Genomic DNA, 72,089 nt, shown 5'->3' with positions numbered 1-72,089 from the left:
AGAAGCTAATTTTAAGGAAAGTAAATTATTATTTTACAGCTTATTTCTGATCAGTATAATGTTTAAAGATTTGTATCAAAATATGTATTTTTACCCGAGAAAATAAAATGACCAAAATGCCCTTACTTATCATAAGAGACAAAATCCACCTCCTAAGTTCATCCCTTTTTCACCACTAAGAAAAGAATTGACAATTTCATTTTTCATTGTTTCCTTTACCATTGGTTGCCTAATTCCTGTGATAATCTTGTCACTTAATAAACTTTTATAATCTTTTCTTGTAAGCTATTGATCCTTCACCGTTAAGAAACAAAAGAGCAAAGGATAAACTTTGCTTCATTCAACTAGAAAACAAAACCCACCTCTTGCTTCTCTATTCCCCTCACGGTTAAGAGCTTTATAATACAAAGTCTAATTTTGCCTTTCCATATAATTGGTCACTCAAAATCCCATGATTATCAATTTAGCAAATCTTGATCTTATCTTCTTCTTTCTTTCAAGTTCATTCTAGCAACCATATTACTCTATATATATATATAAAATGTCACCACCGTTCACTAGTGTCATTAACTCATTATATACTTTCTTTTCTCCTTTCGTAAACTTTCTTGTCAAACTAATGAAAATGGCCTTCTAAGACCCATTACCTTATTGCTTCGTATACTACTAATTAGCCCAAGGTATAACTAGTATTGTTTCAATGTTCATATTTATTCTTTAAAGAGAAATCTTGTTATCTAGTATTGTTTTTCTTGTAATACAAAAATAATTTAGTGGAAAAACTATGATTTAGTGGAAAAACTATGACTTCTTTGAGTCATAAAGCTACGTATGGTATTACTTGTATTTAGAAATAAGTTTGTTGATTTTATACTAAAATAATTTAAGAGTATAGTTTTAATCATTTTTCCTACAAATGCAATAATTTATATTTTCAAGAAGAATCGGACCTCGGATCTCAGTGAGAACGATAGAATAAAGGCTAACAGGAAGGTTATCAGACTGTAAATCGAGGTAACGGCTATTGCTAGTACCCACAATTCTCTTCAAAATGTGTTTATAAAAGCATGATGTCATTTTTGAAAGTTGTTTATATCTCTGGATTTAATGACTTGCGGGATGATGAACGTGTTTATTAATGTACTTCAGTTTAATGATTTATATGAATGGTTTTATTGATATACGTTGTTTTATTAATCTTTGGATCTTACGAAAGTATGTCATGAATCTATGAATGACTTATGTTAAAGTTACACAACATGATAAATAACAGTGAAAGACCTAGTCCGTCTGGCAGTATATGTTTACAGGTTACTTTTCGATCATGCATGTACCCATGGGGCATTAGCCCAACTATGTCAAGCATCTGCTCTATGTTATGGGCACCGGCCCATCGCGGAAGACGTTCCGCCATGTCATACTTGCCAGCGACTAGCATGTTAATATGAACGTTATATGTATTATTATATGAATTTTATTAAACGTTTTAAGATATTCCATTCTCCCTGTTTTGCTAACTAAAATGAGTTGAAATGATGTTACACTACTAGAGTAGTTCGTTACTGAGTCTTCGGCTCACCCGTTTTTATGTTTTTATGTTTTAGGTACTGCTGGGGATGATGGAAACGAGTAGTAGCGAGGATTTTACTTTCAGTTATCACTTAATAGTAGTTATATTTTTAAGTTGTTTAATTTCAATAGTAAGACTAAGCTACTTAGTAAGTTTGTGATAAGATAGGATTTGCTATTATAAAAAAATAAATAAATAAAAATAAATCAAGAATAATGTTTGTAATAAATAGATTACTATGTTTTATAAATCAAGTTTGTTAATTAAGTATGATTGTTGCCTTGTAAATCTCGTAAGGGATTTACGGCAGTGACGTCCCGACCGTTTTAGGTTAATTCCGCTGCGAAGATTCTCTTAATAACTGAATTAGAGGTCAGGGCGTTACAATTTTTGATTTGATGTGAGGGTTTTAATTGATATGATGAATTTATTTTTCTCAAAGTAAATTAAAAAAAAAAAAAAAAAAAAAACAAGTATATCACAGAATAAGTTTTTTTTCCCTGAAATCCTTCAACTATTAAGTGTTTTGCAAGCTGAATTTTTATTCTAGTTACTTTAAGTGGCCTTGAATACATTTCCAGTAAAAGTAAACTAGATGTCTTTAAAATTATACTGAATAGCTGCAAAAGTAGATGATCAAATAGTTTATGGGTGAGGACTTTTTCAATAATCTTCAACCATAATGAATGCCACTTGCTCATGTTTTTACTGATATTTAAATAATTGTGCTGGTGTTTATGTTCTTTGTAAATTAGAATGACACTAGTATAATTTGGTGACTAAAATGTGTTAGTAAACTAAAATTGAGCAAATGTAAAATATATCTCTTTAAAATTAATATAATGTATTGGTAAAGAATGGGATAAATGCTGAAGGGTATTGTGTATTATATATAAAGAATAGAGTTAATATCTTGACTATTGATAAACTTTACAATTTAGCTTTCGGTCTTCACAATTTAGCGTGGGTGGAAGCTACGCAAAATAAGCCTCCAAATGAAGCACATGTAGAAAAAGATGATAAAACTAGTAGTACTCTAATAAATAATTGATGGTATTGCTACTGTTGCAGCTTTTAAGGATCAACAATTGTAGTATGGAGTTGCAGAAATGGTTGTCTGGTTGATAGTGTAAAGGAAGGAGGTGAGATTGATTTCAACTTTTGAATTTGTAAAATATGGCCTTAGATTTATATTTTCATTAGTATAGATTTATCCTCATCATATGGAGGAGGTTTTCTCATCTATGATCAAGATCATTCCTTTAAATAATTAAAAAAGTCTAAATGAATAAGACTTTAATTTGAAGTTGATAAAAAAGAATGTAAAGTAAATAAAAAATGAATTTGAAGTAAACCTATTAGCTCAAGTGGTAGAGCACTATGCGAATGCATAGAGATGTAGGTTCAATTCCTACATAGGTTATATCTCTAAAATTAAATACTATAAAACAATCTAAAGTTATTCAAAATAACTAAAAAAGTAGTAACATAACAACTATGTATCTTGCTCTAAAAGATGATCCTACATAAAAATACAGAAGATGATTAAGGTTGAATAAGGTAATTCTTGCATCAGTTATCTCTAAATTAAAAGAAAATTTAATCTAATCTAAAGTAAACAAAAAAGACTTTAAAGTAAACCTATTAGCTCAAATGGTTGAGCACTATGCGGATGCTTAGAAGTGTAGGCTCGATTCCTATATAGGTTATTTCTAAAACTAAATATTAGACACTCTAAAGTAATACAAAACATCTCAAAAGTAAATCAAATTAGTTCTAAGGTATACAAACAAAAGAGGTTGTTTTTTTATGATCTGTGTAACATGAGGTTAACTCGATCCTATAGTGGACACACCTGCTCTCTTTACTGTCACTCAATGTGATAGATTAATGACGATGGAAAAATTACACTAAAGTACAAAAATATCTCAAAAGTAAATAGAAAATCAGTAAAAGTAAATTAATATATCTCTAAAGAAGGTGTATACTCGGTAAAATCTGGTTATTGGCTTGCAAAATTGGGTCATCAAGATTAGTTTGCTGATGGTATAAATGGTGGGGAGGAGAACCTTTGGTGTGGGATTTGGTTGCTACGAGGTCCACCAAACCCGAGACACTTCTTGTGGAGGGCCTGTAAAGACAGTCTGGAGTCAAAGAAAGGCTTCAAAAGCGTCATATAGTAGGGGATGCGATCTGCCCAATTCGTGGTGCTAGCTCTGAGACAATAATTCATTCCATTTTTTATTGTAAGGTGGCGGCTCCTATATGGCAGCATCAGCCTCCGGCTATTGTGATTGCTGATACACCCTCTGCCTCTTACAGAAAGATGGGTTTGGCTTGCTTTGAAATTAAGCTTTGGTGAGTTAAGGACAGCAGCTACTTTGATGTGGGCGGCATGGACATGTAGAAATAAGGCGTAATTTGAGAACACGAATCCTAATGTTGTTGCCTTGGCTGCGGGTTATGTAAATAAAAGATGGTGGAGGAGTACTTAATCTATGCGCAGAGAGTATTTAGATGCACCTTGTGCTACAGCATAGCCGACTGTAACCACATAGAAATTCCCTCCTGTTGGGTATGTGAAGGTGAATACAGATGCTCATTTTGTGAGTAGAATTTGTGCAGGGCTGGAGTGGTTTTGAGGGGCTCAAAGGGTGCAGTTTTGGTTTGTGCAAAAAGGCGAGTTTGGTGTGTACTTAGTTTAGGAGATAATTTTGTCAGAAATCAAAATTAAAGCAAATTATGTCAAAAGTAAATAGTAAGAACTCTAAAGTAAGTTAAAAAATGCTAAACAGTTTCTCAAAATATCATTTAAGTAAATAATTTCACTTTTAGAGTAGTTAATATTTACTCAAATGAAAATTAGAAAAACTCAAAATAGATAAAAATAATAATTACATTACAATGGTTCGAGGTGTTAGAAGAACCTACGTGGGATTCGAACCCACATCTTTTGTTCACTTGCACAATGCTCTACCTATTGAGCTAGTAGGCTATTATAGAGTAAGAACAATTAGTTGACATAATCGATCATCTTTATTTTCTATATACTGAAAAATCACAAAAGTACATAAAAATACTCAAAAGTAAATAAGAAAAGCTTAATTACTATCCTAATATATATGCAGAATGGACCATGTCCACAATGATAAGGGACATATTGAAAAAGCAGATAAAATAAAAAAATGAAAATCAAAGCAGCAGTTGCAACAGCAGCCTTGGCAGGGCAAAACCGCAAAAGTAGCAGCTGTAGTAGAAAGCCATGGCAGGGCAGCAGCTGCAGCAGCTGTAGCAGCAACCTTGGCAGCATTGGTAGAGCAGCAGCTGCAGGCTTGGCAGGGCCTCCAAAGCAGCAGCTGCAGCCTACCAATTGAGCTAGTAGGCTAGTGACAAAAAAGAGTCTTGCAAATCAAGGCAGCATAAAGAATTGAGTGTGTAAATAAAACATCGGTATGTATTAAATAAAAATTATTCAAAAGTAAACCAAATAATCTAAAAGGTAAACACAATAATCAATAAAGTGTATGTACACTCGCTGGGGGTTTTAGATCGTTCTTACTTGTTCAGATAGCTAAGTTGTTTAGTTCATTTACGCATATGCAATTCCCTGTATCTGCAGACTTTATTGTGATATAGCTCAATATGCAATTCCCTATATCTGCTCTTTATACAGTCTTATCAAATAAGACTATTTAACTCACTAGCAATATAGTTCGCTGGTAATATAATATGTAATACATATTGTACAAGAGCAGCAGTATGTAGTATAGCTCAGTCTACTTTTTATAGAAGTGTGAAGCGGGATGACACCCATCTCCGCACCTATGTGAATTATAAACACCAGAAGTGAGAGGAAAGGGAGCCTTATCAACACTAGTAAGAGCTGAAATTTTAGAAAATTATTTTGTTATAGACTTATAGTCTATTCAATGAAACAAGGAATAAATGAACAAATTCTCAGGCACCAAATCACAATCAGAATAAAAAATAAAATAAATGATCGCCACATTGTATGCCATCATCTACCCATAAGTGCAATATAAAACCTATACTAGCTACCATAGAAACGCTTAAATATGTTTAGTACATTGATATCAAAATCTCATTAAGTTCCAAAATACAACAAAAAGACATAGAAATGCTTGCAAATAGCTTAATCCAACTTTCAGAACAATTTATACATACAATGCCAAACCACAAAGTAAATAAAAAATTATAAAAAGTAAAGCAAATTAAATAAAAGGTAAATAATAAGAATTTAAAAGCAAAAAACAAAGAAAATTGAAACATAATCAAAAGACACACATAATACAATTTTCGTGAAAATTCAAAGACAAGCATCAAAACATAATCAAGAAAAAAAAAATCCAATAATACAAAGCTAAGCGTCTCAACTAAAAAATCAATGAAATCAAGTAAAAAACGAAAACCCTAACCGAACCAAAACACTAGTAATTAAATTGAGTAAACAACAATAAGCTACAATATCATAAAAGTATAAAAAAAAAAAACCAAAAATGGAGAAAAAACCCTAATTAAATAGGAATATCAATAATAGATTAAAAAAAACAAAAGAATTCGAAAAATACCTCTCCAGAATGATCAAATAACAACAAAAACAAGATCGTATAGGAAGAATCGAACAATTTGAAAATCTACAAATATATATAAATTGAAGAAATCAATGAACGAACTGAGCAAAATCGCCTTTTAGAGAATTTGAACATAGAGAGAGAAAGTAAGAAGAAGAGAGAGAAACAAAAGAAGCGGCGACAAAGTTAGGGCGGAGGTCATTCTCCGTGCGAATTTACAAAAATACCCTTAATGAGGCGGGTGAAATATAAGCCTTTGGATGAAGCACGATTGACGATCCAGATCAGTTCCTAGTTCTCATTATTCACCTTGGTTCTCACATGATCTCAAATCTATCTATCTATATATATATATATATATATATATATATATATATATATATATATATATATATAATTAAATTCAAACAATTACTGCTTTTTGTAAATAAATAATTTTTTTAAAAAAAAAACACACAATTTAGTGAAATTACTGTTTTCAGAGACTTAAAGTTTTAAAAATTGACAAAATTGAATAAATCACTTATTTTTACATTTTATCTTAATATAAGACTACAAAGGTTGAGTGATGCTTCCATCAATAATTCAAGTTGGCTGGAAATAACCAATTTCACAACGTTATAAGAAGCACTCTATATTAAGCTCCACATATGAACAAGGATCTGAGTTATCAAAGTTGCTCAAAACCTGAAACCACATGTTACAAGGATTATAAAAGTAGAGATTGCAATTACAAAGTAGCACCTAAATACTGAAAATACAAGTCTATCTAAGGCCCTGTTTGGTTTGATGTAAAATGTTTTCATGGAAAATGAATTTTCCATTTTTTTCCCATTTTCCTTTGTTTGGTTTGTTAAGGAGTGGAAAACATTTTTTCAAGGGTGGAAAATTTCATCCTTAATGATGGAAAACATTTTCCTTCTAAAAACAAGGGAAGCCACATTTTCCTCTCTCCTCCTTACCTCTTTTTTTACTTCCCTCTCATTCATCCTTACATTTCCACTCTTATCTTTTATTTTTCTTGGACTTTTCTTGTATGAAACCAAACAAAGGAAAACTAATTTGCAATTGTATTTTTCCTTGAAAATATGTTTTCCATGAAAACTAATTTTCCATTGAAAATGTTTTACATTAAACCAAACGGGGCTTAAATGGTGCACATAATTTTTGTTAGCTGGAAATTAGGGTAACAAAAATCAAACTCTACAACAACCAACCATGAAAAGGTAAGTAGAGTTTCACATGTATCGTGTGCTTTTTTATGCTTGTAAACCAACCATTAATACACACAGTGGCGGAGCCACTATAGGTCCTCGTGGGGCACGTGCCCTACCAGATTTTTTTTAAAATAAAAAAAAATTGTTTAAATAGAATACAAAGTGTATCATAGTGTCTAAACTTAATACTAGCCTGGTGGTTAGAACATCACCTTATCTACCTAAGGTCATGGGTTCTAATCTCTTACCCATCATTTTTTTTTCTTTATTTTTTTTTTTGCTTAATTGTAGGGAATATTTCAAGCGTTAACCCCCTAGCTTGAACCCCACTGTGATCATACACTAAAGTACGGTGGCGTCCAAAGGGAAAAAAAGATAGAGCAAAAGAGTCGCCAACAAGTTTTTTAGGAACTTGTAAACCGTTCACGAGGTGAAGGTTGCACCCCTTAACGATCCAAGAGATTGTTAACTCCATAAGGTCTTGAACCAAATAGGGTTCGGGGATGAAGGTACAAATCTAACCTAAAAGAGATTGAACCTGCCCTAATAATAGGCCTCTACTTTATTCTGATCGTATTCATGTGCGCTTTCTGACTAACATGCAATCAATAGGATTAACCTAAACCTGTTTATCTATGTTGGTTGAATTTAAAGTAAAAATAAATATATTATTGGCGATCACTTGAATTATAATCAAATTAACCCTAAACAAGATTATTAATTATCTTATTAAGCATGATTACAAATACCAATTCCCTTTAAGCATGCATAAAAGGCGTGATCAAGCAATAACAATAAATATCAAGCAACAATAATAATAATCATAATAAAGAAAATAATCATGTTAAAGCATAATAATAGCAAGATCCTAGGCATGACATTAACAAGATTAATAACAAACCCTAGCATGTCACTAAGCAATAAAAATCAAAGCTTTAACCCTAGCATGATACTAACATCATAAATATTAGGAAAGAAAATAGAAGGCATCATACTTTTAATCATACTTAATATTAAAGTTACCCTAGACATGATACTAGGAATCATAATAACAACCGAAGCATGAACTCTATATAATAACATCAATAAAAACCATTAAATTACTTACTTGGATGCCTCGTACCTCTTTCTAATAACAAAATACACACGTTAGTAACTTCAAGGAAAATATAAAATCAAAACAATTAAATTAAATAATTGAAAGAGAGATTTGGGACCAAACCCTCAGAAATTAAACCTTTCACGTCTAGGGCGAAGGCAACTTCGAATATGGCTAGGTGTATCTAAGTCTAATGAATGCGGAATTTTGTATTTGAGAGAAGCTAGTTTAGAAAAGAGAGAGAGAGAGAGAAATCAAGAAAACTTTGATGAGAGTTGGTGAAAATAGAGAGAATCGATGATTGTAGATTGTAGGTGGTTGTGAATGAATGAAAACGGAGTTTTTATGAGATTATTTATAAAGAAAATTATCCAAAAAGATAAAATATCAAAACAGAGTTATGGCGCAGATAAAATTGGATTAGCGCCAACGCTGGCTATTCGCGCCAGACGCCAACATTAGCGCCAGGCGCTACAACTGAATTAGGAATTCACGCGTTTTCTTAAAATCAGATAGAAATTGCCGTACAGGAAGATAAAATCGTATTTTTCTTCAAAAATGCTCTTTGATTCTAATTAAAACTCTGAAAAGTCAACAAAAGTCAATTTATCAATGCTAATTGAATTAGGAATGAAAAGAACCTTCTAGAAGAATCTAGAAGACTAAAACCATTCCTAATTGCATTAGGAATGATAAATCCATATTAGGCCCTCCTCTAGATCATTAGCCGCATATAAGGCTCAAACCAGGCCCAGTTAAGTACATTGGCCATAACTTCCTCATATTCATCGGAATTGGGCTTATAATATATCGTTGGAAAGATCTTTTCAAACCCCATCCAACTACACTGCTATTGGACCCATATCATGGACCAACCAGACTGGATTGGCTGTTTTCTTAAAATAAGTTTTCAAAAATAGAGAGAAGAGAAAAGAAATTAAAACTATCCGCAACACTAGACTTTCCACACTTTCACTTCATTCGATTATGATTCGACGCGAAAGGTATTCATCACTGGGTTTGGTTTTGGGGAGACACAAATGGGTGTCTATAGAAGCCCCCACTTTGACTGAGTTTGGAGAAACGCAAGTTTCGAAAACAAAAGTCAAAGTATCGATAGGGACGGAGAATGATTCAGAACGTTCTGCGATCCTAAATCATTCTTGTAACGCCGATACCTGCAAAACTAGCGTTAGTTAAAACAGATAAGAGAGTTAAGAAACGCGTATCTTGCACTGTCGAGCACACGTCTCTGAAAGTAACCGATTTGGTGCCACTTTACTGTTGTTTTGATGACCTCCTGCCAAGAGAATGCCATCCCGCTTGAAAACCGCTACGCTTGTAACTGCTCCCAATATAGAAGATTTCTTCGCTTGAAACGATCCTTCTCCGCTTTGATAATATTCCACGTCCAAGGGAATACTATCGAAGATTGTTTCCTTTGAAACAATCCTTAGTTGTTTTGATAATATTCCACGTCCAAGGGAACACTATCGAAGATTTCTTCACTTTGAAACAATCCTCAGTTGTTTTTGACAACTCTCCACAATCTAGGGAACGCCATCTTGCTGTTTCGATGTTCACTCGTCTCTGAACAAAGAGCTTCTTTTTTTGATATGCTCACGCGCCTCTGAACAAAGAGCTTGATTATTTTTGGGATATGTCCACGCGTCTCTGAACAATAGAGCTTCTTTATTTTTTTTAATATGAACTTCTGAATGATGTGTCCACGCGTCTCTGAACAAAGAGCTTGATAATAGGATGCCCACGGTCTCTAGAGCAAAAAAGCTTGATGGAAATGTTCACGCGTCTCTGAACAATAGAGCTTGAAAATAGGATGCCCACGCGTCTCTGGAGCAATAGAGCTTGTTTTTAATATGTCCACGCGTCTCTGAACAAAAGAGCTTCGATAATATGTCCACGCGTCTATGAACAATAGAGCTTGTTTTTAATATGTCCACGCGTCTCTAAACAAAAGAGCTTCGATAATAGGATGCCCACGCGTCTCTGAACAAAAGAGCTTGATGCTTGAATTCTTGTGGCGATAATATTCCGAAGAAAAATTTCCGAAGACCAACGCTTGCCAATCTCTAAATCTCGCTTGAACTTGCTTCCGCTATGCTAGTACGTTCGGCGGTTTGCTGCTTGTTAACCATTATGTCCGTGATAAGCCAACGCTTAGGCGCTTTAAGCTAAGTGAGACGATCTTTCGTCAGGTCGATCACTTATTGCGATTGTAATCAAACCGACTACTTAATCATGTCAAATTGCTCATAGGGGCTAATTGGCGTACCAAGGAGCCCAAAATTGTTGTATGAGGTCGAAATCACCTTTCTAAGAGGCTTCGAGCTCTGTCGCCACTGAAATATCTCTAGCGCCAAGAATTGACTCTGTCGCCAGACGTTGTGATCTAGCGCCAGGCGCTAAAAACTATTACCAGATGCTAGATGTTTTCGCCTGGCGCTGGAGTAGGGTCTTCCTATTCTGCTGCGCCTGTATTTATTTTTTACTATAGAACTTTGCTAATCTCTTTAATTATCTTAGGGTTGACCTAAGGGTTGACTCATTGACTTGACACAACTCAAGGCATAAACTTGACTCACTGTGATTGACTCGAGGTTGACTCAACTCGAAGTGAAATGAAACGTGTGACTCATGACCCGTGTGCGCATTGTATTATGATTGTACGACTCGAAAATGCAAAAAAGTAAAAATTTTCGTCATTTTTGTGGAGGGTACCGACTTTCTCCCGAAAAAGAAAGACGTGAAAAAAAGAATTGAAGTTTTTAAAGGTGCATGTTGAATGAGTTTAGTCAAATGTTGTTTGATACTATCTCTCAAGGTGCAAGGATTAATTCATCCTAGGCTATCTCAATGGTTGACTCAATGATGAAAGTATTTGGGTAACTTAGGCACAGAGGCTAAGCACTTCATACTTCGTGATGCAATGACAATTATGATTGATGAGTGATGTTGATATGACAAGGCATGCTTCAACGTTGTGTTGAAATTCCATGACAAAGGGTTCCTAATGGAAGGTATATTTGGTCATGTATCTGTGATGTGTGTCAAAGTGACACTAAAGTTAGGCCGCAAGGGCTAAGTGTGTGGAAAGATATTATTTGTTAAAAAAGTCAAATGGTGGTCTCTTAGACTAGGTAAGCTAATGATGTAGGGATCAAGCCCCAAGTCTAGCTCTAAATGAATAGGGATGAGCATAAGAGATCCCTTGATATGATCAATTGTGAATGTAAATATAAATGCATTTTTATTACGGCTGCACCTCGATATGAGGTTGCCTACGTATCCGTTAGGAATCAGGCCGAACGTAGCTCTAGCCGAACCTCGCACAAGTGTGTGTATACCTCAAAAAGGTCTTTTTAGGGGTTGTAACGTGGTTAGGCTAAAGGTTTGAAGAAGAAAGGGATAAAGGCTCAAGACCCTCGATAAGCCCCCAAGGTGTGCAACCTTGCTTTTGAATCTTTGTATTTTCATGCTTGAGTTTCTACTCTTTTTTAGCTCTTTTTTGCTTTAGCATTTATTTTATTTTTATGAGTGTGGGCAATCCCGATCATGCGGTCTATCACTCACTTGGTATTAATGTTTCTCAAGCACGGTACCGAGCAATCGATAAGAGACGCAATCTGAGACGTATTCATATCAAAGATATTTTCATATCCAAAACATTGGAACACTTACCCTTTTGTACACTTTTATATATGTATTTTTTTGCTTTGCTCATTTTTGCTATTTTAATTTTTTGAAGTCATTCAAGCTTTTTATGAAATTGAAAATTTCATAAGTTGCACACCATCCCATCCCAAGGTTAGGTAGATGTAGGTTGAAAAATGAATGGTCTATCGTTAGACGAGGCTCAAAGTGGTTTATGAAGAAAGGATTATAAATTAGAAGGGTGAAAGGCAATATGATGTGGCTACAAGGGGTGCCTCAAATCATTGGTATACCTTGTGCTTAGTTTGACATGGATTTTTTTTTTTAATTTTTTTTTTATGTAATGCAATGTGATGATCATATTGTAAGAGAATAAAATGCTCATTTTATTTAAGGAAAAGAAAGGATCTACAAAATTAATCTAAGGGAAAAGGAAAGTGCCTATGCTAGACTTATTAGGGAAAGGGTAAATAAAGAAAAAGAAAAAAGATGTCATGAAATCTCGTCGTTGAAGCTCGCCTCTATTGTTTGCTTTATCATCACTGCTTTTCTTGTTAACTGGAGGCATGGGAATCTTGTTATTATCAATCAAATGTTGGATAACCTCCTTTAGCTTCCAACAGCTCTCAGTAGCATGACCCCTACCTTGATGGTACTTGCAGCGCACATTTGGATTCCAACTAGGCAACCTCTTCTCAAGCGGGGGATCTTGAAGGGGTCCAATAGGATTAATGAGTCCCTTGGCATGGAGTCGATCGAAAGTGTCATCGTAGCTAATTCCAATAGGGGTAAAATCCCTTTTTTGTTGCTTTCTAAATCCTAAGGTCTCATTATGGTCTAAAGTACCAACACTGTTGCTAGAGTAGGTGTTTTCGGAAGAAGAAGGATAGTCGTTCTTCTTTCCTTTACAACCACTGTTGCTATCGTTACTAATCTTGGCCTTCTTGTCGCGCGGAGGAACATGAAGGATATTTGAATCAATGAAGTCTTGAACACGATCCTTGAGGGCAAGACACTTTTCGGTAGTGTGACCGCGACCTCTATGGTATCGACAATAGGAATTTGGATCCCAATTGGGAAAACGTTTTTCAGATGGAGGGTCTTGACTGGGACCAATGGAGTGAATATGACCTTGATCGTGAAGACAGTCAAAAGCTTCATTGTAAGTAATTCCTATTGGTGTTTATTCTTCAATGGTCCGTTTTGCCCGTGGCTTAGGAGCATTGAGTTCTTCACTAAACCCTTGGCGAGAATTTTGTTCGATGACCATCACCCGATTTGCTAATCCTTCTACCACATTCAAGAGCATGGCAATGACATCTTGCAATTTTCGAACGTCCTCTTTTAGACTTGACGAGTCTTCCCTGGTATTATCTAAGAAAAGACTTTCATCCTCCCCAATCATGGCCACTTCATCGAGAGAGGTTATATAAGCTGTCTCGATCATGGGCTCTCCTACAGGTGTGATAAGAAGTGATGGATCGAAGGATGCTTGATCTTCTTCGATGGCTAGAATTTCGGAAGTTTCATTGTTATCGATCAGATCTTGAATAGCTTCTTTGAGTTTCCAACACTCCTCAGTGTCGTAACCCTTTCCTTGGTGATATTTGCAGTGCTTATTAGGGTCCCACTTGGGTGGCCTAGCTTCTGGAACTAGATCTTTGATAGGCCCTATGGGCATGACCAGTCCTTTGTGGTGTAGCCTCTCAAAAGCTGTTTCATAGCTCATACCAAGTGGAGTGAACACCCTTTTTGACCTTTGGATTCGTGATTTAGAGGTGTTCGTGGTATGTACCTCATTAATGGGAGAGGAAGAAGAAGGAGGGTCGTTCTTCTTTCCTCTCGCACTATTGTCTTTCAGAAGGTCATCTTCAATGTCAATGCTTATATTACAGACAGCCTTGAAAGTATTCAAGTTGTGTTGGTACTTTAAGTGCCTTGAATGCTTCCCCTAACATCCTCACAGATTCTTTTTCGATAGGAGCCTTGACCATATTAGCGGAAGTTTCCTTCCATTTGTTGAAGAAAGAAGTGAACCCTTCGTTTTCTTTTTGCTTTAACATCTCAAGTTGTCTATGGTCTGTTTCGTCTTGGATGTTACATTTATATCTATCTTTGAAAGCATTTCCTATGGACTCCCAGGTGGAGGTTTTTTCTTTGTCAAGGGAAAAGAACCATTGCTAGCAAACGGTCTCAAGAGATAGTGGGAATAGAGAGGGGAAAACCTTCTTATCGATACCCTTAATGCTCATTATAGTTTCGAAAGCTCTTAGATGGAAGTAAGGGTTATCTATTGCCTTGAATTTAGGGATGTCAGTGGCGTTGAACTTATGCGGAAGAAGTTCCTTGTCCAGCGAGACCCCTTATGAACTAAAGCCCTGAAATTTATAGTCACTAGATAGCTTGCTCAAGCTTTCTTGCATGAGGTTCATTTGTTGTTGCTTCACTGGGTCATCAATTTTGAGGGTTAAAGCCTTTAACACCTCAGTCACGTCATTCAATTGATTCCTAAGTTCATTGACCTCTTCTTGACTTGCCATTATCTTTTTAGCCTTCCTCTTTCGACGAATTAGTTTATTAAAAAGTGAGACTTGAATAAAGAGATTGTCCTTGATTAATCTCCCTTCTCTCCTCAACCAAGTAATGTGGAAAAGGAATTTGGGGATACTTATTGTTAATTATTTGACTCAAACTTTATTCAACATGCAATGGATGGAGGAAGTGAAGAAAGGTTGGAATAGAATGTGAAGGAAAATGATGTAGATGGAGGGATATGAAGAATTAGAAATAGAATGTACCCCCCAACTCGAATGACGGAAAAGACTGACTCATGCATGAACCTAAGACATGGTCATGGTGATATGTACTCAAAGTGCGTGCTAAGACTAGTGAGTGTAGGTGACATGTTAAGACTCGTGTCATGACCATGTGGCTAGACTATGTGACTAGACTCAATTAATGACTATACAAGGTGCTATTGACAGCGAAATTTAACCGACTCAATTAATAACCTGGTTAATTAGACATAAAATGATGACTCGATCAATAATCCGAACTGTCGTCAAAACGACAGGACTGGCGTCGCACTGTGTAGTGTAGCGCTAGACGACAGAGCTGTCGCTAGGCGCCACACTCCACAGAGTGGCGCTACAGTCCAGACTTTGGCGCCAATGCTGGAGCTTCAATCCGAGACTGTTTTCAGTGTTATTAATCAACAGGGGTATGCCTAAAGTCGTACTAGGTCAATTCTGATTAAAATATTAGATTTTATTTATTCAAATTAGTTAATTAATTAATTAATTAATTAGGCAAAGTTCTTTAAGTCATTTATTTATTAAATCTCAACACAAGTTAAACAAACGGTTAAGAGAACATATATATGCACAACAAATAATGCACAATTAGTCAAGTAGGCACAATATGATGCAATGAGTTTGCAACCTAACCATGGCTCTAGTTCTCTAAAGTTCGGGATATGGTTTAGTTAATAGAGGGTCCATGGTTAATTGTCCGGATGCACCGCGCGGAAGCCTAACCGTGAAGGGTTGGCGCGAGTGGATGGGACACCGCGAGTTTTAGAAAAAACTCGCTTCCATGGTTTGGTGAATTCAACATTCTCGGATGTACCCTTTGTTGCTCAGAGCGTTCAATCAGGTAGATGGAGCATGAATTCCCAGAGGGTTATGTCCATATGTAGAACACATATAGGTTTCAGAAAAGTGAGAAAAACTCAATCAGGAAGGAGGATCGAGCAAACAATACGAAAAATTGGTCGAAATTAGAACGCATATTTTTGGCTCGGTATTGGAAGAATTTAGCACCAGCAAACAGAGGTTGGCGCCAGGATTTAGCTGTAGTGCCTGGAAACAGAGCTGTCATTTGGCACTACAGTTAAATGTCTGGCGCCAGCTTCTGTTCGCTGACGCAAATTCCTACATGCCTCAGCAGCTTTCTGTGCTCGATAAAATTTTCCAGTTTCGCACAGTGTTATTTCGGTCCTAGTTGTGAAAAATATTTCTCAAATTTCCTACGTGTAAAATCCTATGTTTTAACTCATTACGGATGGTCTTTCCAATGAGATATTTTTTATGCATATGACAATAATGTTAATCAAAATTACGCACTTGAAATACTTGGAACGTTTCGAGTCTAATCCACTCATTTTAAATCATTGTCGAAACAAATTCAGGAATTAAAATAGAAATCCACCCCAGTGGAGTCGCCAAAAACTGTAGGGAATATTTCAAGCGTTAACCCCCTAGCTTGAACCCCACTGTGATCACACACTAAAGTACGGTGGCGTCCAAAGGGAAAGAAAGATAGAGCAAAAGATTCGCCAACAAGTTTTTTAGGAACTTGTAAACCGTTCATGAGGTGAAGGTTACACCCCTTAACGATCCAAGAGATCGTTAACTCCATAAGGTCTTGAACCAAATAGGGTTCGGGGATGAAGGTACAAATCCAACCTAAAAGAGATTGAACCTGCCCTAATAATAGGCCTCTACTTTATTCTGATCGTATTCATGTGCGCTTTCTGACTAACATGCAATCAATAGGATTAACCTAAACCTGTTTATTTATGTTGGTTGAATTTAATGCAAAAATAGATATATTATTGGCGATCACTTGAATTATAATCAAATTAACCCTAAACAAGATTATTAATTATCTTATTAAGCATGATTACAAATACCAATTCCCTTTAAGCATGCATAAAAGGCGTGATCAAGCAATAACAATAAATATCAAGCAACAATAATAATAATCATAATAATGAAAATAATCATGTTAAAGCATAATAATAGCAAGATCCTAGGCATGACATTAACAAGATTAATAACAAACCCTAGCATGTCACTAAGCAATAAAAATCAAAGCTTTAACCCTAGCATGATACTAACATCATAAATATTAGGAAAGAAAATATAAGGCATCATACTTTTAATCATACTTAATATTAAAGTTACCCTAGACATGATACTAGGAATCATAATAACAACCTAAGCATGAACTCTATATAATAACATCAATAAAAACCATTAAAGTACTTACTTGGATGCCTCGTACCTCTTTCTAATAACAAAATACACACGTTAGTAAATTCAAGGAAAATATAAAATCAAAACAATTAAATTAAATAATTGAAAGAGAGATTTGGGACCAAACCCTCAGAAATTAAACCTTTCACGTCTAGGGCGAAGGCAACTTCGAATATGGCTAGGTGTATCTAAGTCTAATGAATGCGGAATTTTGTATTTGAGAGAAGCTAGTTTAGAAGAGAGAGAGAGAAAGAGAGAAATCAAGAAAAACTAGATGAGAGTTGGTGAAAATAGAGAGAATCGATGATTGTAGATTGTATGTGATTGTGGATGAATGAAAACGGAGTTTTTACGAGATTATTTTTAAAGAAAATCAGCCACAAAGATAAAATAACAAAACAGAGTTCTGGCGCAGATAAAATTGGATTAGCGCCAACGCTGGCTATTCGCGCCAAACGCCAACATTAGCGCCAGGCGCCAATGCTAGCGCCAGGCGCTACAGCTGGCGTTTGGCGCTGATTCAGAAATTCACGCGTTTTCTTAAAATCAGGTAGAAATTGTAGTACAGGAAGGTAAAATCGTATTTTTCTTCAAAAATGCTCTTTGATTCTAATTAAAACTCTGAAAAGTCAACAAAAGTCAATTTATCAATGCTAATTGAATTAGGAATGAAAAGAACCTTCTAGAAGAATCTAGAAGACTAAAACCATTCCTAATTGCATTAGGAATGATAAATCCATATTAGGCCCTCCTCTAGATCATTGGGCCGCATATAAGGCTCAAACCAGGCCCAGTTCAGTACATTGGCCATAACTTCCTCAGTATTCATCGGAATTGGGCTTATAATATATCGTTGGAAATCTCTTTTCAAGCCCCATCCAACTACACTAATATTGGACCAATATCATGGACCAACCAAACTGGATTGGCTGTTTTCTTAAAATAAGTTTTCAAAAACAGAGAGAAGAGAAAAAAAATTAAAACTATCCGCAACACTAGACATTCCACACTTTCACTTCATTCGATTATGATTCGACGCGAAAGGTATTCATCACTGGGTTTGGTTTTGGGGAGACACAAATGGGTGTCTAAATTAATGTATTTTTTTCCTTTATTTCTTTTTTTTTTCTCTCTTTGTTTTTTATTTTTCTTAATGTATTTTTTCCTTTTTTTTTTTCCTTAATGTCCTTTTTTTTTTCCTTCATTTCTTTTTTTTTTGACTTAATGTCCTTTTTTTTACTCTATATCTTTAATTTTTTTTTTTTTGGCTTAGACCTTGATAAAAAAAAGAAAAAAAGTTCTAGTAGTACGGTGCATCGGTGCCCTTTCATTGTTAAAATCCTGGCTCCGCCACTGAATACACATTACTTACAATCCCTAACCATGTTTGTACATAGCAGCCAACACATTTGCAATATCTTATGAGCTATGAATAGATTTTAACATTCAAAAGCAAGTAGCAACTTTATGATATTCGTATTGGTAGAAAGAAAGAAAGAAAGAAAGGGTATGTCTCAGCTCCTAAATTGTACATTTGTACTCCCAAGTTGCTAAGTATGTGTAGGGAATATTTAAAGCATCCCACACTTGAGCCTCAATGTGATCATACACTTAAGTATGACAGCGTCCAAAGAGAAGGAAGTTAGAGTAAAAGAGTCGCCAACAAGTTTTAGGAATCTGTAAATCGTTCACAGGGTGAAGGTTACACCCCTTCACGATCCATGAGATCGCTAACTCCATAGTGGTCCGGAACCATAACTGGATATTCAGGGATAAAGGTACAAATCCAACCTAAAAGAGATTGAACCTGCCCTAAAAATAGGCATCTACTTTATTCATGTGTTCTTTCTGGCTAACATACAATCAATATATTAATCCTAAACCTGTACGTTTATCTATGTTGGTTGAATATTAATGCACAAACAAATCTATTATTGGTGATCACTTGAATTATAATCATATTACCTAAACAAGATTATTAATTATATATTAAGTGTGATTACAAGTACAAAATCCCTCTATACCTGCAAGAGAGGGTGTGATCAAGCAATAATAATAATAATAATAATAATAATAATAATAATAATAATAATAATAATAATAATAATATCAAGCAACATGGCAATCATCATCATCATAATAATATTCTCAATAAAGCATAATAATATTAGCAAGATCCCAGGCATGATACTAACATGATTAATAACATATCCTATGATACTAACATCAAAGAAAGAAAGAATAGAAAGCAACCTAAACATGATACTAGAAAGCAATAAAAACATCCTAACATAATAATGGAATTAATAGAATATAATAAACATGATTTTTATATCAAAAGAATAATTAAGAAGCAATCTAATTACTTACTTTGATGCCTCGTATCTCTTTCTATCAAAACAATACACACGTTAGTAACTTCAAGGAAAATATTAAATCAAACAATTAATTCAAATAATTGAAATAGGGATTTGAGACCAAACCATCAGAAATTATCAATCTTTCACGTCTAGGGCGAAGGCAACTTCGAACTTGGCTAAGTGTGTCTAGAACTTGTGAATACGGAATTTTGTAATAGGGAAAGGTTTAGAAAGAGGGAGAAAGAATGAGCTTCTAGCTTAAAGAGAGAAAAGAATAGAAATAGATGATTGTTAATGATTGAAAAAAGGGGAAATACGACCCTATTTGTAAAGAAAATAGTCCGGAAACAATTGAAAAGAATTAGAATTTGAATCGAAATAAAACTGACCTCTGCCGCCCAGCGCGAAACGACAAGCATAACGCATGGCGACAGGCTCTGTTGTTTGGCGACAGCCTTGTCGTTTATTGATATGTCCAATTTATATAGTGTTTTACCCCCGTCCCATGGTCATAAATAGTAGCGTTTTTGGCTCTTTAGAGTCACTTTTATTACTAATTTGTGTTTTCTAGTGTTTTTGTAGCTTTGCTTGAGTTTTGTAGGACATTGCACACTTGGAGCATTTTCCGGGTTTTTCACAAAGCAACTACGAGCATTAGGAGGACACGACCATTTTTGAAGCCCAGGACCGGTTAGAGCCGGTGATTAAGGGATCGGTATGTGATACCGGGACATATGGATCGAGTATTCAAGACCCGAAGAGGAAATTCGGATTTGGCCGAAGAATCGAGCCCAATCGAAGTCCATGCCTCGAAGAAGAAGCCGGGCCCGATCGGGCGGGCGCGCACAAAGATGCAGCAAGAAGAAAGGCGCGCCCGATCGGGTGAGCGTAGGCTCGATCGGGCGCGACGCGCCAGGAAGGGCGAAGAAAAAAGGTGGGCCCGATCGGGAGGCCCTTCGCCCGATCGGGCGCGTGTTTTTTAAAGACCTGATTAGTTTTCGTTTAGGATTTGTTTTAGGGATGTTTTAAGTACGATTTTTTTACGTAATTTTGATTACCTTCTTTTTTAGATTTTTTTCTCTCTACTTAGGATATTTTTTCTCTCTAAATTCTCTCAACTTTGTTCTTAACTCCATTCCTTAATCCATATTTCTTTTGGTAACAATTTCTTCTCTTTTAATTTTAGTTATTTTATTTAATTCTTTCATCATGTCTTGCTTTATTGTTTTGTTTAGTTTAGATTTAATTATGCTTGATTAGTTTTATTTATAGGGTTTATGGGGATCTAATAAATAATATGAAGGGGTAATTTGTGATTGTTGATTATCAATGCTTGATTAATTTCCTATTGATTGATTTAATGCTATGCAATTAGGTTTGGCCAGATTTCATTGTATGAGTTTAGCAATATTAATTCGAGATTCGACAGATGAGAATTGATATTTAGGCTTAGTTTCAATAGGCGGACTAATTTATAAATGGTTAAGTCGAGATTCGAAAGATGAGATTTAATACCGGTAAATTAACTCTGTGATTATAATACGTAGCGAAAGCCCTTTGTAATCTTATTAATTGATGCTTGATGATGGCTTATTATGATTTGCCCTGGAATATTGTTTATTAGTGAACCTATGCCCTAGGTTTCCCTTCATTGATTTATACCCTTTTTATTCCCTTCCTTCTCTTACTTTTAGTATTTAATTACCTTTGTACAACAAATTGTTACTTGATAATTTAGATTGCATTTAATTAATTAGGAGTAAATTGACTTGTTTCCCTGTGGTTCGACCCTTCTTCCCTATCTACATAGTTAGTGGATTTAGGTTTATTTTTTATTAGGTGAATACGACTTGAGCCTGTCATTTATCGCTAATTAAAAGATAAAACGCGCTTTTGTACGGAATCCTCTTCTTAATATAATCAAGCAATTAAACTCCGTGTTTATCAATTTTAAATCAGATTTTATCATAATAAAAAACTTGTTTTTATTTCAAATCATTGTTTTCCCAAAAGATAATCATCAATCCTAACGCTATTAGAACTCAAAATAACCTTCTAGACTATTCTAGAAGATTAGAATTAATTCTAATAATTTTAGGAATAATAATTAATGTGCCCTCCACTAGATCATTGGGCCTAATAGGTTGTCGTACACCTGTCAAAAATAAATTCCTAACAAAACCAACTAACAATGTAGTAGGGTAAGTAAGGTCGAATCCACATAGAGATGGTTATTCAATCTAACTTCTAAGGTATGGAGAAACTAAACTATGTCACGAAATTGGGATAGAAAAATAGTCTAAATTAAAAGAGGGATAAAATAATTAATAAAAAGACCTAGGGTTATGGTTCACCATGTTTATAGTTCTTAATCTATCAAATATCAATAATAATTCAATCAATCAATAATCTAGAGCAATTGCTAAGCCTACGGTCGGGTCTTAACGCTCTCAATTCAACATATGTAGTTCGGTCGCTAACATAATCAGAATTGCTAATTGTAGGGAAGCCTCTAAAAGTAAGACCTTTCGATTCAAACTCTTATTAACATGAATTAATCGAACAATTGATCAGGTTGCAAGATTAACAATAAAACACTATCAATTAGAGAAATTAATAATCAAAATATTAAAAACATCAATCAAGATTCATTGTATAAACATGGATTCCCAAACCCTAGAAATAAACTACTCTAGCATGAAATAAATGATAAAAACTAAATCTAATGAAGAAAGCATAATTAAAAGCAAGAAAATAGAAATAAAATACCTCAATAAATTGAAATTATAAACTCAAGAATCATCCATGGAGATGCCATGAGAAACTAGGGTTCAAGAGAAAACTCAAAAGAACGTAAAAATAATAAAAAGATATAAAAGGCCCTCCGGAAAAAATAATATCCCTTGAGTATTTATAATATCCTAAAACTAATCTAAAAATAATTATAGAAAAGAAATAAGAAAATAATAAATACATAAGTTGCATTACTATTGGACCATAGACGATGACGTGGCACGAAGACGATCGATGCAAGAGGGACAAGTGAAGACGTGACAGCGAAAAAGCCTCGTGGCTGCTGTTCACTCGCCAAAACCTGCGGCCGCAGGTCAGCCCGCGCCCTGGCAGTAGCTACAGAGCCTCGATTGGGCGCGGGGTATGCTCGCAGGCTACACGCTTGGATTGAAACGGCCGTAACTTCTGTTCTAGATGGCTTCTTGGGGAGTGTGACCTATCAATTTAAATCTCTTCAAGTCTAGTTTCCAATGCAACTTGAATCACCTCAATCCGATCTGTAGAACTCAAGTTATGATCAAAAGAGTGGACAATGGTCAGATTTACCACTTTGTAAAATATCGTTTTTCTTCGTTTCTAACTCAAATTCAATTCCGAAAAGTGCACAACGACCCATGTGGATGCTATATTCATTACTCACGCATAATAATCTCATACTAAGCTTCCACAAACACATATCCTTCATTGAGCGACCTCGATTCATCGACGTTTTTATCTTTTCATTGTCCGATTCTTCCAAAATCACTCCGAAAGCGTCCAAATAGCTATAGAACTATTTGAAACATTAAGAAAACACAAACAAAGTGTAATAGAGCACAAAAAGGACAACTTATGCAATTGCGATCTAAAAAGGGACTAAAAGACCAAAAATGCTACTATAAAAATAGCATAAACGTGCCTATAAATCCTATATAAATGTGATTCATCAAATTCCCCCAAGCTAAACCGTTGCTTGTCCCCAAGCAACACTAGAATCAAGACGGAGAAACAAGACAAATATGACTTCCAGGGAACCAGAATAAGACCGACCTGACTCTCGAGCAAACAATCAAACCAAAGTTATTAAGACCAAAATTTAGCTCGGATACAAATAGAACCACTTAACATCACGATCCACAATTGAAACCAAACTTGGCCACAAACGATTTCCCAATCAAGCTAGTCGTCGCCGCACACCTTGTAATATATGAATATTTGATGCAATAAAGGGTAACTTGACGATAGCAAGAAATAACGTTCACTCAATCACAAAACACACATGCCGATCAAAAGGACTTTATAAGCTTGTAATGGGGCAAAGGTGAAGGGGTAGGATAATATTTAGGAAAAATGTGAGCGAAAAAGCCAACTTGGGGAGCAAAAACATAAACGCGGTCAAATAATGATCTAACTCCAATTGACATCACCAACTTTCTCCAAACATAATAAAGAACCAAGATTGAAATCAATTATACATCGTCATGAATAATTTTTTTCTTTCTTTTTCCTTTCTCTTTGCCTTTTTTTTTTTTTTTTTTTTAATTCTTTGGCTTTTTCAATGAAGTACATATAAACAAGCTTTTTATTCTTTTTTTTTCTTCACATCTTCAAGTAACACTTCTCAACTTTTTTTTTTCAATCTTTATTCCACCATGTTTTGCATAAATTGAATCTTGACACACAAACGACACCGCATTAATAAGCTCCCCAAGCTAGCTAGACTTGGGAGTAGTAACCAATGGGGCTAAAGAGGCTTGTAATGTAGCTATATATCAATGAATGGACAAGGCAACAACATGGGTGAGCAAAGGGAACAAATGTATCTAAATATCATCTGAAGGTTACCTAAAGAACATGGCCTTTATCATGTGCAGCATGCGTGAATCATAATCAAATTACTAATAAATCTCAAGCCAAAGTCATTGAAATAACAAATTGCATCAATCACACAAACATAAAGTAAGGTGACCTAACAAGAGAATTGGCTAGCTATACTTGATATGGGACAACTAATCTTTCCACAAACCATTCAATTGATTCACACAATGTCAAGCAGTTAGCAATGTATAGCGCAAACCAAATGAATTTTAGAATTATAACTAAGATCAAAAGAAGCTCAAGAGAGTCAAATCAAATCCGCACACGGTTTGAAGTCAAAAATATGAAAAAATAGACACAAGTATGCACTATCAAAACAACTAAAAAAAAACTAAGAAAGCAATACATTGTTTTTCGTTGTATGTAAACTCCCACTCCTAATGAATGGTACAAACCATACAACACCTAAAAAGTTATAAAAAATAAACTAAACACAACTAACATGCACAAAGTGATGATTATAATCATCCTCCCCCAAGCTAAACATCACATTGTCCTCAATGTGAACAAAGAGGAACTAAAGCATAAATAACGGAGAGACACAACTCACAAAGGGGTGGGTAAGCAAAGGGAGCGTCAAAAGGTATAGACACCTCCACCACAATTGGTAGTTGTAGTTGGTTAGCCGACGTAGCCAAGGAACTTAGCTATGTTTGTACCTAGCAAAAGACGTCATCACTAGAACACACATTAGCATTATTATTTAAAAAACGAAAAAAAAATTGAAATAAAAAAAAAAAAAAGAAAATTGGGTTGCCTCCAAATTAGCGCTAGTTTTTAAGGTCCCGCACGACCTTACTCAATTCGTCAATCGGAAGAATCCAATGCCTTGAGTAACTTATCATACGCCCCTGCAAACATATCATTGAGCACCACATATGGCTTGACTACAAGCACACAAAACTTGAAATACAGGGGGTTAGAAAAAATAAAAGAAAAATAATCGAAAGAAGAAAAGTTAAAGTAATAAGAAAAAGGAGAGTATATACAACTTACCTTTGCTTGCTCCTTAAGAAATGTAGACCTTTTTGAATAAACATCAAGGTCTACATGGCCAAATGTATCATGGCATGGGGACATTTTAAGAAAGTAAGGATGATTCAACATAGTGAATGAAGGAACTAGATTAAACCTCTGGGAAAACGGGATATAAAGGGTTAGTCGGTTAAACTCAACATCAATGCATTTACCTTCAACTTCACCCTCATGAGTAAACTTGTCAGTAAAATCTTCAACTACCAAAAGATCCAAAACCAATGGTTTCTCAACCAAAGACTTAACAATAATTGGTTGTTCTTCTTTTTCCACTACTTCTATATCTTCATTCCAATAATTTTCACCATCAAAATCATAAAGAGATGAAAGATTATTCTCCTCTATTATACTTTCATTTGACGGGGAGTAAATATCATGAGTCAAATTAATGCTTTCCTCCACTGAAATACAATTCTCAAAACCAATATCATTATCATCATGTATCACCTGTTGGTTAGTATATTGTTGCACAACAAGTAATTCAATAGATTTTGAAATACGTTGACAATCATGCATCAATTCATTAAGTTCTTCATGTTGATTAACAATAAAATCATTCATCATATTGAAAAGTTTCCTACACTCCGATGAATTGGATTGAGTATAATTATCCACTTGGGGTTGGTAAGAGGAATTAAAATTAGGCATATAAGACTCACTAGGGCAATAAGAAATTTCACAGGAATTCATGCACATATTTTGTGAATTCTGATAATCATATGATGCATCAAACATAGAAACATTAGCATTACAATTTCCGCAATTATAATCATATTGCCCCTGGTAATTAAAATCATTCATCCCATACGAATTATAATCATACCACGCCATGATGACAAAATCAGAGTAAAACAAAAAAGAAGTATATACAAAATAAATAATAAAAATATATACAAGTTTAGTTCAACCAAAAATAAAAGTCAAATCAAATTAAGCCGTCTCCCCGGCAACGGTGCCAAAATTTGATAGGTTGTCGTACACCTGTCAAAAATAAATTCCAAACAAAACCAACTAACAATGTAGTAGGGTAAGTAGGGTCAAATCCACAGAGAGATGGTTATTCAATCTAACTTCTAAGGTATGGAGAAACTAAACTATGTCACGAAATTGGGATAGAAAAATAGTCTAAATTAAAAGAGGGATAAAATAATTAATAAAAAGACCTAGGGTTATGGTTCACCATGTTTATAGTTCTTAATCTATCAAATATCAATAATAATTCAATCAATCAATAATCTAGAGCAATTGCTAAGCCTACGGTCGGGTCTTAACACTCTCAATTCAACATATGTAGTTCGGTCACTAACATAATCAAAATTCCTAATTGTAGGGAAGCCTCTAAAAGTAAGATCTTTCGATTCAAACTCTTATTAACAATAAAACACTATCAATTAGAGAAATTAATAATCAAAATATTAAAAACATCAATCAAGATTCATTGTATAAACATGGATTCCCAAACCCTAGAAATAAACTACTCTAGCATGAAATAAATGATAAAAACTAAATCTAATGAAGAAAGCATAATTAAAAGCAAGAAAATAGAAATAAAATACCTCAATAAATTGAAATTATAAACTCAAGAATCATCCATGGAAGAATCCATGGAGATGCCATGAGAAACTAGGGTTCAAGAGAAAACTCAAAAGAACGTAAAAATAATAAAAAGATATAAAAGGCCCTCCGGGAAAAATAATATCCCTTGAGTATTTATAATATCCTAAAACTAATCTAAAAATAATTATAGAAAAGAAATAAGAAAATAATAAATACATAAGTTGCATTACTATTGGACCATAGATGATGACGTGGCACGAAGACGATCGATGCAAGAGGGACGAGTGAAGACGTGACAGCGAAAAAGCCTCGTGGCTGCTGTTCACTCGCCAAAACCTGCGGCCGCAGGTCAGCCCGCGCCCTCGCAGTAGCTACAGAGCCTCGATTGGGCGCGGGGTATGCTCGCAGGCTACACGCTTGGATTGAAACGGCCGTAACTTCTGTTCTAGATGGCTTCTTGGGGAGTGTGACCTATCAATTTAAATCTCTTCAAGTCTAGTTTCCAATGCAACTTGAATCACCTCAATCCGATCTGTAGAACTCAAGTTATGATCAAAAGAGTGGACAATGGTCAGATTTACCACTTTGTAAAATATCGTTTTTCTTCGTTTCTAACTCAAATTCAATTCCGAAAAGTGCACAACGACCCATGTGGATGCTATATTCATTACTCACGCATAATAATCTCATACTAAGCTTCCACAAACACATATCCTTCATTGAGCGACCTCGATTCATCGACGTTTTTATCTTTTCATTGTCCGATTCTTCCAAAATCACTCCGAAAGCGTCCAAATAGCTATAGAAACTATCTGAAACATTAAGAAAACACAAACAAAGCGTAAAAGAGCACAAAAAGGACAACTTATGCAACTGGGATCTAAAAAGGGACTAGAAGACCTAAAATGCTACTATAAAAATAGCATAAACGTGCCTATAAATCCTATATAAATGTGATTCATCAGGGCCATAAAACCATTTCAGACTCAATTTAGTATTTTGACCATAACTTTCTCATTATTCATCTGAATCGGGCTTATAATATATTATTGGAAAGCTCTTTGCGAGCCCGACCCAACTATACTATTATTGGACCAAGCTAAACTGGACTGGCTATTTTCATAAATATAGTAGACTTTTGAAAGCAGAAAGAAAGATTTTTAAGAAAAACAACCGCATCACAAGACTTTTCACACTTTCAATTCATTCGATAATCAAGCGATGCGAAAAGTATTCATCATTGGGTTTGGTTTTTGAGAGACACATTTGGGTGTCTACAGTAAGATATAGATGAAACCATGACACGAAATCAAAAACTTAAGGATAAAGACTTGAACAACATAGAAACTCAATTAGCTATAAAACATGAAAATAATCTAGACACATCTCATGATGCACATTGCTTAAGGAGCCTAAGTGCCTCCCTTTGTACATGATGTTGGCTTAGCTTGTCTTCCTGGAAGAAACTCAGGGTTATTCAACAAAAAAGCAAACAATCAAAACATAAAAAATAAAAAATTAACACTAGGTAAAATTCAAATTGCAATGCCACAAAATCTTACATCTGCAAGCTTTATGTAGTAACCAGATTTATCCCCTTCTACAACAAAAGGAGTGCCAAATATTTCCATAACTCTGTCAACTAGGAAGTGTAGAATATGTGAGGCCCAATTATTGAGAGAGCATTAGATCTGTTGATAATAAAGACCTATTAACTCCAATACAAGCATTAAGTCATAAAGAAACAGAGTTAAGTATGCAAGCTAAAGGATCAACAAGCCTTGAAAAAATGAGATAGTCAAGCAGGATTCCTGGTAGACTTGTAAGGAGTGAGGCACATTTAGGCACAAAGGGTTTATAAAATCGAAGTATGGAGGTAAAGGCAATCACATCAGCACGAGCTAAGTTTATCTAACATGATTAAATGGGCAGAAACATGTCTCATACCTGTTAGCAGAACATATCTCATGATAAGGGAAAATCTGTATGACACCTTCCGGCAATTACTAAAGTACTACAATACGTGGAGATTGGGGAATTTATTTGTGGCATAAGCTAGCTATTAGAAAGTACAAAACAATACAGAGTATTTCATTTCAAAAGAATAGCTTCCAAAAAGTTATCTTGAACATACTCTCTCCGTCTCAAATTACTCGCAACGATTTGACTTTTTTGCACTATTCACACATCTCACTTTGACCATCATTTTTAGCTATTATATGAAAGTTAATGTAATCAAGTAAGATGTTATTGGGTCAATTTTTATGTATAGTAGCTTAATATAAAATTTTATAAGTTATTTAAATATATAATAGGAAAAATTAGAAATAATAATCGATAATCCCAACTTTGTCTAATTTATGTAGAATAATCTCAACTTTCGTTAATACAGGAATAATCCGAACTTTGGGGGGTCTTCTTTTTCTTCAATCCCAAACCGGTCAACAAAAGTCAATGACCTATTATATCAAGTCACTTGACACGTGTCAAGTCCTAATTGGTCCAAAAATAAAAAAATAAAAAGAAAATCACCCAGCTCCCCCTTCCCCAACCGATCCACACTAACCTCCACCACCACAGCCCGTCCCGCCACCCACCTTACACCCTAACCTCCACCATCACAGCCAGCCCGCCGCGTCTCCCTCACCCCTTGAGTCGTCGTTTTCCCCTCTCCCCGAAACCCCACGCAATCACCGAGATCACCAACCACCGTAACCCCAAAATTGTAGCAACGAAACCGTAGCCACCACGGAAACGCAGCCACAAAATCGCAGCCACGAATTCGCAGCCACAGAATCGCAACCACGAAGCCGCAGCCACGAAACCGCAGCCAACGAAATCATAGCCAATTTCCGATGTGGGCAAGGTGGTTTATGGGGATTTTCGAGTGGGACTAGTGGCTTTAGAGGGATTTTCAAGATTGAGGCTGGTGGTTTTTGGGTTTGGCTGGTGGCGCGGGAGTTTTGGGGACGAGGATGGTAGTTTGACTCGGAGCGGCGACTCCAGTGGTGGGGGAGTTCCGGTGTCGTCCAGCGACGGCGACGGAGGTGGTCGGATTGGCTGGGTGGTTGGGGTTTGGCTGGTGGGGGTTTTTATTTTTGATTTTGGTTTTTTTAATTTGTTTTTTTTTTTAATTTTTAATTTGTTTTATTTATTTAATTTTACTTGCATGGTTCATTGGTATAATGAAGGCTTTTATAAAAAGTAACGAGTTATGTTGTTATATATCCTGTACAACTAGCCCTCAAAAGTGGGTGCGTGCACTTAGTGTACGCATCCGCTTTTAATAAATCTCAATGTATAATCATGAAAATGTTGGATTCATTCTCAAAGTGAGCTCATCTACAAAGTTAATGTGCTCGTTTAAATTGGCCGGGTTGAAGTCCTTAACTAGTCCCCCAAGTGAGTATATCAATGAAGCAGATATGCTCAGTTCAATAGGAGAATTTTTAAAGTCGAAATATGTACATGTCGATAAGTTATTAATTAGTTCATTCATTTTGTGTGAGCTATACAATGTTGTTTACACTTGGCTGTGTAAATGCTTATTATACTACTCTTAAACCGACCATAGGATCCGGGGAAAATGAATATATATATATATATATATATATATATATATATATATATGTATGTATACTTACTAGGTTAAGTCCCGTGTCATGCACGATTATAATTAACTTTACAACAAAAAATATAAAGAATGGTGGTTTTTTTTTTTTGTTTTGAGGGGAATAAGTTTGGTTGTTAATTTAACAATAATTTATCAAAAAAAATATATTTGAGACAAAATAACTTGAATTTTAATTTATACAAAATGCGTAAATGTTATTATTTTGAATTATTTTATAAAAAAATAATTTAGTAATAGAAATTTAGTAGCTATTAGGTTTAATATAAGAAAATGAAATTATAAGCTTAGGTTAGTACCCGTATATGTCTTAAAAAAAAGGTTAGTACCCGTATACGAACTCATATACATTCGTCCTTATATTTTTGTTGACACACTTTGACCAGCATTAAATGAAAATTTAGTTGATTTTATATTAATTTAGGATAATTAGTATTCCGTAATCAACTTTTTAAAAATATATTCATAGTGAGTAGTAGCGGTTTTTATTTTAATTTTAATAATCACATTGCATAAAATGTGTAGAGTAATTAGATTGAAGTTTTCAATATATGTTGAGTTAAAATATTTTATACTATCCATGTGTCATCATTTACTTAATTTATTTTTATCAATATACAATATAAATATAATCATATAATATGTTGTTGGATTTGTCATATTGCCTGCTTATATATATATATATATATATATATATATATATATATATATATATATATATATATATATATACACACATATATATATATAATCATAATCATAATTTTTAATAATCTCTAATAAAAGATGTTGATAATTAAAGTTGTGTCTCGGCAAATGTGCAAACCCAATTCTAGTCTATAAAAAACGGAGGGAGTATAATATAATAAAATAATTTTATTCAATTGTTTGTATAGACGTTGTGTATAATTTTAAGATTCATACAAATTACGCTATCAAAATGATTTTTCTATTTTTGAAAATAAATTTTATTGTCAACTGATTAATGTTGAGCTTGGAGGAAAAAATTGATACTCCTTAATATTATAATAATCTTGGACATTGATATATTTCAATACCTTATTTTTAATCTATGTTTGTAAATTTGTAACTAAAAGATTAATAGTATATAGAATATATGTTATAAAAATATACTTCCTCTGTTAATGGTTAATTGCAACAAAGGAATATTTTATATCTCACAAATAATATCCTTTGTTGCAATTAACCATTAACGGAAGAAGTATATTAATTGAGTATGATTGGATTAGATATGTTGTCAAAATAGAAATAAGTATTATTGTAGCTTATAAAATGGAAGTCACTAAAATTTGGCAAAAAAAAAAAACAAAAAAAGAAAGTGCAAAAAGGAGGGAAAATTATTAATGACATTGTGACAAGTGTCATCGTAGATTCGCTTTTAGTATAGGTTAATTGAATTGATACTTCACGCATCTTTATAGTTAAACTTCATAAAAATATGTTTGATCTGACTGAATAAATGGAGGCAAATTAAGTACGAAAGATAGAAAGAGCATGACATTATCCTTATATAAACTCTTATTATATAGTTAAACAGTGTATAGCTCACACAAAATGAATGAACTAATTAATAACTTATCGACATGTACATATTTCGACTTTAAAAATTCTCCTATTCAACTGAGCATATCTGCTTCATTGATATACTCACTCCGGGGACTAGTCAAAGACTTCAACCCGGCCAATTTAAACGAGCACATTAACTTTCTAGATGAGCTCACTTTGAGAATGAATCCAACATTTTCATGATTATACATTGAGATTTATTAAAAGCAGATGCGTACACTAAGTGCACGCATCCACTTTTGGGGGCTAGTTGTACGTGATATATGACAACATAACTCGTTACTTTTTATAAAAGCCTTCAGTATACCAATGAACCATGCAAGTAAATAAAAAGCCCACTAGCTCAAGCTTATTGACCTTAAAAGTAAGAGTATTGCAAAGTATTATAAATATCCCTCATGTCACATGGTATGACTCTCAATCTCACTTCTCTACTTCTTTGGTATCTCTTACTCTCTTATGCTCGGTCTTGGGGATCCAAGACTTAGGGTTCGCCGATAATCATCATCTCGGTTTCACCCCGAAACAATTGGGGGCTAGTTGTACGGGATATATAACAACATAACTTGTTACTTTATATAAAAGCCTTCAGTATACCAATAAACCATGCAAGTAAATAAAAAGCCCACTAGCTCAAGCTTATTGACCTTAAAAGTAAGAGTATTACAAAGTATTATAAATATCCCTCATGTCACATGGTATGACTCTCAATCTCAGTTCTCTACTTCTTTGGTATCTCTTACTCTCTTATATTATGCTCGGTCTTGGGGCTCCCAGGCTTAGGGTTCGCCATAATCATCATCTCAGTTTCACCCCGAAACAGCTATATCACCAACTTCAAAGATTTAAAAAGATAAATTGAAAAATGATAACAAAGGAGATCAAAAGTACCAACTACACTATATAACTAAATAAAAGCATGAATTGACTTTGTTACATAAGTACAACAGATTACCTTGATAGGCTTTCGATGATCTTTATTGTGCCCAACAGTTTTCAGTATACCAGCCATAAGACTACTACGCACCACCTGAAATTGCAAACATAATAAGATAACATGAAATATATTTGGGTCCGGATATAATTACATGATGCAAACATAAATATGCATATTATAAAGGAAAAATTAGAAAAATTAGGGCTTGTTCTTATTGACTGAACTGAACTGAACTGAACTGAACTGAACTGAAATGAATATTTTATAAGAGAAGGAAATTAGGAGCTGGACTGAACTGAACTGAACTGAACTGAATTTCAACGTAAGAGAACAGGCCTTTATCCCAACTTTCATCAATTTGGTTTAATAATCCCAATTTTGAATTATTCTAGAATAATCCGAACTTTGGGGAGTCTTCTTTTTCTTTAATCTCAAATGCCGGTTACTGTTGAATGGGTTAATTTTTTTTGTTTAAGTGACACGTGTCACAAATTAATTGGCTAAAAATATTTTTTAAAAAAAAACAAATCAAAAACAAAATAAAAAAAATGACCACTAGCCAATCCAGCAACCCGCCCAGGCCAGTCACCTCCCTCGCCATAGCTCAAGCCTTTTCCCCACCCCTAGAGTCGCCGCTCCATGCCAAACCACCATCCCCTCCCCGAAACTCCCACGCCACCAGTCAAACCCAAAAAACCACCGGCCCCTACTCTTGAAAACCCCAAAAGCCACTAGCCCCACTCTCGAAAATCCCTCACAGCCACCAACCCACTCCCGAAAACTACCAAAACACTCCTCCCCCACCATAAAAAAAACCCTAGATGCTAGGGTTTCGGGGGTGGGGGAGGAGTGCTTTGGGGTTTCGTGGCTGCGGATTTAAGGGTTACGGTGGTTGTGTTGTTTTGGAGTTGGTGATTTCGGTGGTTGTGTGGGGTTTTGGGAGAGGGGAAAACGGCGACTCAAAGGGTCGGGAGACGCGGCGGCCTAGGCTGTGGTGGTGGAGGTTAAGGTAGATCGGTGGGGGTGGCTGGCTCAGGGTCACCGGTGGGGGAAAGGGTTGGTGGGTGGTTTCTATTTTTATTTTTATTTTTTTTTATTTTTTATTTTTGCTTTTGTTTTTGTTTTTTATTTAAAAAGTTTTATGACCAATCGGGACTTGACATGTGTCAAGTAACCTGATATAATAAGTGATTGAGTTTGGTTGACTGGTTTGGGATTAAAACAAAAGAAAACCCCCAAAGTTCAATTATTCCAAAATAATCCAAAGTTGGGATTATTCTACCAAAATTGATGAAAAATGGGATTTTTTTTTATTATTTTTAATATTATAAAACAGGCGAGGAATACAACAAGAGAACATTAACAAAATTGAAAAGACAGAGTGACAGACACCATAGTGTTTCATAAAGCACTTTATGCCCTAAATGAGAGTTGAAACTTCACACATGTTTGTATAATATAAGATACTTCCTCCGTTCTGTTAATATTGCAACAAGGAGGAAATTACGATGTCAAATATCTATAATTGTGTAAGAGTAAAAATTATAAAAAGTTGATATTGTGAAGGTATTTTATTAGACGAATCCAACAAGATCCCACTTGACTATATTTTGTTTAACATATAAATCATATTATATGGTCAAACAAGAGTGATGAATAGTGCAAAAAGTCCGTTGTTGCAATATTAATAGAATGGAGGAAGTATTTGTTAGGGGGCGTTTGGTTCAAACAATGGCATGGGTTTGGAATGAGGAATGAAACCTGGGTGGCATGGGGTTAGAACTTGATACTTAATTTCATGTGTTTGGTTTTTATTTAGGAATGATAGTTTTCCTTTTAATTTTAAACATAAAAGTATGGGTATGAATCATACCCATACTTTTGGTTCAAGTATATTAGGTATAAGGTATGAGTTTGGAATGACCAAAACCCATACCTTGTGTTTGTTTCTAGAAATTTCATTTTTCAAACTCATACATCAAAATACCTTCACAATATTATATTAGGTAAAAAGTTATGGCCGAGTTAAAAATGGATTGGGTTAAAACGGATCGATTTATAGTCGGGTCGGGTTAATATCAGTTTGGGTTAAAACAGATCGGATTAAATCAGTTATTTATCTGGTCATTTTCGGATTGGGTTGAGTTTAAGTCGGGTTAAATTGGTTTGGTTTGAGTTCAAGTCAGGTCATATCGGGTTGGGTTGAGTTCAAGTCGGGTCAAATCGATGCCAGTTAAGTTTAGATCGGGTTAAATTTGAATTCGGATTAAGTTCAGGTCGGTTACATATCCGATCTGGGTCCTAAATTTCTCAAATCAAATTAGATCGGTTACAGTTCAGAATGGATTTTTTTTTTCCGGATTGGTTCGGTTTTGACACCTCCTCTTGAAAAAGTGACCTATGTAATTTTTTATTTTTTTTCAAAATGACCTTAATTAACAAACTAACCGAACGAGCCATAAAATATTTAACACGTGATCAATCTATTATTTCGAGATGAATGCATTACTTGTGTATGAGATGATATGTGAAAAGGGCTGATATGTTCCATAAAGCAGACATATCGGCCATATCGGCTTTTCGGTACTTGGCACGTGGAAACTTTATCATTGACACTTGGCAAGAAAAGCCTTGCATGCCTCGTAGCCACCTGTCATGAAATTTATTATAAATAGTAGGTTAAGCTTCATTAAATGGTAAGCATTTATTACTCTCTCTCTCTCTCTACTTTCTCTCTCTTACTTACCTTCTCTTTCTTAAACACATTCTAACTTTATCATCGGAGTGGTTATCCCCGGATCACCCCGGGGTTAGCTAACTTTTGTTCATTGTGTAGGTTCTCAGTTTGCCGATAGGAGTATCAGGATCTCGGGTTCGGACTCTCGGGTAATCGGATCCAGACAGAAACAATTTGGCGCTAGAAGGAGGGGGAAGTAGTGATCACTTCTATCGCCTAAGAACCTAACATACCAAATAACAATAATTATGGCCGAAAATAATGCAACACCAATAATAAGTAGAACGGTAAATCGACCGATTACAACACAGCCAGAAATTCAGGTAGAAGATGAAACACATACTTTGGAAGAAAACCAGTTCCACATGCCGTTAACCCCAGAAAGGCAGGTGGGGACAGTAGTGGACCCCATGGCAGAATTCACACCAGAAGAGTTTCATGTAGCAGCAAGAGTAATGACTACGATGAGTAAAAAGAGGAAAGAGGCTGAAACGGCTCAGGCTGAAGGGGGGTGCCGTTAATCAATCATGGTGAACAGTTAAATAAGGCAACGAATTCACCAAGGCACCGCCGGGAAGGAACGCTGGTAAGAACACATACCACGCCGCGTCAAATAGAGGGGCAGTCATCGAGTCGCACTATTATTACAAGAACCCATCAGCAGAGAAGTTCTTAGGTTAAAGGACAGGCACCACGAACTGTGGTGCAGTTAAGAGCATCACCGTTTGCACAAAGTATCTTAGATAAGCCGATGGAAAAAATTAAAATGCCGACCTGTAGGTATGATGGAAGAGGAGACCCGGGTAGATTCATAACGTCCTACGAGGGGCATATGATGTTGTACACCAACTCAGATGTTGTTTGGTGCAAAGTCTTTCCGACTACCTTAGTTGGGGCCGCGGCTGATTGGTTTAATAATCTGGAAAATGGGATGGTAGACAGTTTTGAGAAATTGACTGAGATGTTTGTGGGTCAGTATGTTAGTAACAGTGTGCAGCAGAGAACTTCAGGGGAGTTGATGGCGGTAGAGCAAAGGTCGGATGAGTCTTTAAGGGATTATATTAGGCGGTTTAATAACGAGGCAAATACAATCCCGAAGTTGCAACAAGAGATAGCTGTGATGGCATTGATGAATGGCTTAAATGATTCCGAGTTTAAGCGCTATCTTACACGAAAGAATTTTCAGACATTGGCAGCTGCTTTTAACAAAGCCCATGATTACATCAAAAGTGAAGAATTGATGAAAACGAGTAGTAAGAATGTAACAGTTGGCAAAGGTCAATATCAATATGAAGGTGCAGCCTCTGGAAGTGGAAGGCCGAGAACTTTGACCCCATGAAGGGGAGGGGGAAATCGGCAGGAGTTCAGAGCTACAAAACCACCAATGCGGTACAGTTCGTATACACCCTTGAATACACCAAAGGCAGCAATTTATTCGGTTAATCAGAATAGAGAAGGCTGGACAAGGCCAATTCCGATGAAGGCAAGACCAAGAGATGTTAAGAAGTACTGTATGTTTCATAGAGATGTGGGTCATTATACTGAAGAGTGTAAGCAGTTGAAGGATAATATTGAGGAATTGATAAGGAAGGGGCACTTGACTCAGTATCAGTTGAGTGCGGGGGGAGCTCAACCACCGCCCCGACAGATAGAAAGACGGCAGTTGGAAGCAAGGCCAGAAAGATCACAAGGTGGAGTGGTCCGACAAGGGGGTGGTGGAATGCCGCCCCTATCAACAGGAAGAGGGGTAGATGTGATTTCTGGGGGGCCGGTTCATGGAGGAAAAGTTAGTGGGGCAAAGAAACATCTATCTGAACACCGTCACATCATCAATGCCCTGGATACTGACAACCGCCCTCGGCCAGCTTCAATCCCAGATGTTGTATTTACTGAAGAGGATGCCAGGGGTATTGTCTTCCCACATGATGACCCACTGGTGCTGATAACAAAGATCAATGGAGCTGATATCAAAAGAGTTTTGGTGGATGGGGGCAGCTCCGCGAATGTCTTGTTTATGAAAGCTTTTAATGAAATGATGATTGGGAGGCAGTATTTGACACAGGTGTCTTATCTTATCATTGGTTTCAATGGATCAACGGTGAGACCAGAAGGAAGCATAGTTTTGCTAGTACGGTTGGGTGATGGGCCGACTACGAGAGATGTGATGGCGGAATTTTTAGTGGTCAATGTTCCATCAGCTTATAATGCCATTATCAGTAGGGCGATAATTCATGATGTCCAAGCAGTTGTGTCGATATACCATCTGACGATAGCCTATGTGTCAAATCTGGGAGCTGTTGAAAAAGTTCATGGAGGGCAGGTAATGGCGAAGTCTTGCTATGTAACGGCTTTGAAAAATCCGTCTGGGGATGATGCGGTGGCAAGTAATCCTAAGAAAGAGCTGGAGCCAACAGTACGGGATCTGGCCATGAGCAATTTTGATACAAGGCCGGAAGCAACTCCAAGGCCGTTGCCAGGAGGTAAAACGGTGCAGATAGAGTTACAACCAGGAGATTCCAGTCGGACAGTAAAAGTTGGGGCAGATATGGATGTAGATATGAGGTGTCATCTAATAAGTCTGTTGCGTGAGAACGCCGATGTATTCACCTTCTCGGCAAGTGAAATGCCAGGAATCCATCCTGGTGTAATGGAGCACAAGTTGAATGTTAACAGAGGGTTTAGGCCCATAAGGAAGAAAAAGAGAAATTTTTCTACTAAGAAGATAGAGGCCATAGAAGCAGAGGTTAATAAGCTCTTAGCAGCAGGGTTTATAGAGCCGTGCACATACCTAGAGTGGTTAGAAAATGTTGTCATGGTGAGAAAGCCAACGGGGAAGTGGCGCATGTGTGTGGGCTTTACTGATTTGAATAGGGCTTGTCCTTGCCTCGGATAGATAGATTGGTGGACTCTACTTCTGGCCATGCAATGCTCAGTTTTGTGGACGCTTTCTCGGGGTATCATCAAGTCAGTCTTCATAAGGCAGATAGGCCAAAAACAGCCTTCATAACAGATGTGGGTGTGTATTGTTATAAGGCAATGTCGTTTGGGTTGAATAATGTTGGAGCAACTTATCAAAAGTTAGTTGATAAAATTTTTGAGAAGCGGAAAGGCCGAAATGTGGAGGTATATGTAGATGATACAATTGTTAAGAGTAGAGAAAATAAGGATCACATAGCTGATTTGAAGGAAACATTTGAGACATTACGGAAATATCAGATGAAGTTGAACCTAGAGAAATGTGTATTTGGAGTTTGATCAGGGAAATTCTTGGGTTTTATGGTTAGTGAACGGGGAATAGATGCAAATCCCGATAAGGTGAATGCAGTGCTTGAGATGAAACAACCAAAAACTATTCAAGATATACAAAGGTTAACTGGAAGGATGGCAGGGTTAACTCGGTTCATCAGCAAATCTGCTGACAAAGCACTTCCATTCTTTGTGGCTTTGAGGTAGAACAAAGCATCGAGTGGGGAAAGGAGCAAAAGGATGCATTAGAAGTTGTAAGGAATCATTTGAGGTCTCTTCCAACTGTGGCAAGGCCAGAAAAAGGGGAATTGTTGCAACTATATATCTCGGCTTCTCCAAAGACGATAGTTGTAGTGTTGCTAATAGAAAGGAAGAAGTTACAAATGCCGGTATATTTTGTCAGTCATGTCCTAAGTGCGACTGAACGCAAATATTCGATAATAGAAAATATGGCATTGGCAGTGGTCACAGCGGCAAGAAAGTTGAGGCCGTATTTTGATGCACATCCGATAGATGTTTTGACAAACCATATGTTGGAAAAGTCTTTGCGCAAGATGGATACATCGGGTCGGCTGCTAAAGTGGGCTGTGGAGCTGTCAGAGTATGAGATAAATTATAAGCCTAGAGTTTCGATAAAAGCACAAGCCTTGTCTGACTTCATTGTGGAAACTTCATACAGTGATGAGGAAGAAGAATTGGGAACTTGGCAGGTTTCAGTGGTTTATAATCTAATACCTATGATATAAAGATGAATTACAAGTTTTAAAGTTAAACAATTAAGATATAAAAATATTTGACGCGTAAAATACTTACTATTAGCTTACAATGAGGCAGGTATCAGTAGATGGATCCGCAACATCAACTGGATCAGGGGCAGGGATAGTGATAACGACCCCAGATGAAAAAAAAATTTGAATATGCAATCAAATTTAAGTTCAAGTCCACTAACAATGAAGCTGAGTACGAAGCAGCCATAGCAGGAATCTAGCTATCCATGGCGGCCGAGGCAAAGCGATTAATTCTAACCACCGAATCTCAGTTAGTGTCCAGCCAGTATACTGGGGAGTATGAAACAAGAGAGCCAACAATGATAAAATATACTGAAAAGATGAAGCAATTAACAGTACAGTTGCAATACTTTGAAATCAATTTAGTGCCGAGAGCACATAATGCACAAGCTGATGCCTTGGCAAGGTTGGCCAGCTCAAGCTTTAATGATTTGGAAAGAACATTTATGGTGGAGATATTAAAGCACAGAAGTATTGAAGAGATATAAGAACAAGTGCACTGTATCAATAGTGGCACGCAGTGGTTTGACAAAATACTGGCATATTTACTATATGGGGCTTTACCCCTTGATAAGGAAGAATCAAGAAAATTGCGCAAGGATAGCGTGTGGTTTATAATGCATCAAGTCCAACTGTACAAAAGAGGATTTTCGTTACCACTGCAGAGGTGCATAACAGATCTTGAATCTATCAAGTTGATTGAAGAGATACATGAGGGTACTTGTGGAAATCATCTTGGAGCAAGAGCACTGTCACGGGAAGCAATGAGAAGGGGGTAAAATGGCCGACAATAAATGAAGATTCTGTTAAGTATGTGAAAAAATGTGAGAAATGTCAGAAATTTGCACCCGTTAGTTATCAATTTGTCGCCGAATGATTTAATGCCAATACTCAATCCAATCCCTTTCGCACAATGGGGAATGGATATAGTAGGGTTGTTTCCCTCAGCAACAGGCGGAAGGAAGTTTCTCATAGTGGGGGTAGATTATTTTACAAAATGGATAGAGGCGGAACCAGTAGCAAAGATAACAGCGTCAGAGGTGAAAAAATTTATCTGGAAAAGTATTTTCACAAGATTTGGGTTACCAATGGCAATGGTCTTTGACCATGGATCTCAATTTGACTGAAAACCGGTAAAGGATTTATTGTCCATGTATAAGGTGAAGTTCGCATATGCAGCGGTATGCCACCCACAGTCAAACGGCCAGGAAGAATCAGCAAACAAGCAAATTATAGCAGCAATCAAGAAGAAAATAGAGGATGCAAAGGGTTTGTGGGCTGATTTGATACCAGAAATTCTATGGGCAAATAGAACGACAGTGAGAGAAGCAAAAGGAGAATCACCATTCACATTGGTATTTGGAACAGAAGCGGTGGTACCAGCAGAAGTAGGGTTGCCGACATTCAGAATTCAGCATTACTGTGAAGATCAGAATGATTTGCTATTACGACAACAACTAGATTTTCTCCCTGAAATACGGGAGAAAGCATCAGTCAGGTCAGCCGCCTACAAAGACAGAATGTCAAGGGAATATAACAAACGAGTTGCATATCGACCTTTGTGTAAAGGCGATTTAGTACTGCAAAGGACAGCAGCCACAGGAAAAGGTAATGAAGATGGAAAGTTGATGGCAAATTGGGAAGGGCCATACCGGATAAGAGACATGGTGATGTAAGGGTCCTTTTACTTGGAGACAATGGATGGAAAACCATTGAAAAATGTTTGGACTACAGCGGTACTAAAAAAATATTATGTGTGAGTAGTGTAAAATTGTTTTGTAAGCAGCAAAACTAATGTTAGTAACAACAATATCAATAGTGAATATATACAAGTTATCGGTTACAAGTTCTGTTGTTGAAAAAGGCATCCTCCACTTAACAAATCATCGTTAAGTGGGACGGACAGCTAAAAACAGCTTCTGTGAGGTTAATGTACTCACAACCTGATCAGTTGTGATCATTAACTCGCGAGGTTGCTGGTTCAAAATATAATTCCGGTAAAATCAAATCAAGTATATGCCGATAAGAGGCATAGCTTTGATAATGATCACCAAGAGGGTGCTTAACTGACTAAGAAATTGGTGCAGTAAGCGACCAGTATTATACTCTGAACCAGCAAAAGAAGTTCCGGTCTAGTGCATATAATTGTTTCACAAATATATGCACTAAGGGGGCAAGAAATAGGGTTAATTTGATATTATCTTTGTTTAATTGAAAAGCTAAAACTGGAAAGGACGACAACTGATAAGTCAAAAGTGTAAAGTGGAGTTAGGACGTTAAGCTCAGTAATGTCGTAGCCATGGGAAATTAGTTAGATAACTTATTAGAATTTTTTATGCAATAATTTATATGCAGAATTTATAATAAAAGGCAAGGGTTATAGTTAACTAAAACACATGAAATTGATAGTCATGAGGCTGAGGTAGCATGAGTTATTAGAATTTCGTAAAAACAACTACATGTTTGTAAAAGTAAAAGATAACAATCGACAGGCACCACCACAAAAAGGGTATATGCCGATAAAGCAGCATTGTCAAAATAGTTTAATAAAAACAAGAGAAACATTTCAAACTAAGGCTGATAGGTCCGACTACACAAGACCCACAAGAAGATGTCGGTGATCAATGCCCGCCCCTTCAAGCTTGTTTACTCTCAGGCACTGGAGAATTTAGAATGCTAGGATCTTTGGGGCCGTCATCAACACTCGGCTCATAGTTAAACAATTCTTCTTTAGCAAATTGCTGTTGTTCAAAGCCGGAAGGTATTTTGTAGGCTTCGTTGTCAAGCTTTTTCAACCTTAGCCCAGTCTTCTTTTTTCCAGCCGGCAGCATGGGCATTAAACCTCTGAGCAGCTGTCCAACCTCCATTAAAGCGATCTTGGAGTCGCATGTAGAATTCTTTTGAAGCCAAGTAACGGCCAACTACTCTTTGCCGAATGCCAGGCTTGTCAGCCTCCATCTTCTGAACCTTTTCTTTAAGGTTTTGAATTTTAGCCTTGGCATCATTGAGATCTTTCTCAAAGGAGGGAAGACGCTCAAGGGCAAGATTCTTCTTGGTAATTTGACCCTTTAGCTGTTGGACTTCTCTCTCAAGTCCCTCGAGCTTGACAGCTTTATCCTTCAGAGATGTCATCTCCAAGTCGTCCCTCTTCTTAGCTTCTTTCAGCAGATTTAGAGCCTTATCAGCATTGTCTAGGGCGGTTTGTAAAGAATTTTGGTTGGTAGAGGCTTGATGATGTTGTTCCTGGTAATAACGGTACATCTTAACAAGCTCGGTACCGGACATAAGAGTCTGCATGAAAAAGTCGTCTAGCCATAAGAGCATAAACGATAACATAAGTAAAACATAGTAAAAGGTGAAAAGAAAACATAATTTTTAGGAAAAAATATGTGTATGTAAACATAATGATAAAAAAAAAGAGAGAGAGAAGCAAAATACAAATTAAGTACCTTCATCATGTTATGCATATGAACAACAGCAAGGGGACCGATTTCGCCCACAGGCCTGTCCAGGGGAAGAGCCAAGTTACATAGAAGACGGTAGCCGAGATTCCCACCTTGCATAGGGTCGTCAGTGTAGAGTGACTCATTTCGATACACATTGAGATCGAGCCGCCATCGGTCTCCAGAATGGCCAGGGGGAACAAAGAACCCTCTCAAAACTACTTCAGGAAACCTCCCTTCGGCGCGCTCAATCCATTAATTAGACCGATATATGAAGCCAGGAACGCTAATGTCTGAACCGCCGGCAATGGTGGGGATGCTTAGACCAATTAGTTATCCGATTTCATTAGGATGAGGAGGGGGAGAATCGGAAGCATGAGTGAGATCTTCGATCTCCAATCTGTCAGTCATCTTCTTAGTAATCGGTTCAGAACTCTGAACCACTGTCTTGTCTTCAATTTCAGCTGGCTTTGAAGACGGAGAGGAACGCCTAGCCTGGTTGTCATTCTCCCTCGATTTTTTCTCAGCTTGGGTGTCGGACTGTCTAGGGTTGACCACTCCAACATTGCCAACCCGACGGTTTCTCAAAGTGGATAGCTTTCTCTTCTTTGATTGGTCATCATCCATATTTTCGGATTTTCTTTTAGGATTGACCGGGGAAGCGCGGATGCAATAGGAAGCAAGTGTGTCGTAACTGGAGTTGGGAGCTCTACGACACCTCCGAATAACTCTCTTCCTGTCAGCAGATAATCTAAGCTTCTTATTATCTAATTTATCAACACCTGTTGTAAGAAAAGAAATATAAAAAATGGGGGTTAAAGTTTTATTAAACTAATAAGGCAGAAATATAAGACAGCGGAAAATAAAAACATTAAAATAATAAATGGTGGATTAATACCATAACAATCAGTCCAGCACAGACCGACATGTGATAAAGGGTCATTGCCGAGAATGTACCCCACATTAGGTACCCACACCTTTGGAGCAAGGAGAGATCTACCTTCATCGTCCTCGGATTCGACGATGTCAAAATGGCTGACAGCCCTAAGTTCATGACGGCCAAGTTCCCTCTCAGGAATGGTGTTGAATCGAGGGTGAGGCCGATAAAAGGTTCTCCGAATAGGGAAATCAGCGGGAACAGATAAAAAGAAAAACTTGTCTTGCCACCCTTTACAGCTAGATAATTTGGGGTGAACTGTATATTTCCAAGAATCAGTATATAAAGACCACTACCCCTCAGATTGACCATCTCTATTTAAGGTCATAAGCTTCCGAAAAGCATTAAGTGTTAAAGGAAAATTCCTATACAGCATGACCCACACAAGGGCGATAACGGCACGGATTGTGGGGGGGGGGTTATCTGAACTAAGCATACGTTCCAAGCTATTCCCGACGTGTGAACCGTATTGATCAAAATGCGTATTAGCAAAACTCCTCCGATGATAATGGACTTTAACTGGTTCGATATCAAGAATTTCAATGTCTTCCGGAATACAGGGGTTAGTAGGGCGAGTAGCCTTCTCACAGTCGGCTAGCAATTTATGACGGTAAAAAGCTTTCTTTTGTTCTTCTGGGTATAACGGCTGAAATGGATAGTCACTATTGTCAGAAAGGGAAGAGGCAGTCGCCCTAGATCGGCCAAGATCCTTCCCCAACGATTGTCTAATAAGACAACGCCTAACAGTGCTAAGGGAAGGAAGTTCTTCCTCAATACTACTATTGGACATCTAATACCTTAATTTAGAATCTTAAAGAGTAAAAAAAAAAAAACCGAATTATGAAACATGCAAATTCTTTAAGAAAATATATATATGTTAATTAGAATCTGTAAATACCTTAAATTTATTCGCCAACACTGCAGAACTTCAGTAATTTGATTGCGCTTTAGTGACGAACTAAAAGACCGGTTGTAGACACCTAAAAATGTCTCCCCAAAACCAAACTCGATGATAAACAACCTTTCACCGCCATTATTGGTCAGGCTGAGTATTTAATCTTGGAGTGCTTAAATCCATATTTACATTTCATAAACCAACCCAATTCCTAGCCCATTTTCCCAAACCATAACTTATTTTCCTCTTTTCGTGCCATTAAACCCAAAATAATTCATTTCGTGTCCTTTAAAATCATTTATTTCGTGTCCTTTTTATAAAAACGTTTAATACAGTTTATTTTGGTCCATAATAAGGGTCCAATGATTGAATAGTTGGATGGGGCTTCAAACGAGCTTTCCAACGATATATTATAAGTCCAAATCCGAGTTATAACGAATAAGTTATGGTCAAAATATTAAACTAAGCCCAAACCGAACCTAAGCCCACCTTACCTACGACCCAATGATCATGTGGAGGGTCCAAATTATTGAATCCCATTCCTAAACCAATTAGGATTAATTAGAAGCTTCTATAAGTTTCTAAAAGATCTTAATTTCCCTTTTTGAAAAGATAAGATTAAATAGTTTAAAATTGAATAAAACTCCTTTTTTTGAAAGTCCTAATTTCATTCAAATTGAAAGACGTTCAAAGATAGACAGATAATATTTTAGTACCTCATAGTTTTTATCCAAATTTTATATAGTTGGATAGACCTTGAAATTATCTTTCCAATGATATATTATAATATCAATTCCGAGCTATAACAGAAAAGATATAAATAAAATGTCAAACTCTATCCAAAACTGACACCGTCCCACTATTTTGGCTATATATTTTATTATACAAAATATTTTAATTTGATTCTAATTGGGTTAGAAAGTAGAATTCAAGAGATTTCCAACGATATCTTATTCATTTTAATCCGATTTCTGGATCAAAAGATATGATAAAAAACAAAAACCGCAAAAACTGTTGTCTATCGCAAGAGTTTTATCCGATTCGAATTCTTATCTTTTCTTAATTCTTCGACCCTTCTTTTTTCTCTATAAATAGAGGTCATATCTTCCCTTTTCCAATCATCAACAAGACTCATGATCAAATCCTTCTCTCTTTCTCTCTTTTACACCAAAAATCATTCTCTCTCTCTCTCCCATGTTCTAAGCCTTAAACCTATATTCCTAATTACATCATTCTTTCCCTAAGCTTCCCAAGGAGTCCATGCTTAACCCAAGGTTCCGTCCTTAAACAAAGGCGTGAAAGGTACACACTGAGGATTTGGACCAAATCAAAACTACCTTTATTTAATTTAATTTTTATTTGATTTATATTTTTTATTGAAGTTACTAACAGTTTATTCATGATGTAGCAATTTAAAGGAACGCGCGGAATGTGAGTAATTAATTTCTTATTTTATTTTCTTATTGCTAGTATCATGATTAAATTTATTATTTGATTTGACTAACGTTATTATTGTTGAGTTGCTTCCAATATTAATGTTTATTCTATTTATTGATCACTATATTGCATGTTTAAAGGGAATATGTAATTGAAAATCACGCCTAATAAGATAATTTGGACAACCAGTTTAGGTTCCTTTTTAATCTTGTTAATTAATTCAAGTGATCACAAATATTTTAGAATTATGTGTTGCATTAATATTCAACCAATTTAGCATAATAATAGTTTGGAGCAAATTGAATTTTTGTTTGTATGCCTTTGAGATCGCAGGAATCATTTTTCACTATAAGAATCGAGTAGAGGCCAATACGGGCGAATGTGACTCCATGACTCACTTCCTACCATCATCCCCGGTCCTCCTTTCGTGGTTTCGAACCATATGAAGTTAGTAATCTCATGGATTATGAGTGGGATGTAACCTTCACGGGTCAATCGTTGTTGCCTATCGTTGTCCCTTAATCGTGGTTGCCTTTTATGATCCATGAACGGTTTACAAGGTCCTTAAAAACTTGTTGGCGGATCCCTACTTTCCTTGTCCCTAATCGTATTATGTCAATTCCCACTTCTTATGAGTTCCAAGCATATTCACACATTCTTTTACGTAGGCGCACTTCGAGCGACGCCTACAATTTGGCGACTCCACTGGGGAGGATTCTTGGTTATTTATCGATTTGAGTGATCGGTATTTAATTAAGATGAGTGGATGAGACTTGAAAGATTATTAAATTGTATTCCTGTGATTTAATTGGCATTGTCACATATGCATATGCATTTTAGGTTACCTTTTTTTTGCCACAATAGTACGTGTTCTACGTATGTGGCTAGCCCGGGGGATTTAAGCTCTATCAACCCAAAAACGCTCATGGCAATAAAGGTTCATCTGAGTTTTTAAATCCACCCAAACCATGGAGTCGAGTTCGATTTCATCACGAACTCGCGTAGCCGCCCGTTGGTATACACCCTCAAGGGAGGCTGCCTTGCTAACGCGTCCAAACTCTTAACCATGGTACCCTTTGACATCCAAAAGCTTGACCATAGTGGAACATAGATCTTGACTTTAGGTTGCGAACTTCATTGCATCATGATTGACGATGTGCTTATATGTGCATTTTTTTATTGACATTTTTTTAATTATTTTTTTCCTCTTATCAACCCCTTTTTATTTTTTTTTTAGAGTCGAGTCATAGATTTTTTTTAAAATTTGAGTCAACCCGGATTTTTATTCCCGTATCCTGCACAAGTATCAACTTGTTTTGGTCATATCCAGAGTTCTAGAAAGAGTTACGTGTCGTGCTACCTATGGATCTGTAGCCCTGAGTTTTATCTTTCATTTGGAGTTGGTTTCATCTCAATCAGATCACTGGTCAAGAGTTATAACTGATATACTACAGCCAGTCCAGTTTAGGTGTCTTTTTAGCTTCGACTTTCTTTTTTTTTAAAAAAAAAATTATATCTTTTCTTGTCAAGCTAGTCTTAGCCAAGTCCTTTAATCCGTGTAAACTCGTATAACATAGGATTATAGATTTTTTATTTTTTTATTTATTTTTTATATCCATGAGTCCTAATTCTTCTAGAATTCTAGTCCTCTTCCTATTAGTTTCTTGTGTTTTTTTGTGCTAACCTTAACATGTGTTCTTTGTCTTTGATTGTGGTTGATCTTATTTATGACTAACCATTGCCAATGGACTGTTTTCACCTAGTAAATAGCATAAACATTAAAATTTGACAAAATTAATCAAGTTAGTTTGTCTTTTAGTCTCCGTGCTATTTGGTCATTGGGTCCTCTGTTTTTCACAACGTCCTCATGTCTAGCCATGCGATCATACCACGAGTCTTAATAAACTCACCTAATCACACATGATGAGTCGTTGCACACACTTTGTCTTCGAGTAATGCACTATATTGTTTATGATCGTATACTAGGACCATGCATGCGTCGTTTTCCATCGTAATAGGAATGGGTGGAGTATTCCCCAATGGTTTTCAAAATTCTTTCATACACTTTTCCTTTCCAATCCGAGTATTGAGTCAAAGCATTAAGTGAGCTCATTTTGTTCCATAATACTCGAGTTCAAGAATCACTAGTTAAGAGTTGGAAGAATTCTTTTCTTCCAATCAAAGCATCAGCAATAACAAAATTCTTGTTCCTCTTGGTGGTAACAAATAATTCATAAGCAACCATGAAGACGGAGCACAAGAAAAGTCTCTATACAAGATTTCATTTGTTTTCTTCTTTCGTTTCATCCCTTTTCCCCTAATAAGTCTAGCATAGGTTCTCCTTATCTTTATGTCTATATGCCATATTCCATCAATGAGCATCTCTTTTTTACATTCGATCATGTCATGCGCACAAAAGAAAAAAAAAAACAATTGCCGAACTAAACACAAGGTATACCAATGATTTGAGGAACCTTTGCAACCCTGTCATTCCCTGTTAACCGCTCAATCACATCTCCATTTCTTCATCAACCACTTTGAGCCTCGTCTAATGATTGACCTTTTTTTATTCAACCCACATTCACTTAACCCTAGGATGGGAAGGTGTGTAATTGTATAACATTCAAAAAGCAAGTAAAAAAAAAGTAGCAAAGCAACAATAAAACAATGTCTAAGGGCAAGTGTTCCAATGTCTTTGATATGAACACGTCTCAAATTGCGTCTCTCATCGAGTGCTTGGTACCGTGCCTAAGAAACATGAATGCTAATTGAGTGATGGACCGCATGATCTAAGATTGCCCACATTGATTCAAAAAAAAAATAATAAACTTGCAAAATTCAAAATTTTCAAATTCACAATTACACATCTTGGGGATTCTCTCGGGTCTTGAGCCTTGTACCCTTTTCTCCTTTAAACCATCAACTTAACCACATTACAACCCTTGAAAGACCTCTTTGAGGTGTACATACACTTGTGCAAAGTTCGGTTAGAGCTACGTGCGGCCTGATTCCTAACAGATACGTAGGCAACCTCACATCGAGGTGCGGCCACATTCACATTCATATTCACATTTATATTCATACCCATGCTTGATTGAGTCAAAGAATATCCAATGCTTACCCCTACCCATTTAGATCTAGACTTGGGGGCTTGAACCCACATCATTTAGCCTACCCAGCCTGAAGAGTCATCATCTTTGACTCTTCTCACATCTATTTCCATCACCATAACCCTTGCAACCAGCCTTAGTATCACATTCACACACTTCAGTCACACATCCATATCCATATAAATCATCCTTCCCTTTAAGAACCCTTTATCATGGAATCTTCAACACTGTGCATATTTCATCGTCTTTCGGGACAACATTCATTACAAGAAACATTGTATACTTGCTTAGCTTCCTGACCTGAGCAATATTCATTGTTTCACGCATCGCATAATGTGCTGAGCAACATTTATATATCAATGATTTTTAATCATACAAAGAATATCGTGCTTAGCTCCTAATAAACATTCATTTTAAAATACTCAATAATCACTTCATTTGTATACGTGCTTAGCTTCCAGACCTAAGTGACGTTCAAGATCGTTTCTTTACACCATATATGATGCTTAGCTCCATGATCTAAGTTCATTCATCGTGTCACATGATGTAATTGTCCTTAGCCTCCTAGCCTAAGGACATGCATCATGCATACATTAATTTCAAGAAAAGCAATTCAATCCATGCGATTCATTTTGTCTTACTCAACGAGGAAGTTCAAAACTTCTTTCCTTTTTTTGCGTCTTTTCTTTTGGGGAAGTTTAAAAAAACTTTTTCAAAATTTTCTCATCGAGGGAAGTTCGAAAATAAAAGTTCAGTTTTCACATCTTTCTTTTTCGGGAGAAAGTCGGTACCCTCCACTCATGACAAAAATTGACGGAAAATTTTTGCTTTTGCATCTTCGTTTGCTTGTGTCTGCACACACACATATACACACACACACTCACAGTTCATACACATGTCATGTCACATCAAGTCAAACTTGGTCAAGTTAGTGGTCAAGTCAATCACAATATACACGAGTCCATTGGCAAATTTTTTTTTGCAGGTCTCACCTACAGCCCACGTTCGGGGACAAGCGAACCAACTACAACCCACATCCGGGGACAAGCGGACCATCTACAGCCACGTCCGGGGACAAGCGAACCATCTACAGCCCACGTCCGGGGACAAGCGGACCATCTACAGCCCACGTCCGGGGACAAGCGGACCATCTACAGCCCAAGTTCGGGGACAAGCGAACCATCTACAGCCCACGTTCGGGGACAAGCGAACCAAATACAGCCCACGTTCGGGGACAAGCGGACCATCTACAGCCCACGTTTGGGGAAAATCGAACCACCATAATTCCATGACACAAGGTTCTCGATACACAGAGACTTGCAATCTCATCATCTGCCGACTTTCCTCAAGCATGGAAAGTATTATCCGGTGGATTTCTTCAAGCATTGAAAACCGCCAAATTCCTTTGTCGGCTTTCCTCAATCATGGAAAGCATTATTGGTGGATTTATTCAAGCATAGAAAAACGCCAAAATCATATGTCGACTTTCCTCAAGCGTGGAAAGTGTCATCCGATAGGTTTCTTCAGGCTTAGAAAGCTACCAAACTCATCTGTCGACTTTCCTCAAGCATGGAAAGCATTTCAACAAACGTCATCCGGTGGATTCCTTCAAGCATAGGAAAATACCAAACTCATTTGTCACCGATACACTGGTGTCAGATAAGCGTTCTATCCCTTTACTCTTTTATCTATGGAATTAACATTATTTGTAGGTATCGGCGTATACAGAGTGATTTAGGATCGCAGAACGTCTTAAATCATTCTCCGTCCCTATCGACTACTTTGACTATCGTTTTTGAAACTGACGTTTCTACAAACTCAGTCAAAGTGGGGGCTTCTATAGACACCTAAAAATGTCTCCCCAAAACCAAACCCGATGATGAACAACCTTTCACCGCCATTATTGGTCAGGTTGAGTATTTAATCTTGGAGTGTTTAAATCCATATTTCTATTTCATAAAACCAACCCAACTCCTATCCCATTTCCCCAAACCATAACTTATTTTCCTCTTTTCGTGCCTTTAAACCTAAAATAATTCATTTTGTGTCCTTTAAAATCATTCATTTCGTGTCCTTTTTATAAAAATGTTTAATCTAGTTTATTTTTCCATAATTTGGGTCCAATTATTGAATAATTAGATGTTTCGTCTTTAAAATAGCTTTCTAACGATATATTATAAGCCCAAATCCGAGTTATAACGAATAAGTTATGGCCAAAATATTAAATTGAGCCCAAACCGAACCTAAGCCCACCTTACCTACTACCCAATGATCATGTGGAGGGTCCAAATGATTTAATCCAATTCCTAAACCAATTAGGATTAATTAGAAACTTCTATAAGTTTCTAAAAGATCCTAATTATCCTTTTTGAAAAGATAAGATTAAAGAGTTTGAAATTAAATAAAACTCCTTTTTTTTAAAGTCCTAATTTTATTCGAATTGAAAGATATTAAAAGATAGTCAGATATGATTTTCGTGCCCCAAGTATTTTTATCCAAATTTTATATGGTTGGATATCCCTTGAAATTATCTTTCCAATGATATATTATAATATCAATTCCGAGCTATAACGGAAAAGATATGAATAAAATGTCAAACTCTATCCAAAACTGACACCGTCCCACTATTTCGGCCATATCTTTTATTATACAAAATATTTTAATCTGATTCCAATTGGGTTAGAAATTATACTTCAAGATCTTATCAACGATATCTTATTCATCTTATTCCAATTTCTGGATCAAAATATATGATAAAAAATAAAAACCGCAAAAACTGATGTCTATCAGAGTTTTTTCCTATTCGAATTCTTTCTTTTCTTAATTCTTCGACCCTTCTTTTTTCTCTATAAATAGAGGTCATATCTCCCCTTTTCCAATCATCAACAAGACTCATGATCAAATCCTTCTCTCTTTCTCTCTTTTACACCAAAAATCATTCTCTCTCTCTCTCCCATGTTCTAAGCCTTAAACATATATTCCTAATTACATCATTCTTTCCCTAAGCTTCCCAAGGAGCCCATACTTAACCCAAGGTTCCGTCCTTAAACAAAGGCGTGAAAGGTACACACTGAGGATTTGGACCAAATCAAAACTACCTTTATTTAATTTAATTTTTATTTGATTTATATTTTTTATTGAAGTTACTAACAGTTTATTCATGATGTAGCAATTTAAAGGAACGCGCGGAATGTGAGTAATTAATTTCTTATTTTATTTTCTTATTGCTAGTATCATGATTAAATTTATTATTTGATTTGACTAACGTTATTATTGTTGAATTGCTTTCAATATTAATGTTTATTCTATTTATTAATCACTATATTGCATGTTTAAAGGGAATATGTAATTGAAAATCACGCCTAATAAGATAATTTGGACAACCGGTTTAGGTTCCTTTTTAATATTGTTAATTAATTCAAGTGATCACAAATATTTTAGAATTATGTGTTGCATTAATATTCAACCAATTTAGCATAATAATATTTTGGAGCAAATTGAATTTTTGTTTGTATGCCTTTGAGATCGCAGGAATCATTTTTCACTATAAGAATCGAGTAGAGGCCAATACGGGCAAATGTGACTCCATGACTCACTTCGTACCATCATCCCCGGTCCTCCTTTCGTGGTTCTGAACCATATGGAGTTAGTAATATCATGGATTATGAATGGGGTGTAACCTTCACGGGTCAATCGTTATTTCCTATTGTTGTCCCTTAATCGTGGTTGCCTTTTATGATCCGTGAACGGTTTACAAGTTCCTTAAAAACTTGTTGGCGGCTCCCTACTTTCCTTGTCCCTAATCATATTATGTCAATTCCCACTTCTTATGAGTGCCAAGCATCTTCACACATGCTTTTACGTAGGCGCACTTCGAGCGACGCCTACACCGGCGATTACTCTGCTATGGCAGTAATGGAAGTCTAGATGAAATCCCTTTTCTCTGAAATTACCTCTTTTGAACCGCTTTTTACTTTTGTTAGTAATCGAGAATGAAATATAAAAGTGAAGGGGAAGGTTTTTTTTTAAAAAAAAAAAGAGAAAGTGATGTGACGGTTGAGTCAGAAATCCAATGGCTAGGGAAATTTTTAAAATTAAAACATAAAACCATTAGATTGGCAACACGTGTCTTACCTCAATACATATTTCCCGCTCATTCTATTAAAACCTAGAAAACGATTCATCTCCTAAAAGACTACGTTTTATTAAGTAGACCTTGTGTCTTATCAGTACACAAGGTCACTTGGGGGGAAAACGGAGTTTTTTCGCTCCCAATTCTTTTATTAAGTAGACCTTGTGTCTTATCGGTACACAAGGTCACTTGGGGGGGGGGGGGGAAACAGAGTTTTTTCGCTCCCAATTCTTTTATTAAGTAGACTTTCTGTCTTATCGGTACACAAGGTCACTTGGGGAGAAAACGGAGTTTTTTCGCTCCCAATTCTTTTATTAAGTAGACCTTGTGTCTTATCGTCACTTGGGTGGAAAACGGAGTTTTTTCGCTCCCAATTCTTTTATTAAGTAGACCTTGTGTCTTATCGGTACACATGGTCACTTGGGGAGAAAACGGAGTTTTTTCGCTCCCAATTCTTTTATTAAGTAGACCTTGTGTCTTATCGGTACACAAGGTCACTTGGGGGGAAAACGGAGTTTTTTCGCTCCCAATTCTTTTATTAAGTAGACCTTGTGTTTTATCGGTACACAAGGTCACTTGGGGGGAAATTGGATTTTTTTCGCTCCCAATTCTTTTATTAAGTAGACCTTGTGTCTTATCGGTACACAAGGTCACTTGGGGGGAAAACGGAGTTTTTTCCTCCCAATTCTTTTATTAAGTAGACCTTGTGTCTTATCGGTACACAAGGTCACTTGGGTGGAAAACGGAATTTTTTCGCTCCCAATTCTTTTATTAAGTAGACCTTGTGTCTTATCGGTACACAGGGTCACTTGGGTGGAAAACGGAGTTTTTTCGCTCCCAATTCTTTTATTAAGTAGACCTTGTGACTTATCGGTACACAAGGTCACTTGGGGGGGGGGGACGGAGTTTTTTCGCTCCCAATTCTTTTATTAAGTAGACCAGAAGCCATCCTAAATATTACAGTACATATTTTTGCAAATATGCTTGGCAGAGTACAAGAAACATAGTATTATACCAAATCAGTTTATATATCACACTTTAGTACGGAGTACTAGAAAAAGAAAGCCTGAACATAACATAAAATTGAATAATGCAAACAAAACGAAGCCAAAGTTTAGCCAATATCCTAAAGTGAGAACGTCGATCAGTAATACAACGTCCTCACTTGGGGGGCTAGTTGTATGGGATGATATGTGAAAAGGGCTGATATGTTCCATAAAGCAAACATATCGGCCATATCGGCTTTTCGGTACTTGGCACGTGATAACTTTATCATTGACACTTGGCAAGAAAAGCCTTGCATGCCTCGTAGCCAGCACCTGTCATGAAATTTATTATAAATAGTAGGTTAAGCTTCATTAAATGGTAAGCATTTATTACTCTCTCTCTCTCTCTCTCTACCTTCTCTCTCTTACTTACCTTCTCTTTCTTAAACACATTCTAACTTTATCGGGGTTATCCCCAGATCACCCCCAGGGTTAGCTAACTTCTGTTCATTGTGTAGGTTCTCAGTTTGCCGATAGGAGTATCAAGATTTCGGGTTCGGACTCTCGGGATATCGGATCCAGACAGAAACAACTTGTTTACAGAGGAATCATTAGAATTACAGTCCTTCTTTGATAAGATCAGCTCAAGAATATTTTACATATAAACATACAGCTAAGATTATAAGGCCAGTGTATAGTAAAATTTGTTGTTTACAAAAGCTAAATTCATAATATAGTAACTTTGCAGCATACATAAATATGCCAAACCTGTTATAAAAGCAATCCCAAAGCTGAAAAATCAGCAACCTGCTCCTTGATTACTATACTTTCCATAATTTTATATCTAAAGAATTTTTACTTTATTTCTCCATATATATACTATAACTCTTACCACTATAATCATCACCAATTATTCATAACTAACATACCGAAAAAACTAAGTGATACATACATACGCGAATACAACCATGGATGCTATCGAGAGAGAGTGGTACAGAAGACGAGCATCTAGCATTACACCGGTGGCACATTTCTTTGGAATTTTGTCTATTATCTTGTTGTTAGTTTGGCTGTTGCATTATCGTGGCGGTCTTGGTCTTGATTCCGATAATCCATACCGTATTCTCAATGTTAGATGCTGATTTCTTATAATATGGATTTTAGCTTAGTTTGTTAATGAATTCATTATCGTTTGACCAAGTACGATGACTATTATATTTTTGTGCAGGTTCATATTTTTCTCATGTTCTTTGGTTTCATATTCTTTGCTGGTCAAGGTAATTACGCCACCCTCAGCACCTCCTCAGCTCCCGATGTCTTAATTTAATTAGACTTGATCAAAGTGAGGGTCGGGTTGGGTCAGAGATAAAAAAAAAAAAAAATCAACCCATTTCTCAGGTCGGGTCAAGATTTGGGCCAGATATCACATGTCCAGACTCCCCAAAATGGCTGAAGTAAGTGGGTTTTTTCAGGCCGATCCAAAAAAATAACTAAGAATACATAAAAGCGTATGTCCAAGCCGCCCAAAAAATAAAAAATTTCGGCCGATAAAATCCGCCCAAAACACACATGCCTAGTTTTAGTCTATTAAATACGAATAATACAAGTACAATGATAGAGTATTATAAACCTATCCTGGACTACTAGCAATTGGACTAGAGAATGCAATTTGCATTATAATTAAGGGCACAATTGAAGGGATAACTTTAAGTACAATAATAAGCCATAGTTAGTTTTAATGGCCCTAAAGTTGATATTATTATTATTATTATATATGAGCCCCAGGTTGTAGAGCAATATATAGCAAGTCATATATTTGTGGTTTTTCATATTTAATCCTAAAATTTTGTTACATGTATAAATAATTTGGGTAGCCATGATGGTGCACAAGAGCATAAATGCGGAAGCACGGATGCAAAAGTTGACACACATGTTAATGCACGTAATAGCGATTACACTGGGAATTATTGGCGTATATGCTGCCTTTAAGTACCATTACAAGGCAAACGTTACCAACATGTACAGCTTGCATTCTTGGATAGGTCTCGGAACCTTCATTGTTTACGGAATCCAGGTAAAAAAAATCTAAACTCCATCCATGATGTTTGCATTATTACTATTGGATTCGTCTCGAATTCAGACTTGTTACAATCCAATTATTGTACAATTGTAGTGGTTCTTCGGGTTTGTCACATTTTGGTTACCAAGGCCAGGCGCTACAAGAGCAAGGTTAGCACCATGGCATGTGTGCTTCGGGAGAGCATTGCTGTACTTCGCAATATGCACAGCTGAAACAGGGCTTATGCAATTGTTTACTATCCTTAAATTGGCAAGCAGCAGTGAAGGTCGATTGATCAACTTTACCGGCCTCGCAATTCTGATCTTTGGCATTAGCGTTGATCTAGTTATCGCCTTATCTCACTATTACTGAGATGTTTTATTCTTGTGAATTTCTGGTGTTCTAAGATTGTAGTATATGTATTTTTTTTTTCTGGGTTGTGCATACAAACATATTCATATTATTGAAGTGATGAAAGTGTAACTTATTCTTTGAGTTTGTTGGATTGTTAGTTGGACGAGTTTATGTTATGATATGTGCATTTTGCATGTGCGATGCACACATAAAATCATTTGTTTGTTTATATCAAATAAGAGATTATTGTGTGTGTGTTTTTTTTAACACAAAAGGAAGCAAATATATTACTTGGGCAAAGCCCTAATAATTACATCAGAACAACCATAGAGATGCTGATTGCAAAATGCACTCTATGATTCCAAAAGTAACCATAGTATCTTAAAACTGAAAATAAAATATTGTTTATAGACAAAGCAGAAGATAAACTAAATAAACTGGAGGAACTAAGCAGTGGGAGCATCCTGCAGAGCTCTCAGATCCTCTTCGAAAGCAGCAACTGCACTGGTAGGGAAAGCATAATGAGGAGTATGGCCCAAACTCATTGACATAGCATATTTAGCCAAATAGTGAGCTACAGAATTAAGCTCCCTGGGGATAGCGCTAAACACAATGACCATGTTCTTGTTGTTCAGGGCTCTAGCTACATCAATGATGAGAGCAGATAATTCATGATTCATATTATCCCCTTCTCTGTTGAGCAAGCTTTTTATCTCTTCAGCATCAGTCTCCACTTCCAAGTACTTCAAAGGCAGCCTGTGCAAAGTTAAGCCCTTCCCTTAGAGCATACAGCTCTGCACCTAAAGCACTGGGGGCATTGTACTTGCTTGAGTAACCAAAATACCATTCACCCTGAGCATTCCTGAAAACTCCTTCCTCCACCACCTTTATCAGAAGACAACCAGGCTCCATCAGTGTTAAGCTTCATCCATCCAGATTGTGGAGGCTTCCAGATTATTGTGTGTGTTATTTCAATTAAAAATTGATATATATTTCTTATTCCAGTTGAAATGTTGAATAATAAGTAGCTTGACTTTGTTGTACATGGAGTAAGTATAAAGTATTCTTCTTACCTTAAGTTGTAAGATTGGGATCCAATAATATTGTACTATTGGATGGACGTACTACAGGTCTGGAGCACTACACTTTACAAGGAAGTTGGCAAATATTGGCCATGCTCAAAGACTTAAAAAGGGATTACTTCTTATTTAGGCTGGATCCTAATTTATTTTATTCTTAATTTTTATTTAGATCTATAAGCTTAAATTATTTCAAATTATATAAGATAAGAGAATACTTCCTCTAATTTTTTACACTTATAACACGAAATCGAGACAAATCTACCAAGTTATTAAATAATTAGAGCTTTTCTCAACAATAAATTATCAAAAACGGCTGAAGTGATGGAATACATAATGGTGTGTGATCCAAAGTGTTGCAAGTAAAAAAAACAAGGATGGTTTCAAAACAAATTAAAAGAAACAAGATAAGGGTTAATAAGTTTACATCAAATTAATATAGGAATTGATAAGTTGAGATAATATAAAATAAGGGCAAATGATAATATTTCAAGTTCATCCATCCCAAACATGACCAAAAGTAAAGGAAGCTAAAAAAATTTAGCCTAATCCTATTTTGTATTGAAAAACAAGGGGCACGTGGCCACCTAGTAACTTAATAAAGTATGCTTAAGATGCATGAATGATATTGATGGAGTTTAGCACGGTCTTTTCGACATTACCTTAGAAGTGTTAGAACCATCTTCATGGCTAAAACTAGAGTGGAGATTTTACCATATCAATTTGGCAAAAACAAAAGGAAGTAGGTGAAGAAGCTATGTATTTGCCTTGTTCGCCCAAAAGTTAGGCATTATTCTTTTCCATTTCAACTACTATCCCATTCCTTCGTTTTATTTTCACTTGTAACACATTAATTCTTGCATTATTCATATGTTCTATTTTCACTTCTCTTAATGATTTACTCCCTTAGGCCTAATCTCAATCACTTTTAAAGATTTATTACCCTCATCGCTTAATGTTTTTTAAAAAAGGCCTAAATTATGATTGTTTTAGACCTAAATCATTAGTGAATATTCTCAAAGTAATGCATTGTCAAACATGCAGAGTCAAAATGAAAAGAACTTTTAGAAATGGAGATGCTAGAGCCAATTTTAACCTTAAAATTTATATTTGAAACTCGAGATTGTGAATCGAGCATATTCAAATAGGGTCTAGTTAGAAAATGGCTGTATAAAATCAGTGAGTCCATACAGATCAAACTTGAGAATAGATTGATGCATCACATTGGTTTAGTATCTTTGGATCAGATCAATCTTTGATAGTTCTACATATTAAAATCTAAAATAAATTAAATTTTCGCTTATATATGATTCCATTGTTAGCTTAAACAATACCAACAGAAGAAAGCAGACGGAACAATAAGAAACGGTAATAGAAACTGCAACTCTGATTTTGATCTGATTCCAAGAATATTAACAAACCTGAAAAACATCACACTAGCTGACTACAAATACAAGGGGCTCCAGCACATGAGCTAGAAGACTAATATCCCTATCTATACAACAAGCACACCACTGCCATTTGAAAATACTCTTGCCATAAGGTTAGTTACTTCGATATCCTTAACCCGAAAGTCTCAGCATGCGATACGGCGATAGCAGTCAACGTCAGAAGCATACCAAGTAAGGATGCCATAATTTCCACTTAATACAGAATAACTGGGGTGCTGATTGCAATATTATAATCAATCACCAAATAAGATATATATAAAGAATAAGAAAAGGACACATTGGAGCAGAACTGTCCAGTTTCACTCCTAAAGAGCTCCTAAAGCTGTTCTTGCTAGCTGTTATTGAGTGCTGCGTGTTAAACCACCTCGTCCAGCAGCCCTGCACAAATTACAATTGGTGGTTCAAAAGTTAGACTTGCATAGACAAGGTCACCGCATAATGTTGCCATCATGAGTCATGACAACCAATCTGCTTCAAGCATTAGAACTCCACATGTTCCTTGTTAACTTTATGAAATGATCTCGATGCAATAAATACAAGTCTAACCTTAATCTAATCTTCACATACTTCATTTTTTTCAGAAAACATTTAAATTATTACAGTGATTTATGCCAAGGAAAAATATAGTTAAGTGGGATCATGCTAGATTTACCTCAATGTATATTTTCAAAAATATCTTTTTCTATAGTGAAACCAAACAAAGGAATCAGTATTTTGGGAAGACTATGCCGTTGGATAAGATGAAAATAGATATAAGGATCTACAAATACATGGAATTCCCCAGTTTGATAATGTTGAGACGGCCAAAGTGGACAATATTTAGCTTTTTTACCTCTCTGACTATACACCTAATTTAAACCCAACCTTTTCAACTCTCACTAAACATAACTGTGACATTCACAGAAGATTCTTATTGTTTGCCCAAAAGTTTCAAAGCTCCTTAGGAAACATGTGAAATGTCTCTATATGAAGGAACACAAAACATTTTGTTCTTTGCTAAATGTTAAGGGTCAACTATCTTTTTTTTTTTTTTTTTTTTTTTTTTTTGGAATGTCAGTCATCTTCTCTGTTGTTAGTTATCATCCATTTTCGTAGCTGTTTTGTTAGGGAGGAAATGCAAGAAAAAATTTGATAATATACAATTTTGCAGCTCTTACATAAGGGGAAATTATAAGAAAACTGGGAAAAGCAACAATGAATAAGTGAATGACCCTATGTATTTAAAAAAGCAAATAACCAAATATGTAACTAGTACGAATAGTGTGACCATGGAAGGGTTAAACGAGGGAGAGGGAGACCGAAAATGACTTGGTTGGAAGGAGTTAGGAAGGATATGAAGTATATACTCAAAATACTCCATGCGTGCAGAAATTTGTGTATCAAATGTGGATGATTGCACTTGGTAAGAGATGGAGAAGGCAGTCACTAGAGTTTAAGAAAATGACTTAACTATAGGAGAACAGGTGAGGCCATGGAACACTTAGTGAATGGAGGGAAGGGACTATGATAACCTTTACTCAGCAAAGGTATAATATATTCAAGTAATGTACTAATGTTTCCTTGATATCTCTGTTTTTTGGAGCAAGTTTCGTCTTCAATGAGTAAGATTAACTTACCTACAGAATACTTCTAGAAGTTGTTGGTTTCTGCTCCAGAAAGCCTAAGGCTAATAATAACTAAGAGTAAAGGTAAATGAAAGTTTACAACGATTTATTATAAAATTAGTGTAAGAACCAGCAATCAACTTTAAATGGGTAATATACTTTTGCAAAAAAGTAAGAGTTAGAAACATAAGGAAAAACGACAGTAAATAAGGGCATAACTGTACAAGAGTGCACAATGATTTTTAGACACTCAGATGTTAAGCCCTACTTGGAACACAGCAATATTTTAACACTGCTTCATATGTCAAACAAACAACTTGCACTATTCTAAGGTTGTTTGATAGCATTAGCAATTAACACAAAACAGATTGGGCAACACCTTAGATAGATCCTATCAAAGATTTTAGAATTATCAATTAAGGTCTTGTCTGACAGATCCTCTTCAACATAACAAAACAGATTAAAAGATGGATGAGTAATGTGCAACTTACTAAGAATATTTAATTATTTACAAATTTACCTACTGAGGCTGATAAGCTAAGTAACAAAGTCTGATGAAATTTCATGTGAAAAATTGGTGTCAACATGCATATTAAATATGCTACCTTCCATACACCCTTAGCCAAACACCCCTTAAGTACAATAAGTTTATGGTTTTCCACAGTCTTACTGAATCAGAAGGGTGAGAAAGTAATTAAAGGAAGGTTTGGAAAAACTAAGTAGCAAGGATATGACAAAACGGACAAGTGAACAGATTTATATCTGTTCCCATCACCAAATTTCTTAGACCTGTACAGTGCAAGCAGGTGATTATTTAGCTGGGTTATTCATAGTAATCCTAAACAAATACTCAGTGAAGCAGTAGCATATGGTTCATAAAATAATCAAAAAGAGCTTAACGCCTAAACCACTGCATAAGTTCCAAGAAACAAATTATGCGGAATTCTAGATGGAGAACATGTCAATCAAGCGCTCCGTATAAAGTGCCACATATATGTACTTCATTTCATGTTATACTGGACCAGACGTTATGCAGAATAGAGACTTGCTCCGTAAAACATAGTAAATTGATAGAATGGAGCCTATTATCAAAGTGTTTTAATTTTTGGCATTGTAGTCCTAACATAACATAACTATTTGTATTTTACAAATTGATAGAATGGAGCCTATTACCAAAGTGCTCTAATTTTTAGTGATCCCTAAGAAAAAACATGTTTTCATTCTATTGTAGAAAAGAATAAGGTCAGCCGATCAGGTAAATTTTTTCTGTTCCATTTAGAATAGGCCAATCTTTATCCATTAGAGTAACGAAAAATTGTAACATGCCTGACCAACTATAGAAGTTTAAAACACTGACCTTCCAGCGAGTAACTGGGAGCTAGCCATGGGACCCTTGGAACTACCAAAGCGCTTAGCTCTGTTCTCTTGCTCCTTTTCTAAGCGCATGGCAGCAACCTCCTTCTCCATAGCAGCTACTTCTCTTCGCATCTTTTTGGCCTCAACTTCCATAGCCTTTGTCAATGTCTCTACTTTCTTTGCTAGCATCTATAAAAAACACAAACCTTTTACCAACAAGAAAAGAGATAATAAATTGAAAGATAAAGATTGATGTAGCAAGCGATAAATACCAACCTCAATGGCATCATCCTTGTCCTTAAGGCTTTGATCTTTTTCAAGACCAGCCTTCCTCAGAGCAACGACTTCCTTTTGTAACAAATCATATAATACACCTGGGACACTATCTTCCTTAGCAGCTGTTGGTACTTCACTTGGCTTTTCATCAGAATTTTCCTGGGAAGTACTTTGAGGCTCACAATCCTTTGATACTTCAGAAGATTGGTTGGCAGCATAGTTTGAGCTACTTCCATTTAACAAGATTTTACCCCTGTCTAATGACCTTGTACCACCATCGAATGATTTTGAGACCCCCTTTGCATGTCTTAACATCATACTAGCACTTGAAGTTAAAGAAGATCTTGATTGAAGACTCGGCGATCTCTTGGGTAAAAACCCATTAGCTTTGGACATGACATCTGCTCCTCCAAGGGATTGACGACGCCCATTACTTACACTTCTTCCCTCAGGTGTAGATCGGTTACTATTAGTTGAAACTCCCCTCAGGTTCTCTTCTAACACCTTGAGGCGTAGCTGAAACTTTTCCTGCAGAGTGCAGAGAGAAGTTTTACCTTTAACTAGGCAGGATACAACAGATATCAAAGCACCTTTTTGCAAAGAGGTTATCTTACTTTCAACTGGGCTTCAGATTTTGCTGCTCGCTCTGATATAGCAAGTTTATCCCGAAGCTGCTGCATTTCTCCCTGAAATGATATTTTATAAGGATTACACTGACTATGTAAAAGTTAACAGCAATTTTCTTTTCTCCTTTTTTCTTTATTGTGTGAGCGCATACATGTGCACATGAACTAACTTGATAAAGAGCAAATGAACCAAGTACAGTCAGCCTTAGGTAGTTAAGCGTTTAACAGATACAAGAAATACCTGTAAACATCGCCGCTCTTCAAGCCACTGCTTAACAGGCATCACCTTATCATTTGAATCTTTCCATTCATTGGCTACAACTGTGGCCACCCTGTTAGCAGTTACTTTCGCACGAGCTAGCTCCCTGTCCAGGGTTTTTCTTTCTTCCTGCAGATCAGAAGAAAGCAGAGACTCTAGGTTCAGAAAAGTCTCTTCTCACAACAAAGGCATTTTTACGCCTTGTCACAGAATAAATAAAATAAATAAATATATACTTCCTCCGTTTTTTTAATATTGCACCACTTGCCTTTTAAGGTGTTTCACAAAAATTGCACCATATCCATTTTAGGTAAAGAGATATTTGTGTTCACACTACAAACACCTAATATACCCTTGCTTTTCAACACTTACTTTTTATTTTGTATATACAATCACACGGGCAATTTTATATTTCTACCTTACTCTCTCATCATTTTTTCCACTACCAAAAAACTTGTGACAAACCTTTATGGTGCAATAATAAAAGAACAGAGGAAGTATAATATTTAGTATCATCCAGTGGACAATTCAAAAACAATAAACGTACACTCATTTCTTGCATTTTTCTCTGGTAATCCCTCACTGCATTAGCAGCTGCACCACCAGCAAGAACAGCTTCCTCTAGTTCCCGTACTGTTTGGGTTAGCTTTTCTACTTCTGAAACCTTCTGTCGATGCATTTTGTCCAAAATCTTATTTTCTTCCTGCCAAACACACGCATTTTACATATAAATTTTATCTATTTATAACTCACTGAATACAGACTCGGAGACTCCATAGAGTGAAAAGGCCATCAGGATGAATAATAAAAAAGCAATTTATCACAAAAAAATACCTGACATATTTCTATCTGTTTCATCAATTCTTGATTTTTGTTCTGAAGATCATCTACCATTGAAGCTTTAGCAAGGGCCGACTGAATTGTCCTCTCAGCTTCCAATAAAGCAGCTTCTTTTGATTTGGTAAGACGATCTAAAGCTTTGTTGTCATCCTGCAGCTTCCCAATCTGCAAAAATAGATGAACTTTTCAATAAATCCTTGAATGAAAACTGCAGTAAATCATCAAAAATTGATGGAAGGCCCGAGCTAGTTACCTCCTGTCGAGCAATTTTAAGCTCAGCTTCTAAAGGTGCAAGAATGGCTTCAATTGGAGGCATGTCATCATCCTTTTGAGCAGCGTGGACTCTTCTAAGGGTAGCTTCTGCCGCAAATTGAGCCGCCATAGATGCCTTCTTCTCTTCATTGATTTTCTTAATTTCTAGATTCTGAAAGCAACTGTTATTTAGATGGATGTAAACACAGATTTACATGACATACCAATAGGACAACAGATATTAATACATTACCTTGCTTTCTAAAGAATTTTCTGTAAGTTTAAGTTTTTCATCCACCTTCGTCAGTTCATCAGTGAGCTATTTCTCAGGGAAACACAGACAACAGAGTCAGTTTTGAAACAACAAAGGACTACGTAGAAAAGTAAGAAGACAATCAGAGACGTTATCCTTCAGAGTACCCAAATGAAGTAATTAAACAAACAAGGTTCAACAAGAAAACATGTTACACGGCTACATTCTCTATTCATCGATTTTCTGAAACAGCTTATTATTCATCCTGATGTGGCTTTTAAATTCTCCTAAAATCGGTAGAAACCAATACTGTTTTAAGTTACCCATACTTCTACCCAGAACAAAAGGTAATTCTTCTTCCCCAGCTGTAGAGTATGATGTGTCTTCAAGTCGTTACAGTCAATGTCAATTACTAATCTGAGAGCATCAAAGCGACAGAACCTCATGAGTAGACCAACCTTGAAATCAGTTCTAGAAACCTCTCAAACATATAAGAGGCATCATAATATTAGTATCCATTTTCCTTGAATCTATGGTCATGAACCACATAACCCTTTATCGCTATAGGTATAGACAAGACGGATTGCTTTGCGGTTTTTTCCAAAGCATCCTCTAGTATAATTCACATACAGATATCTATCACCTGCCAGGCTCACACCACAAAACCATATCTCAGGCATTAACATCGATCTACCACTCCAAGCTTCGACAAATCGACGGTCAACATAATAACTCCAAGTTGAACTATCCATTCATTACCGTAGAGCACAAACCGTAATCCCTCTAGTAATCCCACAACACTGTCCTTTTCCGGGTCCTCGAGGCTAATCTCAGAAAACCTTTGATGAGTCACTCAAGTCTCAAAATTTCCACCCATTTTCACATAATAATACCATTTTATCAAGACAACGCAGCAAGTTTTACAGTATATAATTTTCCCAACTCCGAATTTCTCGCAAAAAATACCCAATTAACATTTTAGCAATGAGATCTCACAAAATCCTCTACACAAAAATCGGACAGAATTTACCAAACATAGCATATTTCAAATATAGAAGAAAATCCACAAGTGTAATCAAATTTTCAATTTAATTAATAAAGTAAAATAAATAGATAAAAATTAATTAACCTCTTCAACAGCTTTCTCCCTAAGGCGTTCAGACAACCTCAATGCTCTGATCTCAGCTTGTGCTTCAGCAAGTTCCCGCTCTTTATCTGCAAATCCAAAAAAAAAAAAAAAAAAACCCGAAATTCCAAATCAAAATAAAATCTAAAAGAACAAAATAAAAGATCAAATTCGAAATCGAAATCAGCATTATGACCTCTGACTTCATTCTCAAGCCGATTTAGCTCCACTTTAACCGGATCCGACCCATGAAGAAGATTCAAGAACTCATCGGCATCAAGACTCGGACGTCGAGAAGGGCGTCGACGGGAAGAACTTTTGCCTTCTTTAAACGATCCAGACACCGCAAGAGGCGGCGGAGGAGTTGGGTTTGTCGGTGACAATGTATGAATAGTTGAAGTAGTTGTTGTTGGTAAAATTTCAGTACTATTTTCAGAAGAAGCCATTGAAATACTAAGCTCTTCATCACCCAGATGATGATGTTCAGCCATTGCTGTGAAATGGGGAAGAAAACCCCCTTAAAAAAAGAAACTAAATTTTTTTGTTTTTGAAGATCAAAATGAAAAACCCACAAAAATTCTTCCTTTATTTTTTCTGTTTTTGTTTCTCTCTCTGCAATGTGGCAGAGGAAGAGGATTGAAATGGAGGTATTTCAAATCTGGGTTTTTGTTTTTTGGGTTTTTTTCATTTTTATTTATTTATTACTTTTAATTTAATTATTTAATGGGGTTTGATTTTGATTTTGTTTTTTTAGAATAGACAGTAATTACAGTAAGGAAGAGTTAAGCAGAGAGAGAGAGTGAGAGAGAGAGCGAGGAGAGAGAAAGAGAGGGAATTAATTCAGCTGGGACGCTTTGCTGTTAAGCAGACATGACCTAGTGATTGTGAGAGAGATCACATTTCTGTGTTTCTGTGTGTATTACATTACCATTGAATTTGTTACTGATTTATTTTTCGTTAAGTTGCTAATTAGATCTACCAAGTGAGGTTCCAAACTAATACTCTCTTCGTTTTAATTAACAAGTATGTTATCATGCATATTGTTTAGGGTAAAATTACCCTAACTATGTGGACCAATGAGAGGAGGCCACGTGTCTAGTTCAGGATGGCCCACGTGGTTTAATATCCTCTTGATACATGGCCCCCTTGGATACATCCCTGAAATGGCGGCCTTCAAGGGCCCAAATTCCAAAAAACGCCGTAAAACGGCGCAGCCCACTAAAATCTAGGTCAAGTGACCTAGATGGGGGCACATTCTCCAATGACCTTATAAATAGGGAGATATTTCCCCATTTTGGGGACACATTCAATCATTTATTACACCCACATTCTCTCTCATCAGAGAAACACCTGAGCTTGGAATCCAAGCAGATCCCCACCTAAATTTCCGCATTCTTTATTCCCTTTCAAGTTACTAACTTGATCGTCGGAGGCGAAGCTCCAACCACCCGGAATCTCCGTTGTTTTGCAGGTACAACTCAGCCGGACCAGACTTCGTGACGTAACTCTCCCGATGGACAAAAACACCCAAAACACATGTCTCTAAAAAAACGACAAAAAAAAAATAATACTCATATATGCCCATGCAGCTATGCTAATGTACGGGTTATAACTAATGATAGAAGTATACTCCGTGTATATTTTTCATTTGATCAAAAAATAGTGGACATCAAAACCCCCTAAGCCAAATAAAAATAAAATAAAGAAAAAATTGCTCATAGTGCTGTAAAATAAAGGAATATAAGAGAGATTGGGAGAGAATCGATCAGTATATTTCTATTCCATTAATGGGGTATATACGTAGTATATATATATGTGGTTTGCTTGAATAAGAATTTAAACTCTACATCTATCTAGAATATTCTAGAATGATACAAGAAATATAATAAGCATCCAAACAATATTCCATAAAACTCCCCCTTGGATGTCCATTATCGAAGATTGTACCTCGTTAAAACCTTACTACGAAAAACCCTATGGGATAAAAACATAGTAAAGGAAAAAGAGTACATCATTTTTCGTAATACGCTTGCATTGGTGCCTCATTAAAAACCTTACCATGAAAACCCCATGTGGCATAAAACCATGGTCAAGGAAAAAAAAAGTGCGGCGCGTATTTCCTCCCCTGATGAATACATAACATATTAACGTAAAATCTTCCAGTGCAATAAATCCGACGCGATATGGTTGGGTAACTTCTTCCATGTAGCAGAACAACATTTTTTGATGATTGATTCTTTCAAATTGAACTTGAATCTTCAAATCTTCACATGGACTTATTGAGCCATCTTCATTTCTTCATACTTGTGGAAAAATACAAGTGTTAACCACTATTTCATTCGGTAGCTTTGTTTTGAATTATCATAACAATTAGATTTATGCCTTCTTCTGAAGGTCATATATACTACAAAATGATGATCAATAATTGATCACATTGTCCAAACATAATTTCATGGTAACACTTGATATTGTGTGTGTATATATATATATATATATATATATATATATATATATATATATATATATATATATATATATATATATATATATATATATATATGTATGTATATATATATATATATATATATGTATGTAGATATATATATATATATGTATGTATATATATATATATATGTATGTATATATATATATATGTATATATATATAAATGAGATCATGTGAGAACCAAGTCTTATAATAGGAACTAGGAACTCATCGTGATCGTTGATTGCTCTTAATCCGACGGCTTGTGTTTCACCCGCCTTTTTCAATTTCATTAAGGGCGTTTTGGTAATTTTGCCAGTTGAATGACCTTTCACCTGTTCTTTTCGCAGCTCATTTGTTTCTCTCTCCTCTCTTGCACTTTTTCTCTCTACTCTCAAATCTCTCCTCTTTTGCACTCTCAAATCGGGATTTTGTTCTTTGCTGATCAATTTTTTTGCTGTGAATCTTTTATTTTCGTCATTTTTTGAGGCAATTATTTTTTATTTATTATAATTTTTGTGATTTTGTGAATTCTTGAAGTTGTTTTTCGATCTTTGTTGATACTGTGACTAAATCTGGACAAGTAAGGGTTCGTTTGACATTGCTGTGGTTTTCTGTTTTTTGGTTTTTTGTTTTCAAAAAGTATATGATATGAGTCTCATAATGAATCCAAAATTTTATAATTTTTTTAAAATTATGATAATTTTGAAAACTGACAACAGAAAAGTGGAAACACCTTTTTCTTGTTTCCTGTTTTTGGTTATTGGTTTTCTAAAAAAACAGGAAACTGAAAACCAAAACTGATGCCAAACAAGCCCTAAGTTGTTTGTTTTGTGTTTTTTCTTTCTTTTTTATTCGATTAGGGTTTATGCTTTGTAGTTTTGATTGATTCGAGTTTATTGAAATCAGGATTTTCGCTATTTTCCTGCGACCAAAAGTGATAGACATTTTGATTATTAGATTGCTGAAGAATCATGTTGAATGATGATATAAAGGAGGAGTTAGATCTTAGCTATCCTAAAGCGCTGCCGACATCGTATAGAGTAATTATTTGAATTTACGATTTATTTAACTATTTTAAATTGGTTGATTCAATTGTTTTGATTAGGATTTTTGCTTGAAATGTATAGTACTACTATGTTGTTGTGATTTTCCTGGGTGTATCCTAAGAATTTGTATAATACTACTATGTTGTTGCTGTAGTTTCCCACAATTTACAATTTATTCAATTATTTTGTTTGATATTTGAGTTATTTTCGTTGAATCCTTAAGTGAATTTCAAGAATTGATTATGTTAAAAAAACTACTTGGATTCCTGCACATCTTCTGAGTTTTATTATTTAGTTTTGTGAAATTCATGGAGGAATTTAATTATTTAGTTTTATTTACTTTTGAGTTAGTCTTATTTACTTTTGAGTTAATGGTAGTTACTTTTGAGTTGATGTTAGGGACTGAGTTTGGTATATAATTGTGTGCATGGATTATTTAGTAGTAGACTACACTTTTAATATGGAGCAGGTGACTTCCAACCTACAAAGGCAGCAGACCTTTGCCTAGTGCATGTTTCCTCTTACACTGATAGCGACACACACACACACATACACACATCAAAAACAACCCAAAATTCAGTGTGTTGCTTGCACTGCTATTTTAATCTTGAAAACTGATTTGAGTAGATAACTTTGTTCTTCTTGGCTAACACCATCTAAATGCTGACCTAGAGCTGACACTATTGTCATGTCACAACGGATTGCACTTGTCAGATATGTGGGGCTTCGTGTGAATCTTTCATTCATGCCTTGTTCCAATGACTTGGGTTTGATCTGTGTTCTGACTTGGGTTGCTTGGTTTTGTAGGGATGAGACCAGGACCCTGTGACTAGTCCTGTAAGTCTAGCAATTAATTATACCAAGCTACTGCATGATTATAGCGAGTACTCTATGGAAATTGTCGATTCCTGCCATTTAAAACTTTGGTCACTCTAATTTTGATGTTGGTTATGTCTTTGCTGCATTATTAACCTTAGAGATGTTGAGGCTGATATATAGTTAATTTTAAGCATTTCTTTATTATGTTATCAGTTGTCATGAATAGCTCCTTGTGATTGAACTTCTTGTTATTTTCTTGATTGTGTTATTAGTTGTCATTTATTCCCATTTTCTATTTTGAGGGTAACAACATGTTTAATAGGTCTAACAACCTTGACTGGTACAAAGGACATACCCTTCATGAGGATCTTAACCTGATTAATGAGCCATATCAAAGAGGTAATAATAGTTTATTTACTTTATGTATAGTTTTTCTTACTCTTAACTCAAAACCATTTACTTTGACCTCTTATACTACTTATTTGGTTGTTTTTGTTAATGGTAGAATAGATTATAATTTGGCTCCTTTTATGTGTGATAAAAGTCAATGACTCAGGATATTTTATGCTCATTATTGGTTGTGCAATATATGGTTGACCTATTATCAGTAATGGAAGTTTGCATCTTTTCCTACAAATGCTAGAATTTACCGCCTACTCGATTTATTATGAAGTTGAAGTTTAGAGGATGCACTACATGAAGTTCAGTTATAGAGTTGTTTGTTTAATTGGTTGTCGAATATATTGGGCTCTAAAACAAACGTATATATGGGGCAGTGAGACTCATAACTTGGACATGCTTATGTTGTGGGAGCAAAAGCTCTAAGATTTGTTTTCCTTTCATGATTTACTTGCTCTGCATCCCTTTTTTGATGGTTATTTGACATATGTACAAGTATATGTACAAGTTTTCAGAAAAAAAAAGTAGCATAAAAAACAAGGAATATAATATAAAACTGTCTTATTTGACTGGTGTAGTAAATATTTATAATCGGATAAAATCGGTGCCTTTAATCTCATTTGAACAGTTGGTTTTTACGTTTTTATTATTTACTTTTTACATTTTTCTATTTACTTTTGAATTAGCCTACTAGCTCAATAGGAAGAGCATTGTGCAATTGCACAAAAAATGTGGGTTCAAATCCCACGTAGGTTCCTTTGGGTAATCTAAAAGACTTTGTGTTAAAGTTTACTTTATTTGTATGTTCTGTTAGAATCCTTTTTTTTTAATTTTTTTTCCTCTTTTGTTTACTTTCGATATTGTTTTATTTACTTTAAATTTGAAAACCTCTACATTGAACTCAATATATTTGTTTCTTATAACTTGACTCATCTTATAATGATTTGAAAGTCAATGATTGGAGTTTTTGTGATATAATTAACAAAGTTTTGTAATCATTTATCATTTCAAGCTAATTTATTGTTCGTATACTTAAGATCTAATCTGATTTACTTTTGAGCTATTTTAAATAACTTTAAAGTGTTTTTATATGTTATTATAGAGAACCTATGTAAGAATCGAACCTACACCTTTATGCATCCAAAT

At 35.8% G+C, this 72,089-nt stretch overlaps 3 protein-coding genes and 1 long non-coding RNA gene across 4 annotated transcripts in view; 3 read left to right on the top strand and 1 right to left on the bottom strand.

The window, feature by feature from the left end:
- The window catches only part of LOC110712691, a 2,898-nt gene extending 881 nt beyond the window's left edge, over window positions 1-2,017 (top strand). The window contains exons 2-4 of the long non-coding RNA XR_002509671.1: window positions 1-680; window positions 940-1,014; window positions 1,605-2,017. The exon at window positions 1-680 is cut by the window's left edge and continues 213 nt beyond it. This is a non-coding gene — a long non-coding RNA (uncharacterized LOC110712691). The remainder of the gene's footprint in view (window positions 681-939; window positions 1,015-1,604) is intronic.
- A 34,432-nt stretch (window positions 2,018-36,449) lies between these two features.
- Window positions 36,450-37,022, top strand: LOC110712722. The gene has a single exon (XM_021891176.1). It carries the CDS (start codon window positions 36,450-36,452, stop codon window positions 37,020-37,022), a length of 573 nt encoding a protein of 190 aa, XP_021746868.1.
- Window positions 37,023-55,545: 18,523 nt separating this feature from the next.
- On the top strand, window positions 55,546-57,214 carry LOC110712703 (probable transmembrane ascorbate ferrireductase 3). Its single transcript, XM_021891157.1, has 4 exons — window positions 55,546-55,787; window positions 55,886-55,934; window positions 56,532-56,731; window positions 56,831-57,214. The coding sequence occupies exons 1-4, from the start codon at window positions 55,626-55,628 to the stop codon at window positions 57,086-57,088; spliced, it is 669 nt and encodes a 222-aa protein (XP_021746849.1). The 5' UTR covers window positions 55,546-55,625; the 3' UTR covers window positions 57,089-57,214.
- A 2,219-nt stretch (window positions 57,215-59,433) lies between these two features.
- LOC110712733 (microtubule-associated protein 70-2-like) lies at window positions 59,434-67,150 on the bottom strand. The gene is made up of 11 exons (XM_021891185.1): window positions 66,389-67,150; window positions 66,196-66,281; window positions 65,067-65,132; window positions 64,815-64,985; window positions 64,556-64,726; window positions 64,269-64,424; window positions 63,704-63,850; window positions 63,451-63,522; window positions 62,837-63,364; window positions 62,562-62,749; window positions 59,434-59,978 (listed from the first exon to the last, which is right to left on the bottom strand). The coding sequence occupies exons 1-11, from the start codon at window positions 66,681-66,683 to the stop codon at window positions 59,939-59,941; spliced, it is 1,920 nt and encodes a 639-aa protein (XP_021746877.1). The 5' UTR covers window positions 66,684-67,150; the 3' UTR covers window positions 59,434-59,938.
- Between the last annotated feature and the right edge of the window lie 4,939 nt (window positions 67,151-72,089).

Source organism: Chenopodium quinoa, unplaced genomic scaffold (assembly GCF_001683475.1).
Source record: "Chenopodium quinoa cultivar QQ74 unplaced genomic scaffold, ASM168347v1, whole genome shotgun sequence".
Taxonomy (NCBI): domain Eukaryota; kingdom Viridiplantae; phylum Streptophyta; class Magnoliopsida; order Caryophyllales; family Amaranthaceae; genus Chenopodium; species Chenopodium quinoa.
This window is presented reverse-complemented; position numbering and strand designations above follow the sequence as displayed.

Bases quoted from the DNA above. Each gene is read 5' to 3' on its own strand.
- LOC110712722 (XM_021891176.1), top strand. From the start codon at position 36,450: ATGCCGACCTGTAGGTATGATGGAAGAGGAGACCCGGGTAGATTCATA.
- LOC110712703 (XM_021891157.1), top strand. From the start codon at position 55,626: ATGGATGCTATCGAGAGAGAGTGGTACAGAAGACGAGCATCTAGCATT. The intron at 55,788-55,885 runs GTTAGATGCTGA...ATTTTTGTGCAG, and splicing joins ATCCATACCGTATTCTCAAT to GTTCATATTTTTCTCATGTT. The intron at 55,935-56,531 runs GTAATTACGCCA...TAATTTGGGTAG, and splicing joins CATATTCTTTGCTGGTCAAG to CCATGATGGTGCACAAGAGC.
- LOC110712733 (XM_021891185.1), bottom strand. From the start codon at position 66,683: ATGGCTGAACATCATCATCTGGGTGATGAAGAGCTTAGTATTTCAATG. The intron at 65,133-66,195 runs GTTAATTAATTT...CCTGAGAAATAG, and splicing joins GGGAGAAAGCTGTTGAAGAG to CTCACTGATGAACTGACGAA. The intron at 63,365-63,450 runs GTAAGATAACCT...TGCACTCTGCAG, and splicing joins AATCTGAAGCCCAGTTGAAA to GAAAAGTTTCAGCTACGCCT.